General features: G+C 39.6%; 1 protein-coding gene across 2 annotated transcripts; it reads left to right on the top strand.

Moving 5' to 3' along the window:
- The first annotated feature begins 5278 nt into the window (after positions 1-5278).
- Positions 5279-58851, top strand: znf385a (zinc finger protein 385A). 2 transcript variants are annotated; one of them, XM_079477347.1, is made up of 8 exons: positions 5279-5804; positions 34301-34446; positions 40329-40439; positions 47909-48083; positions 53793-54113; positions 57991-58175; positions 58289-58381; positions 58481-58851. In XM_079477347.1, the coding sequence occupies exons 1-8, from the start codon at positions 5795-5797 to the stop codon at positions 58706-58708; spliced, it is 1269 nt and encodes a 422-aa protein (XP_079333473.1). In that variant the 5' UTR covers positions 5279-5794; the 3' UTR covers positions 58709-58851. The 2 variants fall into 2 exon arrangements, with proteins under 2 accessions (XP_079333473.1, XP_079333474.1); XM_079477348.1 differs by lacking the exons at positions 5279-5804; positions 34301-34446 and adding an exon at positions 37270-37753.
- The last annotated feature ends 7178 nt before the right edge of the window (positions 58852-66029 follow it).

Genomic DNA, 66029 nt, shown 5'->3' on the forward strand with positions numbered 1-66029 from the left:
ATAACATACTTCTAGATCACATACACAATTATACCGGTATTCAGGGACTGGCACTACAATGGTTCAGATCTTACTTATCAGATAGACATTCATTTGTCCATTTAAATGGGGAATCATCAAAGTAAATTATAGATTACCAGCTATTCTCCATATACATTCTGCCCTTGGAAACATTATTAGAAAACATGGAATAAGCTTCCACTGTTGTGCAGATGATACTCGGCTATATATCTCATCCAGACCTGATGATTCCTTCCAGCCATCCAAATTGGCAGTGTGCATCGAAGATATCAAACATTGGATGACTTGTAATTTCCTTCTTTTATATTCTAAGAAAACAGAAATATTACTTATCGGACCAAAGACACGTAAACAGATTATAACCTGCAAATTGAAGGCTGCGCTGTAATTCCAACAAATCCAGTAAAAGATCTAGGCGTTATATTAGCAACCTGTCATTTCAAAATCACATCTCAAATGTCACAAAAACAGCCTTCTTCAACCTTAGAAATGTTAGGAAATATTCTATGTTTTTCCTGTCGCAAAGAAGCTTAGTCATGCATTTGTGACCTCTAGACTTTACTACTGTTATGCACTACTTAGTGGTTGTCCTGCATCATCAATAAACAAACTACAGTTAGTTCAGAATGCAGCTGCCAGAGTTCTAACCAGGTCCAGAAAATACGATCACATAACCCCAATGTTATCAACACTTCACTGGCTACCCGTTAAGTATCGTATTGACTTCAAAGTCTACCAGAACCACATAATGTTATTGCCGCTAAAACGGTCTATAACGTGCTATGACTATCAACATGCATGTTCACAGCGATTTGCATTTGATCTGTTAATTTTTACGAGATTATAAGAGGAGAATGTGACAACTGATGATGAGAATGACGATGAGAGGTATGTTAGTACACAGATTTTACCACTATCCCTTGATATACCGTATCTGTGTCCACTCAACCGGCCAACTCAGGGTTGGCATTTAATCTCCGATGTTCTCCGATGTTCTGATTAAGGACATTAAAAATAGAACCTCAATTTTGCAATATACCCCCGGGCCCTAGGCCAGACAGGGAAGCCTTCATCGAGGCCCCAACATGTTTTTGGCCCTGTCCCCTAGCACTTGGAGCATTTTCCTTGCAGCTGCGTAGTATCTCAACATAGAAGCTCTCTCTCTCACTTTCTCTCTCTCAGTGTAGCTGCATCTTTGATCCGGCCTTGGATACAGTGTTTAATTTTGCATTCTAGTTCCAGGTTTGGTTTGTTTGTGTCTCTGGTTTGCCCCGCAGTGTTCGCATGAGACGCTTAGCTTGCAGAGGTTGGTTTGCATTCTGGAAACGGTCCAGGCTGCTGCGCTACAGAAGTATATACAGAGTGTCTGGGGAAGTGACTCCCAAAGGCTCTCTCCTAAAAATAGCTCTCTAAATAAACCATAATTCTCAGTGAAATTGTCACTTTAACAAGGAGGAAGAAATATGGCAGGTATTTATAAATCCTGTGTGAGAACTAAGATAATTTCCTATACAAACTCAAAGAGTCACAATTACATAAGCATCATATTAACAAGCAAAAATGACTAAATGAGTCAAACTAGATAAATAAATTATTTTCATTCGGAATAAAGAGAAGTTATGTAACAATAGAGAATGCATTATTTAAATAACGGGTGTGTATTTTGGAATCATTTTTATGCTTATTTACAATGTATATTGTACATACTCCTGTGTGAATTCATCCGTGAACCTGCAGAGGGCAGCATAGTGCTTTTCCCATTGCAGAAGTATTTACATTTACATTTATGCATTTGGCATACGCTTTTATCCAAAGCGACTTACATTGCATTATACTATACAAAGATTTACGAATTTATACTATAAAGCATTTCCCAAGAATTGTAACATCAGGATTGAATGTACTGTAGAACAAGATATGAGGTTTTTGTCGTGTAAATCAGATTTTTGGTTGAATGCTTCTAGTTCTCTCTTCTCTATCAAGTTGCAGGGATAGGCCTATAGTTGGATTAAAGGGCTCACAGACCAGCACCTGACTCTTGGCCGAGCATGACCCTGTGTGTCATTACTTGAAATCGAATGGTTTCTCAAATCAAACCTGACAGGTTTCAGCAAAGTACTGGATTTCTTAGACAAAGAAAAAGATGTCAACATATTGCTTCTAGTAGGCTAGTATATGCCTCTAAAAACAGGAAGGTTGTGCTCATTGCATTGCGGCTACAATATTCTCTGCAGTTTGCTTTGGTTGTATATTATACATTTCTTTAGATGTACTGGTAGACAGCTTTTATTGAGCTACTTGCATAGCCTGTAGATGGGTGTAATGCTGAATGTTTTGCCCCTTAATGACCTCTAGTCCCTTTATGCAACCCATATGTTCTATCATTTCATGTCATATTATTACTACAGACAACCTTGAGACGAGAATCTTAATAAGATTGTATGCGAGCATGGCTCTTTCTTTGTGTTATTTTGTTGAAATGTAGTTGTTGGCAAAATAGCTAAAAAACTGACACTTCCTAAAAGGATTGACAGTCTTTGCATTGTCTTTGCATTTAAATACTATTGTTATTTAGCTGACATCTTTGTTAAAGTATTAAAGAAAACTGAATTTAAAAAGATAAACATATTGTGTTCAGCATGAATATGTGAAATGTATTAAAGTTATTAAATGTAGCCTACTTGTTCAAATAATTATGAATAGAATTATTCCCATCTTCACTCCACAGTGTATTTTTTTATCCAGGTTATATAAAAAAATCATATGATATGAATATAAGCGCTGTAGTGTAGACACAGTGATTTCTAGCCCTACGGACCTCAATTTGTGTGAACAACATTTTTATTTAAGAAATAGAGATACAGTTTGCAGAAATGCGAACTGCACTGCTTTCTCAATTTTTACAAAGTGCCTGGGAGTTTGCACTCTTCTGGCGTATGTCGTTGCTAAGTAACCATGGGCCACACTAGCCGTTGAGATGAGGCGGTATAAACAAAGGATATATGGATTATATGCATTGAAAATTCCTTGCAATAAATCTACAGCAAGCTTTGTTTATGCTTTTTTGTCACATGACTTGCGTGATGCATTCTGAAAAGTAAAAACCTTTTCATCTCGATTCGGTGCCAACGTGCCTAGAAAAGCGTGGGCGTAACACTGCATGCCCATTGCAACCGCGGCGCCCCCTATTTGAGTGCGCGCAAAAGACGCAAAATGAATCGCCCCACGATAATAAACATAACTCTTCATAATGTAAGGTCTATATACACCTTAGAGGACATAGTTATGCACTTCAGACAAAAGATCCTCCAAAAAAAACCACACAGCACCTTTAAGCTTTGAAAGTAAAAACTGTAACTCTACTTTACTACCATCCATCCATCTTCACACCTGTTCTATGATAGCCACTGTCCTCATCCTGTGACCATCCCCATCCCAGACTTCTCACAGCACACACACCCGCACTGAGCCAGGGGTGCAAGTGGATCCCCGTTCTTGGATTTCACCCTCTCATCATGACATCCATTAAAGTCCTGCTGAGTCCCAGTCCCTAGCGGGTAGACAGCACATTAGCGCTTGGACCATTGAGCTCAACAAGGCCCTGCTCTAAATTATTGATCCCAACACAACTAATGAGGAAACCCTATCCCGCCGTTTGATGAGGCACACACACGATCACCCTATACCTTCTACATTCTACATTGACACATTGTTCACCCAGCCAGGACTGGACCGCCCTTCTTAATCAACCTGTTTATCAGTGCTTTGGTATTCACAGGCTCAGACATTCAACAAATGTCCATATTATTATTCCATTATACACTCTCCAGCTTATAGATCCATGCTGTATATATACATACATACATACATACAATAAGCTGCTGATTTCAACAAGACAGGGTGCATGACCTTCCTTTTGACCCTGACAAAGTGAATGATTAAGCTAAGCACCAATAATGAGGAGTTAATCAGTAAAGATCTGAATGAAGAGCTTCACCTGTATCAATGTGTTTACCCATTGACAAACCCGGGCACACAGACATTAGGAACTGTTTGCACAGGTGCTTGTCTATTAGCGTGTACAAGTGCCCTCTGGGATCAAATGTCAGCATGTGTATGTTTGCTTATGTAATGTACTGTACCTGTAGTTTTATGTTGATGAAGCATATATATCCCGTTGTCCCCACCCTCCTTTATTTCCATCCTCTATCTATGTCTCTGTGCAGTTTACTATTGAGAGTGTCATCCAGCCTCCTTAGTATTCACCTCCCCGCTCACTGACTTACTGCACGAGCCTGAGACAACGAAGGAGAGAGAGAGGGAACACAAAACAGGAAGACAAAAATGACTGTGATTTTTTCCATCTCCTGGCTCATGTGTGTGTGCTGGTATAAGGCTTTAGAGAATTCATTTTTGACACCTTTCTTTTTAAACAGAATCAACCCTGAAGCATGGCTTTCTTCCATCGGATGCCTCAAGCTCTCCCTCTCTCTCTCTCTCTCTCTCTCTCTCTCTCTCTCTCTCTCTCTCTCCTCTCTCTCTCTCTCTCTCTCTCTCTCTCTCTCTCTCTCTCTCTCTCTCTTGCCATCGTCAGTGCTGTGGCTTGTGTTAGCAGATTTGTTTACATTCCAAAGATGTTCTCTTTTAAATTCATTACGAGGTGCATTTTATGCATTTTAAGGACACGTTTTGATATTGACCCCATTGTGTTGGTTTTATCAGTGGTTAACTCTTTTTCCTCCTTTGTTTGTTCAACGCATTCTTTCATCTCAGTCTTTCCTCAATGTCCCCTCATCATTCTGTCAGTTTGAATTTAGTTAGGTCTCTCCCCCTCCTTCTCCTTCCTCCGCACCGTCGCTTTCGGTTGCATCTCTTCCAAACGCTCTCACCCCTTTCATCTCTTTTCCTAAACTCACCTTTTGGGAATGACGTAGCAGAGTGAGCACTTCTGCATCAGAAACAGATGAAAGAGAGGACACTGTCACGTGCTGTCAAGGAAGACAGAGAGAGCCGTGTGAGGGGAGTAATGAGAAGCGACTACCATTCCGACCACAATAAACACAGCAATTATGAGCCGAGACATAAAGAGATGGAGAGAAAAATTGCGAGTGAGAGAGAGAGTGCCACTGCTTCCATGCTTTCCACTCTGCAGGATGACAAGCGGCTGCCGCCTCTCCAATTGGTTGGGAATGCCACCAATCAGAGCGCAGGCAGAGAAGGTGCCTTTAGGTTATACCCAACCCCAAAAACAAGAAGCAGGGAGAGAGAGAGCTAGAGAAACAGAGAGAGAGAGAGAGAAAAAGAGAGAGAGAGAGAGCGTGCAGCGCAGACACCGGCTTCAATGTGCTACTAAAGCATTTCTTTATGGTATCTGAAATGTTTCTGTTGAAGAGAAACTGTTCATCTGTTGTATGCTTTAGAAAAGCACTGTGCATCCCGGTGTGCCTGAAGGAAATTTGGCTCATTCACTGACTGGGACCCCCCCTCTGGACCCCATTCAATTGTCCTCCCCCCACACTGCCCTCTGACTCACCTGAGAGAAGATTGCAGAGGACCCGCAGATCCCTCCCCACTGAAATCTGCTCGTTCACCTGGAGAGAGAGGACATATGAGACAGGATGGACAAGAGCTATGCTCCCTCTCACGCAGTGCTGGCTGATTGAATCACTTCTGTTTTGGGAAGAGAGAAAGAGGAGCGCAGACAAGAACTTGTGCTCTTCAGGATTGGAATTTAAAGAGATCCGGTCCTGATCGCAGGAGCGAGTCGTGCAGGATGATCATAGGTGAGTTCTCGCTTGGTTCTTCAACGAAAGACTTGGTAGGGTGCTGTAAGCACGCAGGTATAGTCTAAACTGAATAAACTGTAAATAATGGTTGAGCTTCAAGCGTGTAACTTCGATGTCAAAGAAATCTCAAAAGTGGCTCCGGCTGAAGCGGAAAGCTTGAAGTGAGGGATCATAGCAGGTTCTTCAAGATAAATTTGAGTTGACGGTGAAGGTCACAGATTTAGCGGTGGGTGTTCCTTTCTTGAAGGGGATTTTAACAAGCCAAAATTTGAGACAGGTTTGAGAGCTAAAAAAATGAAACAAACTTCTATAGGTGAACTCCATGGTGGTACTTTATTGCAAAATGTTATATTCATGTAGACTCATTGGCGTGATCTCTTATTTCATTGTATTTATCCTCATCATCAATTTATGACATAAGCTTGAGATTTCCTTTTACGTAAACACAATCCATCCAGCGAATTAGTGTGGCACATCAAATATTTCTCTGCAGCTCTGCAAATGTGTTTTGGGTGCTTCTGGAGAGTTCCTCCATTGCTGTGAGGCTAAATGTGTGTGTGTGTCTGTTTGTGTGTCTGTTTGTGTGTGGTGACTGGAGGCTGCAGCATCTGAGCCCACTCAGACTTCTGCAAGGCTTGTGTACATTTATCCTCTGCACTCTACAGAAACACAACTGTGCTAAAGTGTGTTTCTGCGAGACAGTTGCTGTCGTAGTGTGACTCAGCTTGAGTGTTTAATATCATGGACTGTATGTATACACAAATCTCTTTTAGTGTTCTGTAATGCACCTGGTGTCAGTGTGTGCGTGTTTGTTTGTGTTATGCTCTGTGAGGGCGCACCAGTTGAGGCCGCATTGTTTAACGCATGCCTGGGCTGATTTAACAGTCGAGCTGCTACACTTCTCGCCGGCATTTTCCTGAGGGCATGTTTTCCAGGGAGCTAAGCATAATGATTATAGGCTTGTAATGTGTGATCTGTTAGTTCTGCACATATGTGTGTGTGTATTTGTTTGTCATGAATACAACAGAGAAAGGATTTAGAGTTGCAGTGTACAGTTCTGCACGATAGTTGGTTGTTGTACGGTAAGAATCTTAAATTTGTGTTAGCCTGTAAAATAACCCAACTCTACGATACTTTCATGTACAGCATGTACTCGTAAAACACACATTGTGTGATTTTCAATATGCTCTTCATTAAACTTGTCTGCCTTCCACCCTAAAAGTATGTGCTTGAGTTTGTATGCGAGAGGTCGGGAATTGTGATGAAGTTGAACAAACAGACGAGCATAGGAGCGTAGTTATGTTTTCATCTGAAGAGGCTGCAATGATGTTTGTGACCAGCGAGATGGGCTAATGGCTTCATTACCCCACGTGATTACAGCCGCGTCACTCCAATCTCATAAGTCACATTTGACAAAGGCTTTGGAGTGGGATTCTCTAGCTGATGAAGGAATGTTTCTGAATGAAGGAATGAGAATTCTGTCGGCGCCTGTGCATTTTTACTAAATTCCCCTCCGTGCAGACTATGTGTTATCTTTAATGTCGCTTTGAGTAAAGATGAACAAATACTTGCTTATTACATGTTTTGGCGGTGCTGTGACCTCATTCACGTGTGATGTGACATTATTGGAAACTATGTTGATCTGTTCACAATAAAGTAATTGTAATAATGAGGTCCTGCTGCTTATTTTTCTAAGCTGGCGTGATCTTTTGTCATTGGGGTGACCTTTAGAAAGCAGATGTAGTCGAATTGACATGTCTCAGCTCTGTCTGCCAGTCCACTAAACAGAAGCCGTCTTACACAACACACAACATGTTATAATTTATTAGACACACTTAAATACGGCTGTAGTGTGATGCTGCAACTGCTTCATAGAGTCGCCTCTCCAGGTCTCTGTACCGTAAACACACACACACACACACACACACACACACACACACACACACACACACACAGTGGCTCTCTGGAGCCACGGCACGCCGCCTGGCTCCCAGTGTTTTCATCGCCAAGACTGCTGAGACAAAGAGCAGGGTTGGCGCTGAAGAAGAGGTGAGTAACCTGAGCAGTAGAACTGCGACATGCATTCACTGCCTCCTGCCCTGTGTGGAGTTTCCATTGTGACCGGGCAGTCAGAACGTTCCCCCTTTTCCTTCATACTCACCTGCACACCTGTCTGTGCACAATGAGATAAGTACAGCTCATGGACATAGATCGTTTAGGGACTGTTCCCCCATACATTTGTATTATTTTCTCTTAACTTTTATTTTATTTACATAAAATTAATTCACACTTACATTTTCCAAGCTTTCTGATTCTTATTTTTGGACTTCAACATTGGTTTGGTATCGATGCACAAAAGGAAGGAGTGAGAGAGAATATTTCTTACAAGTAGCAACCTTTATTTGTGACGCCTGGAGGGATCCGTTATGTTTTGTGACATTTAGGAACAGTGCCCAATTGCCATGGTCATCGGATGTGTTGGCTGTGTCTCGATGTTTGTCTGTCCCTGTGATTTTCTGTTTGTTGCCAGCACATCTGTCTCTATGATATGGCGGACTCATTTGCTTCCTGTCTACCTGGTTATCTGTCATATATCCCATCACCTTCTGCCTTCCTGCTCTCTCTCTTGTTGCTCTGTTTTGCTCTCTCTCTCTCTCTCTCTCTTTTGCTGCGGTCAACCTTAACACTCACATATCCCTTGGGGTTGAGAAACTAAAATGTGTTTGTTTGGGCAGCTCAGCATTTTTAGTTGTTTTCACCTCATGTGCATGGCTGGAAGAGAACGACACAGCAATTATAAAATCTGTCCTCTAGAAACACCATCCATATATCCAAACACTGCAATGTGCAGACTATCTTAAAGGTGAAGTGTGTAATTTCTGCAGCATAAGCAGAATCCTGCTTCTAGGGTACTTACTTGACCAGGTGCAGTGCTCACATTACTCCACTTCTACACAGTCTTCACTGGCTACCAGTTTCCTCGCGCATTCAGTTTAAGATTCTCCTGTTGACACTTAAGGCTTTGAACATCTTGCACCTGGCTATATCAAAGACCAAATTCACCCATATATACCAACTAGGTCTCTTAGATCATCTGATTTAGGGCTTCTTTAGGGCTACACAATGAATAATCTTGCATCTTTTCCTGTATATTTGTATGTTTGTTGGAAAGTGTATTTTTTGTATTCTGTATCTATTTCTATCTACATTCACCGTGGGTCCCCTTGCATGGAATTCGCCATATTGTCTCTACAGCAGCTCTAAACGGACAAACAGCTCAGAGTGTGTTTCATAAAAACGTTACCTTAAAGAAGAAAAAACGTAACAACATCTAAGTACTGTGGAGCCACCATAGTGCATCGAAAAGGATGGGGGTGGACCGCTAAATGGCTCTAAAATATCCACATTGCTCCTTTAACCAGATGACCGTTTGTAATACTCGCATGTTACTCTGTCATAGGAGAATTAATAGCCATCTCATTTGTACTTAAGACATTTAATGAAATCCTATATTTGTGATTTGCCTTCAGGTAAGACTTTTTCTGTAAGCTTGTTTTGGTACTGCAGGTAAGGTGTACACTTAAAGGGGTACTCTAACCAAAAATGGAAATTCTGTCATCATTCACCCTCAAGTTGTTGACATTTTTTTGTTCTGATGAACACAAAGATATTTGTTAACTATACCTTTAACTTAAACCTCACAACTGTGCTATGTTTTTTCAATAGATTCACTTTGTAGGTTTTATGTGCGGTTTAGCACCCGTTAAGGCTAAGCACCTGCTAGTGGCAAATCAATCAGCGTCATTCCCCATTTTATAACCCAATGAAACCCTATATGTTTATACTTTCCACAAACACCTTTGGTTTTACTGGCTAGATTTCAGTTGCACAAAAACATATATCCAAATGTTTAAAATATGTTTGAAGAAATGCAGAACAACTATATATCAAACCGGTGAGGAGAAATCAGTTCTCACTAAAACAGCATGTATGTGATTTTGTTTCTCAGGGCTGTTGTGTTCCTGGTAGGTGGTCAGTTTATTCTTTCTCCACATGTCAGGTTAACTGCACTTGATCTTCACACTGTTTGAGCTCTGAAGAATGTTTACATCTTGTTTCATCCCCCCCCTCTCCCCTTCAAACCCTGCCATTACTCTTGACCGGACAGACAGACTGGCTGGGTGCTAGCAGACCGTCAATAGTGGGTGTAACAGACACTAATGAATTGGCTATAACAGGAGCTCTGGGAGGCAGAAATGCATTACGGACTGTGTGAGGCCCAGCGGAGTGCGGGACTGTAAGATGAAAAGGTCCCAACTGTATCTTTATACACACTGGTTTGTTTTACCATATTAGTGAGGACATCTCATAGGTGTTGTTTCATAATATTTTCTCTTTTAAAGCAAATTTTTTAAATTTTAGAATAAAAATGCAATATGTCTATATAGTTTATTTGTGCTAATACAGACATTAGCATTTTATTGCATTGTAGTTCTACAGACAAATTTGTCCCCACATAACACATATGTGTGTGCACACCCACACACTATACCTAATTCTTGGCCTGCTTATGTCCTCTAATGGTTTAAACATCATGTGTATGTTGGTACCAGGTGTCCAAAAGAGCTGCTCTTTAAAACTCACGGCCAACCCTCTGTGGGATTCTGTGACATGTTATGGATTTACTAATAAAATGCTCTGTTTGCTCAAATGCTAGGATGCACATGGCTGGTTGGGTCCTGGCTTTGTTATAGAGCCTCCTTGTTTGTCTCACAGTTTATTTTGATATAGGCAGGACTCCTAGAGCAAACAAATCATAAAAGCCTAGCTATACAAAGGAAGCAATGGGGTCACCCATTTAATGAGACAGTTTATGAAATACACCAAACCCGAGTGGAAGATAAACACACACATCCATCCACAAACAGCTCACATTTATCAATAGTTTGAACTCAAATCCTTGACAAATTCAAAGGCTGAATGAATTATGAAGCAAGTGGAGGGGAACTGGTGTGAGACAAAGAGAAGCGCGTGCGTGTGTATAGAGAGATCATTCAGTGTTTGTCATTAAAGAAAAGTAGGGGAGTGGGATTTTATGGCTGGTATTACATTGTTTTCTATTGTTTTTAAGGTTTAAAAAAAAGAGGAACAAAATCAATTCTCCTTGAAATTCTGGAAGGTCGATGCACTGGAGTGAGGGAGGGGGTGGTGATGTGATAGCTTGCAGGAAGGAGCTAGAAATCTTTCCTCCTGACAGGCCTATTGAGTTCAGTAATACCCTTTCTGAATGTATTCACACATGAGAACTAAAGCACTTTTTATCTGTCACTTCAGAGAGTTAACCCAAAAATGAAATTTATGCCATCATTTACTCACCCTCAGTGATTCCAAAAGCATTACTTTTTTTGTGGAGCATAAAGGAAGATATTTTTCAAATGATGTTAATGTTGCCTTTTTCTCTCAAGCAAAAAAATATATATAGAGAGTGAGGGACTAGAGTCAAACCCCATATACGACTTAAAATTGTCAAATGTCATTGGTTATCACATGTTTAATAAACCAATCGTGACATGTCATATTTGAAAATGTTAAATGCAGGCTAAGCTCAGACCTGCCTGAATGAGAGATAATAGATGAAGACGAGTCCTTGTGAAAATGCGGATCTTGACAGCCTGCATACCTTTGGATCTGTGCCATAGAGTCATTGGCTAGCAGGTAGCGTGGTTGGTATAAATGCGCCAGAGTTTGTGGTATGCACACCTGCACCTCATCTACCTCCCCCTCCCTCATTTTGCTCTGGCAAAGAGTAGAGGATACTGCGCTCAGACCTGCCCCTGCCCAGGAGGTAAAGGCGTCTGTGTCTGTGCACACATGCCTGCGTGTAGATGTGACTAGGTGCACCAGGCAGACATGGCTAGCCGAGTTCAGTAAAGAGTGAAGAAACCCTTTCTATGTCGATGTGCATTTTTTGGTGATGGACATGTCTGAGCGCATTGGCTGATATTTCAGCTTCTGCTCTGAGGTGTGTTCATGAATTTTGAACACTGCATGTCTCTGTGTTGGACCATTTTCAGTCTAGAGCTCACAATGTTAAATTACTTTTTTAAGTTTAACTTTACAGAAATGCCCTCACAAAAAGTTGTGTATGTTCTCAAAGTGAATTGTTTTTGTTACTCAGCAGTTGTACTTGAAAAGCTTCCAAAGGGTGTTTAAAAATAGTAAAACATGTAACAAATATACAGCTGTTTAGTTGTGCCAAGCTTAAGAATATTGATATTGGGTACAAATTTTAAGGGGGGGGGGATTTCAAATATTGAAGCGTAAAATGGCTGATATTCACTACATACACATGACCGGAAAGAATAAGAGACCATTTCAAAATTATTTTCTGAATTTACAATTATAGGTATGTGTTTAGGTAAAATTGTCATTTTTGTTTTATTCTGTGAAATACTAACAATAATTCTCCCATATTTCAAATAAATGATTTGCATTTATTTGCAGAAAATGAAAACTGGAGAAACAGGTCACAATTCTCTGTATTTTTCTTGAATACTGCAAAGAAAACACCTTTTCAGCAAAACAGTACAACAATAATATTTGTAAATGTATTTAGGAAAAGTTTAAAAGATTACTTGATAACCTAAATATTTTTGATCACAGTGTCTGTCAGTCTTTCACATTGTTGTTGGAGGACTTTATGTCACTCCTGAGGTTTGTTGGAATGGCCACAATACATCTAGAATTACTTATTGAAAAATTGGAAAGGTCTCGTAATTTTTGTCTGTGGCTGTATATAAAAGAAATAACAATAACGCAAATTAAAAATTATTTGACTGTGTAGTGTGTAGAATATGTTGAATCTATATTAAGATGTGTGTGTCATTTTAATTAAACAGACAAAAACTTGTAATGAAGTAAACGTGTACACAGTTTGAGACTTTGAAGTTAACTGTGAAATATAAAAAAACTTAACTCTACATTAGATTTCCAGTTAATTTAAATATTTAGATTTTAAACAGCATTTTGTTTTTAGATGTAATTTTTCCCTTTTGCCATTTACTTGATGTCTCAGTTTATCGTAAATGTAGTATATATACTTACTCTTGAGTATATCCTTTTCAAAACCACCTGCAGTAGAACATCTCTCAAATAGCAATGTACTTTCCTAAACACTCATACTGATGCGACCAGTGGCTTAAGGATGTTGTGAAGAATTTATGATGAAGCGGCTTGTGGAAAAAGACGTGGGCCATTTCCATAAAATTAGCTTAGCAAATGCAATGAAGCAGTAGCCCCTGCAGAGACAATCCTCCCCCTAAACAACGCCTTGTGCTCATCTAATACAGTATATGCAGTTCTTATGGCACTAATCAAAAATATCTTTACAGTAAGACCGCAATTGCATTAGAACGACATTATACCACGCTGGATTCGTAAGGCACGAATAAGGCTTCAGCTCAATGGGTATGTTTCTGTGTTTTTTTGTTGTCTCCACATAAGTGTTTCTATTTTGGGCGATGGGAGTGATTTGGCTTTGCAGCACCCCAATAATCACAGTACAGACACCGCTACATATCTTCATTAGTGGATTTGCTGTGGGAAATGAATCCTGCTCTGTTCCTCCTCCACCCGAACCTCATTCCGTGTTTTTTCTTACTCTGTCATTTCTACTTAAGCTTCCCCTCTCACTTTGGGTGCGCACACACACACGTCATCCTGCTATCATGCTAGCTTCTGTTAAGCCGTCTTTTGTCCCCCGAAGGTGCTTCAGCGGCCCAGTGGGCGTACAGACTCGAGACAGAACAAATTAAGGTCACAGCAGGCAGCGGACAGCACATGAAACCTGTGGTAGACCAACCTTCCCTGTCCACCTTCAACACTTCAAAACACAGTTGATGCCTGTCGCCGGCTTACTCTGGGGAGTCATAATCATTTAATCAAGACCCATCACAGCCCCCGTGTCCTCCTTTGCTCCCGGAGGCCCCAGTCGCCTATTGTTTGTATGAAGAAATGATGAAAGGTGATGGGTTTCTTTGAACTCGAGCAGGGCAAGAAAATAAATATGTGAAGTACATCCGAGATGTGTTACTGCGGCTCTAGGGCGGTTTTTGATACGGACCAGAACTTAGAGCGAGAAAGAGAGAAATCTTATTACTCGTGAATTGGGTAAGCATGACTCATGCTGCTTCTGTGGTGCTTGATGTTGGAGCTCTCCCACAATGCATATGTGTACTTCCAACAGTAAGTTCAGAACACTTACATAAGGGCTGAAAAACAAAATTCATTCACATCTCCCAAAAACAGGGCACCTGTAAAATGAGAAAGTGCAGTTTATTTACATACTCGTACTGGGGTAAATCCCAGTGGATCGGCAAACATTATCACCTTGGTTTAGGTGGACGGCGTTCGGTAGACCTCCCCTCAAGGACGGTGTCCAATTTTGCTTGTGTGTGCGCAGCTGTGTAATCCATAGCTGCAGGGACGATGACCTTCACAGCGTGGAGCCTCAGAGGCTAATGCGACAGTGAGTGAGACGAAGGAGAGAAAAAGTGGGTTCCCAAACAACATTTAGCCATTTTATTGCTTAGTTCTTTACTCATGTCACTGTAGTAAAGTAGATATTTTACCAATTATTTTCTTGAAATGTGTTTTTACTGTATGCTGTCTTTGATGAAACATCATATGATAGTCGCCTGGTGAAGGCCTTGCGGCTCTTGTGGTGCCATTGGTCAGTCATATCATGATGCCATTTTCATGCACATCCAGAGAAAAAAGTCACGTGACATTACAGTTCACGTAATTGGCTTAAAAAGTACTGTGGTCCCATGAGCAAAGATTTCAAAAGATTGTAAAGCTTGCACTTTTGGGGGGGGGGGATGATGTTGGTTAAAAGAGAACTGGCTTATCAAAAATATGAGGAAATAAGAGATCAGAAGTTGAGTTTGTGATGCTGAATCAGCGTTCGCCCTTGATGTGGTTTCATCTGATCTCATCAGGCACACCGGCACGTACAGGTGACCCCCCCCATAGGCCACTGTCTTCGTCTCACAAAACCAATGACCTCTAAAACTGCCTCTTTTCAAATGTTCTCTCGTGTCGATCTGGCACCAGTTCTTTTCTTTCTCCGTCCCATTTCTCTTTTCAATTTATTTGACTATCTATCTGTTCTCCGTCACCCCTCTATTTTTGTCAGAATCAATCAGTGGATTTTCCACTTGGCTGCTCTGCATTGCCGCAGTCACAGGCGAGGGCGGAAGTACGAGGGGAGGAGAAGAGAAACAGAGGAGAAAGGTGGTAAAATGTGAGCTGTGGCTACAAATGCGGAGGCTGGCGGCTGTTTAGATTTGAAATCCCTGTAGAAGAAGCATCATATCTGTCCCTTCTGTTGGCCTCACTGTATGCTGACAAAATTGCATAGCAGCATTCCATCACAGCTCAAGTACACATGCAGTCATCCTCCCCCCCACTCGGATACTGCTCTATGGACTCCGCCACAATTTCTCCCCTCCTTAACCGTCTCTTCGCTCGTACTCCGGAGGAAAATGCGCATCTCACATTCTGACACCATGCACCACGGCCCATGCAGCCAGCCGGGGAGACCTCCAAGGTGCATTAAATTTTATGTGTGTGTCCTTTGCTATAGAGAGAGAGGATATAGTCTTAAAATAGCAACAAGAAGAGAGCAATAAAGACACAGGAAAGAAAATCGAATAACTTGGCTGTTTTTTCCAGACTCATTTTAATTGCAATCCTACTTTTCTAACAGTTAACAGTCAAACTCCAACAGTATTAAAAGGAAAATTAAAATTCTGTCACCATTTGCTCACCCTCTTGTCATTTCAAACATATATGACTTTCTTTCTTCGGTAGAACGCGAAAGATGATGTTTTGAGAACTGTTGGTAACCAAACACTGTTGGTACCCATTGACTTGCATTGGTTTTGTGTCCATACAATTGAAGTGAATGAGTACTGCTGTTGTTTGGTTGCCAACATTCTTCAAAATATCTTCTTTTGTCTTCTGCAGGAGAAAGTAAGCCATACTGGTTTGAAATGACAAGAGGGTGACTTTTTAATTTCATTCAATTTATTGGGTAGATAGCTCAATTTTATTTGTTAATATTAACATTCATATTTCATTTTAAATGAAGGAGTGTTGAGTTGCCTATTGGGTTTGCTAGGGTATTGAATATTGGTACTGAGAATTGTTTAATTTAACTGTTGTTGGTTAAGACTACTGGAATTTGACCTATTATTAAAAATGTGTAATGCCAAAACAAATATAGAGAAAATAAAATAGAGGAAGTAAATAGAGAATAGCAGAAAGAGAGAAAGCAGGCGAGAGAAAGAGAGAAACCAAAATAAACAGAGGCAGAGATAGACTGCACCTTTCTTTCCACTTTTATCCATGCAGTTTGCTCCATGGATGCATCCTGGTATTATTCTGGATCAGTGGCCATGTTGCCCACATATGTCAGTAGTGGCCAGAGGTACACATCAATATTCATTGAATCAGAAACCCTGACTTCTCCAATTTGTTCCACCAGGGCTGAGAAGGGAATTACTCAAAGAATAATAGTAGCAGATAAACTGGCCTCTCAGACGGGCCAATTGATTGGAATGGAGGCGATTTCTAAGTGACCGTAGCAGTGATAGATCTAAACGGCTAATACAAACATGTTGGCATTTAAGAGGAGCGATCTTTTTATTTGTGTGGGAGGTTGTTATGGCAAGAATTACAGGGTACATGATGGACTCTGTTGCCTGTTGTGTCTGTCCCACGCAAGACCGATCACACATACAGATCAATTTAATGGTGCGCATGATAGAATCGACAGCACTGTGCGACAGGCATATAACCACCGGAGCGGTTAGATTCAATGAATGATTTTACCCTCGATGTCCTTCGTGGTGGAGGCGAAGAGCAAATGAAAAGGGTAAACGTGCGTCTTCGCTCAGTTTCTCAGTATATCTGATACATATATATAGGAGCTTTGAGGTCTATTGTTTTTTTTAAAGGTCCAGTGTATGACATTTTGTGGCATCTAGCGGTGAGGTTGCGAAGTTGCAACTAATGGCTCGCTCCGTCCCTTCCCCCTTTCTCTCGAAGCACCACACAGGACACAGGACTAAGATGTCATCATGTTTTCGCTTCTTTGCAGGAGATAAAATATTTACGAAACTTGCTTTGTAGAACTGTTTGTCCATTTAGGGCTACTGTAGAAACAACCTAGTGAATTCCATGCAAGGGGACCCGTGGTGTATAGATATTCTCATTCTAAGGTATAATAAATAACACTCACACTTCATTATGTATGATCTGAAGACAAAGCAGTTATTACAGTATGTTGCATTTTAATAGATCGTCTTGTATATATAATAGACCTTTAAGGCATCATTGGTGATTCTGGTTTACTTTGTGCATTGGGTAAGATAAGAGGACATAAAGAATAAAAATGATTATCAGTTTAAGATTTGTTAGTCTATTGTTATGATATTTTGTTTAATTTGCATGGGAATGCAGGTTCAAATTCCATCTTATTTATTAAAAAATAAGCAAAAATTCAACTTAACTTATTGAATTGATGCATTTTTATTGTACGGAAAATAACAGCTTTGAAATGTTTCCACTTGTGTTGTGAGAAATTTGTCAAATATGTGTCATGACTCATGACATGAGTTAATGATTAATTTTGTTGTGTGACTAGATAAGACTGACAAAATTTAGAGGATGACATTTCTGCCAAAGAATTTTGGACAAACACATCTTTGTTTATAATATTTGTCAAAAAGGAAAAAGATAAATATATGTATGACACCTCTGATTAGGGGCCATCAAACTGTCACAGATGTACACTTTTGCCCTTCATTACCACGTATTATTCTCACATTAAGGAAAAAGTGACGACTTAACGAAAGCGCGGCAGTGGAGAAAATCCAGCGAACACAAACAAAAGATCAGAGCGACTGTGACTACGACAGCATGAATTATGCATCCGCAGCAGTAAATGAACCTAGAATCGCAGGCCTATAACGCATAATATCAATGCATGATGAGCAATGCCAAACCTTTCATCTCTAAACAGATGTTTCCTATGAAATTAGAAAAACAAAAAGTAACATGTTTGTAGGTGTGATTATTAAATAGCTCAGATATCAATATGGGTTTCTCCCATTAGCAGAAACATCAAGGTAACAGAAGCGTTGTTTATGAACCTACAGGTGCGCACAGGGGCAGCCCATCATTGGACATTTTCCGTGCAGCTTCCTCTCTCTCTCGTTCTCTCTCTCTCAACTCTATTTTCTCTTCATCTCTCTTCTTTCCTCTTCTCTCCTGGGTAAGCTGGGTATTGGGGTTAATGTATATCCATTGTCACATGCTACATGCTGCCACAGTTTGACAGTTTATCTCCAAAGCCACAGAGGAAAGAAACCGGGTGGGGGGTTATAATTGAGGTAGAAAAGAGGGAAAACGAGAGAAGAAAAACAGAAAAGAGGAGAGAGGTGGCTGATTTAAAATGCGTGGCACGTGGAGGCCGGATAACCATCTTTTCTGCAGCCCTCCTCCAGTGCACTGTTTGCTCAATCATCATTTACTGCAGAGAAAGAGAGAGAGAGGGAGAGAGAGGAGGGGTGTTCAGTGATCCAGGAAGGAGGAAGTAAGAGTTTGAAAGAGAAGATTGAAGAGGAAAGAACTGCTGGAGATATACAAAGGCAGGCGGTGAATAATGGTGCAGAGATGATGCACCAAGATGTCGGTCATGACGGGATCAGCTTACACCAGGATGAATTTCCATGCTGGTTCACAGTGGTTCAGCAGGTCTGGTTTAGATAGTGTACCAGCATAGCTTCACCAGTTTTGTGACTTACAGAGAGTAAGAATGCTTTTCGTGAGACTGCATTAGTATTTTTTAAAATTGTGCATGTTTTTAGATAGACCTGTGACCGATTAGTGTTCATTTATCTTGGAGATTTAGAAGCGTTGTTGAATTCTTGTTTTATGGTTGCCATTGTTCAGAAACGTTGTGCTGTAGAAGTCCACACTTATAACTGTAATTTTTTGTAAGTTCTGTTAACTCAAAATGATAGTTCAATCAAAAATGAAAAGTCTATCATACTTTACTCAACCTCTTGTCAATTCTAACCTGTATGATTTTCTTTCTTCTGCACAACACAAAAGAAGATATATTAAAGAATGTCGGTAACCGAACAACGGCAGACAACATGGGCTACTATTGGTTTTGTTTCTATACAATAAAAATATGAAAAAGTTCAACTGTAGTCAAACGTGCTAAGAACTGTTTGCTCTCCTACATTCTTGAAAATATTTTATTTTGTGTTCAACGGAACGAAGACATTTATAAAGCAATTTTTGTTACTGTGGTAGTCAATGGTGGGCAGGAACTGTTTGGTTATTAGCATTCTTCCAAATGTGTTCACCGGAACAAATACATTTATACAGATTTGGAACAACTTGAGGGTGAACATGATGACAGAATTTTTCTTTTATAACAAGTAAAATGATTCTAGTAAATAATATCTAATGTCAGCAGTCTCCCGGTGGTTTATTTTGCATATTTTGCATCAAGGGAATGCTTGGCTGAAAAGATGTGTCTTTAGTCTAGATTAAATTCGCCTTTGGTGGATTTAGTTATTCAAGGTGTGAACTAAAAGTTAAGAACTTTCGGACGGTTCTACATATAACAATCGTGTAACAAACACAGTAAATTTGGCAACTTGAAAAAATAGAGTAAACATAATTTATAGGTGCAACCGATGTACATATTTTGTGTTTTTTCGTAAATCCAACAGATTTTTTTTCAGTGTGCATGATTCATTGTGATTCATTTGGAAACCCATCTTCTTGAATGTGTCTGTTACGCTCTGTTAGTTCCAGATTCACACAGCTACTGTTTTCCTCTCACGATTCACACCAGATGTAACCTTTTCTGCTGTCCACTTACCCTCTCTCTGCTCCTGCCCACCTCTACCTGTGTAGAGGATTCTTGCGCAGTGTTGTGTACTAGTTCAAAGCACACCAACAGTACAAAAACACATCTCTTATCCCGGAAGATTCACCACCCCCTCCACAAACACACAGCAGCTCCAGAAGATTCCAAATCTCTGATTCCCGACTCTCTGCGTGAACTCGTCCGAACTGTGAGTGCCTCCAGTGCAATTACTCAGATGATATCAGCTGTCGATCAGCAGCTCAAAGATGAAGCCCGATTCTTTTGCATGATAATGGAATGCCACTTTCAATCAGACCTTTGTACTGCAGAGAGGGGGGCAGTTGACTCATTAAAAAATACATCACAGCAACAATGAAGGAATCTGCATTAGAAACCGTCCGGTTTTATATCACGGTAGAGCTCTCCCCTCGTATTCACCTTCCGGTTTCCTCGCTTGTTGTAGCTAGAGGAGACGAGACTATGATAAAACACGAAGAGTAGACAAGATAATAGAAAAAGATAGAAGGGAGAGCACACGAAAAGGTAGCTACGTCAGCAGTGCACCCCCGTACCGTCTCTCACCTTCATGATGAGGACAGTCTTTCGTCTCTCTCTCTCTCTCTTACTCTCTTACTCTTTTTCTCTTTCAGCTAGAATGCAAGGTCATTGTGCTAGTGAACATTGTGCTAGTGATTTGTATACGTGTGTAATTGTCATCTGTGTGATCTCACGTTTGTGCGTTAGGCCGTGCATAGGAGTGGAGGAGAAACAATAAATGCAGTACACACACAAGGTTAAACTGGGATTAGACCCCCTTGGGGCTGTGGATGTATTTTTTAGAGCTTGACAAGAAGCCCGAGGAAGACTTATTAATAGCTGGTCCTTTACCCGCTGTTGAGCGTGTGGTTAAATCAACTGCAAATGAGCATTAAGTAAATGCTCTTCATTCAGAGACACAAACAAATCTTCATTCAGTTATATTATGTGACAGTTTTCAGGGAGCACTGAAAGATTCACAGAAGCGGGTCAGGATTCCCTTCTTCCTGTTTCTTCTGCTGTTTCATTCGCATGCCTCCTTTGGGACCTTGACTTTCAGAGAGAATATGTTTTCAGACTAACCCACTTCCCTGCTTGTTTACTCACTGTTTCTGTCCTTAGTTCATGTTCTCTTTGTTTTGTCAGTGTCTGCTTATCTCAGTTTTAATAATAAAATTACAGTAATTACATTCTTGCCACATTCGTGGGGAACAGTAAAACATGTTTGAGCACATTTGATGATTTATTATGATTTACATTTGCCGCAATTGAGGTGCACCTGAAAGATCACACCTCATCTCATTTTTTTGTAATTGGTGGTGCGGTTGCGGTTCTTACTGCTTATTTTCTTACTAATAAACATAGAGTATGAACCTTGTTTATGCTTTGGCATGAATTATGCCTTAGAATGTGCAGCTTTATTATTACAAAAAATACTATATAATATACTATAATAACTATGTCTTCATAGGTGCATAAAGACCTTACATAATGAAGCGTTAGAATGAGCTGTTTCTATCTACATACACCGCAGGTCCCCTTAAATGGAATTTATCGTGTTGTTTCAGTATCCTTAAACGGACGAACTGCTCTACAGCGCATGTTTCGTAAATACATTATCTCATTCGACAAAGAAGGAAACATGAGGACATCGTAGTACTTTCGAAAGGGAGGGGGCGAGGTGGACTGAGCCGTTGGTTGCAATTCGCAACCTCACTGCTAGATGACACTGAATTTCATACACTGGACTTTTAAGATTAAGATTAAGGTAATTCTAACATGAACTAACAAGTAACAATACTTTTACAATATTTATTAATCTTGGCCACTTTTGAATTGTGCATTATTTAAGTCTAGTAGCACCCTCGCAATGGTCTATGGTGTTTGACCACTTAAGTGGATTAACAAATGGTAGGAAAGTTGTCAAGACAACACTGTAGCTAAAACAAATTGTCCTCAGAAAATGTACAAATGTAATCATGCATATAAATGTTGTGTCGTTGCGCTGAGGACAGTTAGACTGTTGTGGACATTGACCAATGACAAGATGTTCAAAGAGCTCAGAGCACTTAAAGAAATTGGAATTCTGAGGCTAATGAAACATAGCTAGAGTCTCTCCTGCATGAAAAATACACTCATTTATCATGCTAGCCTCATAAAAACACTCCAGAGATATGAACCTTTCTTTCTTGAGCAAGCCCTCCTCAATTAGCCTATGTATATAACCTGCGTTGTGACTTTTACCAGGACTTTGTGCAACTGCAGTTTTTTCTTTTTAAGGAAAGGTTTCCAGAAACAGGTAGAGGTGGATCATCTTACACGTGTTCCTCTTTGTTATCTGCGCTGGAATCTTGCAGCCTTTTTCATTCCCTCTGCAGATGAATTTGGCCTAATCCAGCTATTTGTGCTGAGTGATAGGATTTCATACCTGAGGGCGGGTGGCTTTGAGAGAGCAGGAAAGACAGGACGACCATTGTTTTTCCTAGGCATGCACCCCAGACTTTAACCATTTAATGAGGGGTGGGAGGTTAGAGGTGGATTGAGAGAGGATAGCTGGAAAAGGCTGTGGGGGAGGTTCAAACAGGTGGATAAGAGAGAAAGAGGGAGCGGCAACATTCCACAGCAGTAGTCGCAGGTTGCTATAATTCTTTTGTGGTGGGAGAATATAAACAGGACAGGTGTTGTGCTCTCAGGGCACAAGGGTATAAAGATGACCGCAAAAAAGCGCTGCAGTGATTGCTCACTTGTTCGATTTCTTTTTTCTACCGAGACTTCTTCAGTTCAATTCTTCAGTAAGATGTTGTAAGAACTGAAACAACCAAACCAACTTAAATATCTCTATGCATCTTGTCAAGCATTGCAAATGACAAAATCGAACTGAATACAAAACCATTAACTTATAGTTAAAACAAAATGTATTTATGAAATATATATTTAATAAATAAATATGAATTTATTTTTTAATATATTAAAAATTTATTAAAATATTAAAAAAACAGTACAGACAAAAATGAAAAGTCTGTTATCATTTACCATAGTAAGAGAAATTGCTTTATACATTTCGTTGTTCTGTGGAACACAAAAGCAAACAGTTCTGAGGCACTTTTGACTACCATAGTAGGAAAAATGATAATGGTTGTCAAAAGTGTCCCACATTCTTCCAAATATTTTATTTTCTGTTCGACAGAACATAACAATTATAAAGACATTTTTCCTACTATGGTTATCAATGGTGGCCAAGAACTGTTTGTTTACAAGCATTTTTCCAAATATCTTTCTATGTGTTCATCAGAACAAAAAAATGTATACACATTTGGAACAACTCGATGGTGAATGAATGATGAAGGCATTTTTATTTTGGGGTGAACTGAGTGTTTTACAGGAATGAAGTATGGTTTCTACAAAAGCTTCTACCATCATTTAATAGTCCCAGAGCTCATAATATGTCTGTCTTGGAATGTTTATACATTATCATTAAAAATAAATTGGATTCTTACCCTGGGAAATCCAGCTAATTCACCATTCACTGGTCAGTGCAGAGACATCTAAGACTGATTCAGGATCATTGCGTTGAACTCTAAGAACACGGCGGCCTTTCACTTTTAGTGTCTTTTTGTAATTGTAAATTCAGCTACTGAATATAAGATCATTAGCACCCCCGGTTCCTCTCTTTGTAGCGTATATACCCTTTCAGATTTACCCTCAGACTTTCATGGCATCTTACTATCCATCAAAGATGTCTGTGTGCCCTACAGCCAGGACCATTCACATAGATCACAGATGAAAAAGAAGGGATCATCTCACCAGTCAAACTGGCCTTCAGCCAAACATGTGCGATTTATGACGGTGGGAGGAAAATGATAGGAACAACTCAGGGCGTTTAAAAGGAAGAGGAGAGGGATGGCGAGAAAGATTAATGAACGGTAATGTAAAGGGAATCAGCAGCGTCCTTATAGTAGATCTGTCAGTTTCACAGCTCTTTTACAGTTTGTGGGATCCCTGGTCAGTGCAAGCGTGTTCATTTTGGCACATGAAGAATGCTTTAAAAAACAATAGAAAATACAATACATAAAAATAAAATAAAAAATAATAAATTCTACATTTTGACCAAAAGAATTATAAATAAATGTTTCATTCTGTACACATTTCAGGTCATGAATCAAATAAAACATTTGGTGAGGTGTTTGTACAAAAGGGCAGATTTTCTTCTTCCGAACCACACAGTGTTCTTGCAGTCCTTGATGTTTGGACCTCATTGTACTTGCATGAGCGATAGTCTCAGTCAGACTTTTTGTGAGCTGTGTTTTTGTGATTTCATATCATACGCTTGTTTTGCTAATCTCTGTTTTCTGCTCTGTTTGTCTGTTGGTTCTCCCATAGTAATTTTTTCTATGGAGTTTTATTCATTGCTACTGACCTCAATACATCTATTTGCTTTTTTCTGTGAAGCTAAGAAAACATGCACTGGTTAAAATCTCGTAACCAACAGTTTTTGGTTGCCAACATTTTGAAAATATATTTTGCGTTTGAGAAGGAAGAAAATCACACAGGTTTAAAATGACAACAGGGAGTAAATTATGACTTTCAATATTAAGTATTTAATAAATATTAAAGAATTTAAGACAATGGTACTCAACAGGGGGCCCCAGCTGACTTCCAAGGAGGTCACAGGATGACTAATAATTTAAAATGAGCATTAAAATACACTTTAAAACACTTCAGATATTTCTTATTATTTGTGAAATTTTAAAAAAGTATGAACACTTTACAAGTTAATGTCAAGCTTATTTTGGGGATATTGTGGAACACAGTGGAGGGCCTCGGAGTCAAAAAAGTTTAGAACCCCTGCTTTAAGGGATATTTAACCCCTTATGCCAAATATGTCACTTGACACGAATATCAAATAAGAATCATTTGGATTTTGATATCACTACTGTCCTTCTAAATCTTCATATTTCGTGATTTATTTTTTGCCATAAATCGTTATTATAAGTCACCCTTTACACTTGTCACTGGGTTTTGCAAAAATCTAACCAATAATACATGTTTAAAGATGCTTGTCAACTTTGACAGCACAGTATTAATCATTTTAAAAGTGCTGCGTTTTTCCAGTTTCTAAAAAATAGCAACAGTGACAATATAAGAAAAAAATTCTGTTTTATCCATTCATTTTTGTCCGTATTTTTCAGTCATTTTTTTCCCCTCATTTTTTGTTTCATTTTGGTTGATGGCCAACATTCTAATCAGAACTCAAGTCGTGTATGGACTTGAAGAGGAAACGTTTCGAGATCCTATCTACCTACAGCCATCCTCCCTCTCAGACATTCTTGCTGTAGGCCCTACGTTAAAGCCAAGACCAGATATATCCCAGGATTAGGGTGTGCATCTGCTTCCACACCCAGAACACGTGCACGGTGGCCACGGGCCGTGAGAAAGGGGATACTTACAGAAAGTACCTTTACATTTTTCTACTTCAATCAGTTTCAGAGCAAAGCAGTCTCTATCAGTGTGGCTGTGCTCTTCTCTGTAACTCTTCAATCACACTAAGCACTTTTCCTTTAGAGACAGGCTGATAATTAAAGCAGCCTTGATTCGCCTGCTTATAAAATCAAGACTCAGTCTTTCTGGGGCTTTTCTTGCACAGCCATATATTATCCAACCAGGGTGTCATTACACCCATTCTCTGTCAGTACTTCACCCGTATTTAGCCACTGGAAACCTTCCTGCCTGAAAATACGGTTTGTGTGTGGCTATATCTGTATCTGTTTGTTTGTGAAGATTAGCCACTGGTAATGAATACGGCCAATGTTTTACTGTAATGTTTTTACATGCAAGCAAGACTCTGGGTTTGGGGGGAGAGAGCGAGGGGGTACATGGATTTGTTTGCAAGGCAAGTTCATCCATCTACAGAAATGCTTGTGATGGAGTTCTTGGTCAGCACAAGCTTATTTTTCCAATACTTTCCTAGATCTGTTTTGGACCCTGACACAGAAAAAATTGGCTAAATCAGCTATGTGATTTTGGGGCAGGACTAACAGTTTTCAACCAATGGCAGATAAGGGGTTGTTTGAAAAATGTTTAAACATTCTTTTTTTTGCCATGTTTTGGTCAGTTTTAATGCATTTCGATCCATGGATTTGAACCAATGTGGGGACCTTCTGAGTATGTGTGCACAAACTATAACCAATGTATACTTCAGACTGGAGTAAATCAAAATCTGTTAAATTATAGCGTCTGCAAATAACATTTAGGTCATTATTATGGTGCATTTATCACAGGCATGTAATTTGTGATGACATTTAAAATCACAGGTCTGTCGGTACAAACATTCTTTATGTCTGTAGCCTACCGTGTGTCTCTCTCTCTCTCCTTCACACTCGTGCAAATCATTTTACTGCTTCACACCTATTTCTCTTTCTCTCTCTTTGTTTCTGTTTCATTGGAGTGCCATGCAGTGGAAGTGTGCTATCGCGTGTGTTTGTGTACAATATATTTGCGTAGGTATGATGAGAGAGATTAATATCAGACATGCTTGGACTCAAACCAGCCTCCCGCACAACACAGTCAATCATATGTGCACATCACTCGCGGTGCGCACACACACAAACAGCAGATGTGATGCTTCTCACCTCACCAGCGTCATTTGCCTCATATAGCAAGGCATGATGGCCAGGGTTTAAAAATTTCAAAGCAATATGGGTTAGTTGGAGCGAAGATTTTATCTCTCTCGCAATCTTTTTATTTAACATGCAAAGCCCTTGGGGAGGGGCTGGGGACTTCATGGACCTACAAATTCAGGAGGGAGACTAATTGATTAAGAGCTGTGAAACAAGGAAAAAAGGGATTTATATTCTGTTTGATACCTGTGGAAGGGTCAGTAAGCAAGGTCACTGCAGCACCTCCTTGTGGCCAAATATTGGTTTGCTTTTGTGTATGGAGCACGTGATGCAGTCAAAATAAGCTAAATCAGTCCTACTTTTAACATTTACATATTACATTTACTGATGTACATGTATTCATTTAGGTATGTGCCATTATGGCAAGTTTATGTTTATGGAATTAATACTTCAAACTCTACAATCTAAATGACGAGTCACATTTCACAAACTGTTAAAATGACTGACATGCACACCTGTGACCAATTAAAAGACAAACATAGGTACAGTATTTTATATATATGTATATAAAATGTATATGTATGTGTGTGTGTGCGTGTGTGCGCGTGTGTGTGCGTGTGTGTGTGTATGTTTATATATACTATATATGTATAGTTTTTGCATTATTTCTTGTAGATAGAACATTTCCTCTTCCTGAAAACAGTCCCACGATGTGCACAACATCACATAATGTGAACAAGTTGTCAGAGAATAAGAATATGCGATTGACTCCATGTTGACAATAATGTCAGAACCTTACGATTCCAAGGTGAAGAAATATATTGCTTTTGGCCGTTTATCACATATCACTTTCACATATCATTTTGGGATATTTTGATAATTCATAATTCTATCATTATTTATTAAACATCGCTTTCTAATCTACATTTCTTGATAAAGATAAGCTTATTCTGTCCAACCATTGCAGTAGTTCAGCTTACAGTTTTAGTAATACCGCATTCATGGGTGTGTCTGTATGGGTGCTGTCTTTATATAATGTGGTTGGTTTTGGAGGTGGATAGCGTTAGCGGTCAGGTGAGGGGCATTCTGTCTCGTCCTGCTGTTATGAGACGGGACCAGAATAGTGAGCAGCGCGGTGTTGCCGTCACAGTAATTGGACCCAAATTGGTTAAATGAATGAGCCATTTCTGGTGCCTTGGTCACAGCTGAGGACAGGGCAGACACACACTCTCAAACCCTCAGCATGCAGAGGAATAAAATGAAAATATTAATTCACTCTGTGTTGCTGTTTCTGGAGACAATGTGTGCATTTCCATAAACAGATGTGATGACTTTTGGTCGATTTCGATTTGAGAGCTGATGTGATTGTTTTCCCTCTAATTTACAGCTGTAGAGAAAAAAGTACTTGATCTTATCACTAGATTGTCTTGTGTGGACTTCTTAGATTTAGAATTAAATCTAACCTTGTACAAAAACACATAGATGTGCTCCAAAAACAGTCACTGGAAATATTAAATACACAACAAAATCTGCTATTCTTATACTAGCAAATTTGGTAAAATGGCATCCCCTTTAAGGAAATGTAAATACATTTGGTAAAGCTGAATCTAAACACTCTTGAGAATTAATTGTGCATTGTACCAGGCTGTCCCTGCATGCTTTAGTAATTAAAACGTATAAGAAAATTAAATAACAAAGAAACGCAAACAATTCATTGTCCCTTGCTGAGTAACGCTATTATTTGAAACCAACTGTTCCCTCATCCAGGTTTTATTTGAAAGTTGAGGGAGATGGCACCTGCCTACCACAATATGTCATAATTACACAGGACTCTTTGTTCTGAAATACGCAGTGCAGGTGGCTCTGAGAGGTACAATTCTGGCTTTTTTATGATCTGTGACTCCATTGTTTGCCAAGTGACTGATAACTTAATAAAACTAGTTTCATGCTGTAAAAAGTCCTCCAAATGTTGTCTAGCCACGAAACATGTATTATTATTTTGTCCGATACATGGCTAGTTTTGATTTGCCTTCAAGGGAGAAACATGTTTTCCCACAAAAAGTCATGTTAGTAGTGCGTCAAGGTTGTGTTATGTTCCTGTAGCCTAATTGTTTGCTTATGGAGTTAGAAAGGTCAGGGGTTTGATCCTAATGCAGGGACACACAAACTAATAGCATGTTTATCCTCACCTGTAGGACCAAGAAAAAAACTGCATGTTGTCACACAAGATCTTTGTCAAATATCTAAAGCTGTTCGATAGTCTTGATTAAATACACAGATCTAATGAGAAAGACAAAACACAAGCACACAGATAGCGGCGGTTACAGAGGGGACTGAACATCTATCTGCATCTCTCATCTCATTAATCTGCATTTGCACCAGTCTCACCCTGAACGACAGGTGCTCAGTGAGGGGCTCTGTGGGACCCCTGGCTTTCACTCTTCCTTTCTTTCTCTCTCTCTGTCTCTCTCCTTCCCTCTCTCTCTTTGCAATTTGTTCAGAGCCACTGCTGCTTGCCAGGGGACATCTGTGTTCATCCAAAGCCTGCCAGGCTGTTTTTCCTTTCCCCCTCTCTCTCTTCTCTCATTGATCTAATTTCTTCTGCTATCTTGGCTCATATATTGCTTGTTTTTACTGTATTACTGAAAAGCAACAATGCAGAGGCGTTGAACTAAAGAGATACTGTATACCATCACATATCCCATTGGAAAAAAAATCATAAATCAGATTTTAGAATTTTTCTGGACTGTAATAAGATTAAATGTACATCTGAATGAAGGGAAGTCTCCTGCTAAGAAATCTCAGTTGCTAAGAACAATGACCATAGTCTGCAATCCAAAACATCTGAATTCAAAGCTTTCTGATCTCAAATTCCCCCAAGAATAAATGGTCTGGGCTATCTAAATACATTTTATGTGAACAATTTACTCATTTAATTCTGTTCTAATTTCTTTTCAAGACTTTTAGGAGAAACATGTTGTCATGATTCTGCCTTGTCTTGTCTTGATTTTCTGGTCTGGGGCAGAATCATGACAGACCCACGTGTTTTATGTGGAGAGAAACATATTATTGTCAATCAGGACATAATATGCATTCTCTCCAGTCTCCATTTGGCCCCGCCCCTCTCGTTCCTAGTATATCTTTCCTCCTGTGTCTCATTACCCACACCTGCCCATCGTTAGCTCCTTTGTTAGTCTCCCTATTTAATGCCCTCTTGTCTATTGTCTTGTGCTCGTTTGTTGTACATGTTTCCTGCCCTGTATTAGTCTGTCAAGTTCATGTAGGTATAGTGTCAAGGTCCTGGTTTGTGTTGCTTGTTGTTTATTTTTGCCCCCTTGTGGGAAGTATTTGGTTTCAGTTTTTGTATCAAGTTTGGTTAGAGGTTTTCCCCATCGTGGATGTTTGTTTTGTGCTTTATAATAAAGCTTCTGTTAACCCCTTCATTGTCGCTGCCTGCAGTTGGGTTCTTCAAAATGATTTAGTTCAAAATGATTTCTTTTCATTAACTCATCATTTATTCATGTCATTTAAAACTCTTTCTTATGGGGAAGGGAAAAGCCATTTTAAGCAATGTCGCAGTGGTTTTGTGTCCCAACAATAGAAGTCAATGGGTCCCAATGTTGTTCAAAACAATTTTTTGGGTTCTGCAGAAGAAAGAAATTGAATTAAATAAAGGGTGAGTAAATGAAACAATGAATATTGTTCATTTCTGGGTGAATTATCCCTTTAAGAGAAACATGAAGATGTCCATTGTGTCTTTGTTGAAACTAGTAACTTGGTATTCGCACCTATTGTATAATAGCTCCTGTATGACATATCGCTTTATTTGCTCCCTGAACTCTCTGCAAGTCGCTTTGGAAGTGTCTGCTAAATTATTGCATTTAAATGTAAATGTCTCTGGACCAGCCTCAGAGCTATTTGTTTTTTATGTTGTTTATTTGTTCAATTTATAGTTTAGGCCAATTATATGAGCAATTTAATGGAATCTAAAGGAAACATTAAGTCTGATCAAAATCATTAAATTCCTTTCAATTGCCTTCCCTAATAGTCACACTGATAGGGTGGATATAACAGCACCCTGCACGCCTCACTAGAAAGAATTGTACTGAATGCATTCAGTTCTGCTCTAATGTTGCCCAGAGAGAGATGTGATCCAAATGGTGTTCTTTTCCCTTGGGTGCCTCTTTGCACCTGAAGAAATAAAGTGGCTGATTTTTTATCGTAATGCAACCCATTAAACCAAGACCCCCGGTCTGGAGGTGACCGGCCAAATAAGACCAATTCTTTTATGCATGTTTTGAATGTTCACATTCTTTTTTGCAGTCACGGCAGAAATCTTCTGTTGACCTCATGAGTATTATTTCTTATCTCCAAACCATGCACAGCCTAACAAATAGGATTGCCTAGCCTCGGCATTAGAGAGAGACGGGCACGCCTGAGATTCCATTTATCAGGCCCAAACAGGCTCGGAATTATTCAAGTTTGTTGAATCACTTTCCCTTGCCTTTGATCTTCCAGTGCCCTTCTCTCTATTTATAAACCCCGCCCCACTCTCTTTCTCCTGGGATTCTAACCATATTCACACACGGCTGTGGATCGTTCTCTTCCAAATCCTCTTTCAAACCTGCGCTGAAGATTCCCTTCACACCGGCTCCCATATTGCCTGCATGTATTTGTCCTCAGTCCCTGGTTGCAGTGCCACGGCTTTTGTCCGTCCCCTGCACCGCAGGCTCTTTAAATGTGGTGATTATGACCTCGGTGTGTGTTGCAGGATTCCTGGCGTGTCACAGGCTTTGAACAACACCCAAAGCTCAGCGCTATCCCCAACCCCCCGAAACGCAGGCCCTGATCAGGTCTGATCACGTTACTGTAGCTTGTTAGGAGAATCAGATTCAAACAGTGGCAGTACATCATCTCCCCGCGCCTCATGGGTTTGTTGAAGCTGTTAAGACTGCCGGTATGATCATCAAGGTACTTTGTCCATCGTCAGAGGATCTTGTGGTGTTGTGGTGTCTAATCAACGCTCTTGTTTGAGTTCATGCTGAAGCCTGTGATCTTTGGCAGCTGTGCTTTTAGTGCTTTGCTATTAATTAAAGACCCAAATGAAACCAAACGTATTCTTTTCTTCATAGAGGACACGTGAAAAGTACTTATGCATTTAAGGTTAGATCAAACCCTCAAAATATGAGTTATATGGTACAACCCAAAAAGGGTGCAATCTTTAACTCGCCCTCTTTTCAAACCTGTATAACTTTGCTCCTTATGCAGAATGGAGATATTTCAAAGAATGTTGGTAGCCGGTATCCATTGACTTGCATTGGTTTTGTGTCCATTCAATAGAAGTGAATGGGTACGGCCGTTGTCCGGCTACCAACATTCTTCAAACTATCTTATTTTGTGTTCTGCGGATGAAAGAAACTTGTGTTTGAAATAGCAAGAGGGTAAGTCAATGATTACAGAATTGTTTAGTAAACTGTCCATGAAATGTGTTTATTGGACAAAATGATTGGACGAAAAGGCAAACCTCGTCATTTCAGGTTAGGTATGTGAAAAAGCCTCGGTAGCAAAGTTCAAAAAAGGAAGGAAGTAGTTATCTTATGAATATGTCCTCCTCTTTGCCATTAAAGTGAAATCACAGACCCTAAACAGCAAAACAATATCGGATTATCACTAATGAAAATATTGTCGAGGGGATGCATCTATGGTGTTTATGACTGTGCCTAAGTATGCGTTTGTATTACTCTTTTTATTCTGCGTGTAGTCATAATGCATCATATACCCCACACATACATGCATGCCCTTACCCTGTCATAGTGATTTACAGTGCGAGCTGAGCTTTAAAAGTGTTGTTTAATTTAATGAGGTAATAATACACTGGGGGCAGCAAGCAGCCTCGACCTGATTTACGCATGCTGGCCATGGTGTTTTGTCACACACACTTTGACTCAAGGACAACTGTCCTCCACAGACACATGCACACACACTTCCTCCAGCAGTCTGCTGCACTTGTGCTTGTGTTTCTCTCTTTAATCGACTCTCATTGGCTGTCAAAGAAACTGTGTCGTTTCTCAGATGGCATGCGAACAGACTTAACGGTTTGGGTCCCTTCACCCTCTCAGTCATGTTTTGAGTTATGTCAGGATTGTATTGCAGTGACAGTAGCATGTGGGCCACACTAGCAGTGAGAGTGACTACCGTAGAGAGAGAGAGAGAGAGAGAGAGCATATGCCTCATATGTGAGCAAATGTGGGATTCAGACTTCAGCTTGGTCTATGCACTGAGATTGTTAAACATTTTTAGAATTCATTATTTTCTTATTGTTGTGACTTTGTAAACATAAGAGTAGAAGTGGTCATCAGTTATTTTTTAGTAAGATGTCAATGGTTTCAGACTTATCAGATATACTCTTTTTAAAGAGGCAGTTAACAAAAAAATCAGTGATCATTTGTTCACCTTCATATCGTATAGGACTATTTCTTCTGTGGGATATAAAGAAGATATTTAAATTTTTCTGTGTTTTGACCATAAAATGTGAATCGATGGGTTGTTTGGTTACCAACGTTCTTCAAAATGTCTTCTGTTGTGTTCTGCAGAAGATATGTAATACTGTTTTCGAATGACATAAGCGTGACTGAATGATGATTTGTATTTCATTTTTGGTTGCACTATACCTTTAATATTTGGAGCTTAAAATCCCTAATCAGAATGATTTGTTTTGATTTGCAATTCTTCAAAACTGTGCCATTTGTGCTCCTTTAAAAATACAAACCATTTAGGTTTTTCCCTTTTTTGAGGGGTGTACTATTTAAGACACACTGCGGCACTTTAAAAGAGATCTGTCTGCACCCAAAGAGAGTATTTAGAGGATACGTCACGTGACTTTGTTGAGCATTGCATCAGGCACCAGCAGTGCCCACAAGCAACCACCGGCATTCTTTATTCTCTCTTTTTCTTACCAGCAGTCTTGCAACCAATCTGCCTTCTTATTCTTTCTCTTTTCCTCCCTTTCTCTTTATCTGCCTGTGTGTTGTGCACTCATTGAGGAGTCTTGCATGCCTAATTTGAGTTAATGATGCCAGGGCTCGTTCGGACCTGAGGCCCCAGCAGGCGGAACAGCTGGCCAGGCTGAGACAGAATATCTCTCCAATTTTATCTCTCTTTATCTCTATGTAATTTTTTCTCTCCTCACATCCTGACACATGCCCACAGCAGCCCTGACTACGGCCCAGCGTAATGACGTCCTGTATGTAAGGGAAAGACAGGAAAAATCAGGAGAGAGTAGAAGCTTGTCATGCATTCTCGATATAGAAGCGGAAAGGGCGAAAAATCATCCAAGATTAAGAAAGAGACAGGCAGAGGGAGAGAGAGAGAGAGAGAGAGAGAGAGAGAGAGAGAGAAAGAGAGAGAGAGAGAAAGAGAGAGAGAGAGAGAGAGAGAGAGAGAGAGAGAGGAACAGATTTAAGACTGGAGGGAATTTGAAGAGAGAAAAATCCAGCAGCAATATTAAGCAGCTTAAAGTAACTGCGCGCTAAAGCTTCATTTTGGAAAGAGGGTCCTCACGCTGTCTCATGTAGGAGGTTGCGGCGGGTTGTAAAGGATAAAAAAAGACAGCCTGACAGGGAGCAGAGACTCAATGAGAAAGACCTAGTGGGTGTTGCTTCGTAAGCCTGACATCTCTTGAGTTTCGTGCTGATAAAAACTGTTTTAAGACAGCCACTTCTAAGCCTGTGAGTTTCACCTCTGTATGTCATTTAGTCAATATTTGAGCGTAAGACGTTTAGTCAGGCTTGACATCAGAGGATTCAAAGCTTATCTCGAAAGATTATAGGAAGAATTGCCTTCGTTTGCTTGTTCTTTATGTAACTTTGTTTCTCTCTTCGCCACAGGAAGCATCAACCGAACGGGGGCCATCCCTACATTTCTGCGGACCCCTACAATGATCCAGCCTCATCTGGATATGAAGCCCTTCCTTCAGTTTCCAATGGAGACCCCTCCCCCACACAGCGTTAGCCTTTTCCACAACTTCAACGCGGTGAGATTGTCACGCTTCCATTCAAAATAATCAGTGAATAGGCATTTTCAATTATTTTTTTATCGTAAATTATATATTTGTTTCTTAAAATCCATGTGTATTACACATGTATACTTTCAGCATTCCTACTTTGTCTATATTATATATTATGGTTATACAATTAGATAATAATAATAAAGAAATAATCGTAATAATTAGATTAAAATAGTGTTGTCACATGTTTTCTACATGGCTTTGTTTAACTTTGAACTTACCATAGAAAGCCGTGTAATACTAAAAGACATTTCTTGTGTCATTGTGACTTATAGCTAATCATTTAGATTAGCATGCAGCCCGTTTCACTCTCTCAGCACTTTTACCCTGATTCTCTTCTGCACATTTCCCAGATTGCATTCTGTTATGTAAATGAAGATGTTGGTCAGCAAATTGAAAGAGAAAAGTTAGTCGTGCTATGCAGCGATGCCTGGGGTGTCAGATGTACTGTATGTATGAACCGGTGCAGAGCATTCTGGTTTGCATTCTCTCTTATAGCCCTCCTTAAACCTTTTAGATGTTATAATATTAATATAAGGTGAATGTTAAGAACAAAAAGTTTTTTTGTGAATTATTTTTGTATTTTTAATATTATTTGTTTGAAAATATGTGGTAGAACTTTGTTTGATATATGTTTCCCTATATGTTTAGCCATTTTATAATATCTCGTTTTTTTACTCCTTGTGCAGCATTTTGTATATTTTGTACATTTAATAATTTATAGATGTAATTTAGAAATTTGACGCTGCATTGAAAGCCGTGTTAGACATTATCCACATCCTTTGAAAGAAGTTTAAAAATTCATCCAGTGGATATGCAACTCACTTGCAGTTTTGAAGATGCTTTACACCCTATCGCTGATTTCTTACACGGAAAAAGAAAAACCCTTTCCCCATGCCAGCACAATATGCATTAAACATTGCCATCCAATTCTCCCACATTTGTTATCTTTTTAGTAAAAGCCAACAGAAGTTTGCATAGTTCAGGGGAGAGTCAGCATCTTAGAGCTTAACTACTGTCTATTTTACCTATGGCATTTATACTAAGACTCTGAGCTGCGCCATAAACCTTGTAAAATGTGTGGTCGCAGCATTGCAGCAGGTTATAAATCAGAATGGGATAAAGCTCCGTATGTGAGTGACCAAGTGCCCAACAGGAAATTCTGATAACCGCCAGTAGGGGGCGATATTGGAGAAGCTGGAAGGACAGGTTGACCTCCCTGTAGGACACTGCTGAAGACACACTGCAGTGTTTACGCCAATGCCTAATGGAATACTGACATTTACAAGTTTCTTCAGTCAGGTAGTTAAATATAGACCTTTACTGAAGTATTAAAATAGCTGTCTTAAGTCATGTTATTTGAGGAAGTACGTGCGTAGACATTAGATGATGTTATTGAGCATATCTTTATAAAACTGTATTTTGTGGTCTTGACATATGCTAGAATATGAGTTTATTGTATACAACATTGACCCATAGCTTTCTCTAAAATCAAATGTGCATAATTTAATATGTAAAATAAGTATTAATGTATGAATATGTAAAGTTGACTGAAAATGGTTTCTAAAATGATAGTTTACCCACAAATGAAAATTCTGCCATCTTTTGTCATTTGTAATTTACAGAACACAAAAGAAGGTATTTTGAAATATTGGTGACCCATTCACTTCTATTGTATGGACACAAAGTAAAGGGTACGCGCCGTTGTTCATTTACAAACATTCTTTAAAATATATTTTTTTATGTTCTGGAGAAGAAAGAAAGTCAAACAGGTATGATATCACAAAACGCTGAGTAAATGATGACAGAATTTTTATTTTTGGGTGAACTATCTCTTTTAAAAAAGAAAATAAATTCTTGTTCTCAAGAATTCTGTTGGTATAAATCTTCAGAAAAGTAAAGTAGACAAATGTAAGCTTGTACCTTAGTTTTGCACTGCTTTATGGCTCAGTGAACTACAGAAACCTATAAACATATGAGTCGTCAGCTCTTTCCATCTGGATTCACATTCACATTGGAATGCCGACGAAGTGCAGCGCAGTCTGATCAAACAGAAATGAAAGTGTAATCTAGTTCTCCCAATTTGTGGGTTTGGCAACAACCACTTTGCTGTGTTTACAATACATTTTAACTTATATCAGATGCTTTTAATCAGCTGTTTACAGAGCCGGCTCACGGCTCTATCTTTCATTCATCTGTTCAGCTGTTCGGTCCAGCTGTAATTTGACTTTAATGTGCTTTGGACTCTACCTGCCTGTCTGAGTCATTGTGCCTGCAGGCGCAGAGGCACCTGAATAATTTATACGAAGCAGCTGGTTGTGACGTGGAAAAAGACCTTGCTTATTCTGGAGAATCAGGAATTTCTGTTGAAAGTGTTGAATCTGACGGCTCGTGTGCCAACCTGTTGCCTTTCACCTGCAGCATCCTTCAACTCGACCCTGCCTCCCAATCCCCCCTGGAAAGTTTATTCACAAAGCCTCCCATGTTCAATGCCAGTTTTCCTCACTGAGTAATGTAACGGCACACATACTTCTTGAAATTCCTTTAGCTGCGCACACTTCACCTCTGATGATCCTTCCGAATAACTCCTTAAACCCCCTTAAATAGCGGCAAAACAAAAATTTTGAGGCAGTATGATTTCAGATATTTTTGGAAGTCTTATTAACTGAGACCAGGTCACAGCTCGATTGGTTCCACGTGAGTTGTAGAGGTATGTGGCGGAGGATCGTCCCGATGGGGTGGGGACGGAAAGCAGTCAGCTCGTGCCTTGGTGCTTTTGATAGAATCGGGGAGTGGAGGAGAGATTTGGACAGTGAAATGGAAGAAAAAAGAAATGGGAGGGAGTGCGTGACATTCTTAGTGCATCTGGACAAAATAACAGCGCGAGAGTGTGAGGCAAAGAGGAAGGAGATCGGAATACAGGAAGGAACGACAGTATTTAATTTTGGAGTGGATAGAAAGAGTACGAAAAAAGAAAGTTAAGGCGCAGGGGAAATTAAGAGGGAACATCCAACCAGAAACAAAGTCTTGGAGCGTTATGAAGTGTCAGTTCGGATGGAAGGAGAAATGGAAAAACGGTTCATGACAGTTTCCAGCAGAGAATGAGAATTGCCTGTGGAAAAATTAGAAAAATTCAGACTTCACTTAAACATATCCTGAACCTGAATTCTAAATCCTTGTTTGGAGTCGCTGTCGTCCTCAGAGGAGTGTGTGTGTGAACACAAGAGCGTGGGAGAATCGGGTGTTGTGTTAGGACATTGGGGATCACTTCTGGGTGAGTGACACTCTCGCACCCTCCCACACACAAACACCAGCTCCCCAACGGGGAGAAACCAATGCAGCTGAGAGATCCAAGCAGCGTGAGGATAAGAGGGTGAGTGCCTTCGGCTATCACCAGATCAGGCAGGTAACAAAGCAAGGTGCTCTTCCAACAGCATTCAGAGGGCTTACATGTGCTTCAGAGGGTGTTTTAAATGGCATGAACCTTTGCTTGGGTCGTACTGTGTGTGGACGCAGTGCATTTTGGGCTTGTAAGTGAGAGAAAGATTCTTATATTGCATTCAAAGTGAACTGTGAGGGGAGGCACTTTTCCGTCATTTTTCGAAACTACATTACAAAGTGTTTTTATTCAAGGGTCTGTTTATTAATAATGAAAAAGTTCAGGATTTTTTGAAGAGCGCCTGAGTAATGAATGTGTGGGATGTGGTTAATTTCTCTCGAGGAACAGCGGGAGGTCCTATGACAGACACTGCGCTTTGCTTGCCGAGATGAATGTAACATCCGCTTTTAAATTGTTCACTTTAAAAATAAGCAGTCGTGGTGTCTGCCAGCACCATAAAGATACAACAGCACGAAAGTGAGCCTTCAATAAAATATCAGCCCTATATATTGCAAACTAGCCTTTGGGGGCTCCGTCAGCTTTGGTTTGTTTTTTGTGAATGCTTTAGACATTATCATAAATCTGCATCATAGCATCATTCCAGCTAAGTGAAAATTGTTGGGGTAGTCTTGAGCCAAGATGTCTGTTGTCTAAAAGTCAAAGGAATAAATCTGAAGCACCAACATCGGAACACCACTTTACACAGGGCTAGTTTTAATTCATTGCATGCGTGATTTGCCAGCATTTGATTTTGTTTGGTTTGATTTTAAACTTCTGTATGCTATTAAATCCTCATTGGAAGAGCGTTGTGAGTCGCAAGGCCCTAAAGTACGGTCTGTACACTTAAAAAAAGAAAATCTTATCTTTATTGTATGAGAGGCCTTCAGAAAGCTTTGATTTTTATGTGCAGCCCATCAGAGACTAATTTCCTGGCTGATGATGTTAATACTGACAGTTGTGTCTATTGATGTGTTCTAGCTGGAGGTGTCCTGATTACCCAACTAACTGTCAGCTTCACTTAATCCCCTGGAGATTCATGAAGAACAACATCATTTTGGTTAATCCAGTGCCTGCTTGATTGATGCAATGTGAATTTGCCCAGTGGAATTAGGGCCCTCGGCGGTTGTTGCAGAGATTTTTCAGACACGTGATAAATAAGATAAGAGGACGTCCGGTGCAAGGCCTGTTAACTCACAGATGCTAGCTCTGTCTCTCTGTACCACACCTATGCTTTCTGTTTATTTAACTCTTGTTGGAAGTGTCGCATTTGATTTTCAAAATGTTTTTGTTAACCAAGAGAATGTACATTTCAGCCTATCCCATCTTTTCCCAGCCAAGAGCGGACAGTTCAGACTGGCTATAACTGGCTAGTTTGTGGTTCCTATACGTTAGAATAAAACACATAGCTGTAATCTTCATAGCCTTTTTTGTGTTAAAGGGATGTCATCTGTTATCATATACTCCCTCTTATATTATTTTAAGCCTATATGGCTTTTGTTCTTCTGCAGAACCCAAAAGTAGACTCCATTGACTTGCATTGGTTTTGAGTTTCCATACAATATAAGTTAATGTGGAAAAACACTTTTTGATTACCAACATTCTTCAAAATATCTTAGTTATATATATATATATATATATATATATATATATATATATATATATATATTTATATATATATATATATATATATATATATACAGTAAATATTTGTGTTTTTAATTTTTGTGTGAGCTGTCCCTTTAAGTACCATGCTGCATTGCAATCACACCCCCCTTCGTTATTCCTAAAAAGTATATATGTTCAACATGCAAATTAGAGTTTATTTTGTATCATATGAACATTGATGGCAAAACACTCGAATGTAATAGAAATATATTAGCCGTATAATGAAGCGGTGCAAAAGTAATCATTGGGAATTACGTGAAGCCCTGAATGCAGACCAGTGCAAAAGGTTTTTGAAAATCAACCCACCAGGCTTTGTGCTTTAAGCCAGTTATAAACAGAGGCTTAACCATTGGCGCTTTGGCCGTACTTGAACCACCCAAAGTCAACTTTGGATGACACTCTAAACATTTTGTTGTTGCCAAATCAAAATGTCAGATGTGTTGATATACTGATTAGTCATAATAGAACTACTAAATTTGCATCTTTATCTTGTCCATTTGCTTACCTAGTCATGGTGACATGGAGCCATCACTTAGGTAAATTAGGTTGTCTTTGTATATTATCATATTTGTTAACTGTATATTTGAATGGCAGGCATCCTGCTATAGAGGAGCTGCTCAGACGTGATCTCACAGGTGTCTTTTACACCATATGGTTGTTCTTAGGCATGTTCTGCCACCACTGTCCTGCCACCTAGACCTTTCCATCAACATGATTGATGACCTTGTCTGTCTAATGGGAGCTGGGAAATGTGCCGTAGAGTTGAGTTTCACTCTTTCTCCTTTTCCCTCTTTTCTGTATCCAGATGGATCCTGTTCAGAAGGCAGTGATCAACCACACCTTTGGAGTACCATTGGTCAAGACCAAACGACCAGTCATTTCCTGTAATGTCTGCCAGATCAGATTCAACTCAGAGGTATGATTTTGACGCTAGACTGTTTGACTTTGTGCATGGTTTGTTTGGTGTCTTAATTAAATTAATTGTCTCTGTTATTGTGTACGTTTGAAGGTCTAAATTGTATGTGGTGGTCCTCAAGTGAGTTTTCTTTTATGCGTAAAGGGTGGATTTATTGCACACACTGCTTTCTAGTCTGGAAATTGCCAATGGCTGGCTTCTTTTGAAGTACTGTATCCACAAAGCACGTCAAAGTGTTTTTTTCCTTTTACAATCATAAAAAATCAGCTCTTCTGCGCGTTAGGTGCAAGCATATGAGCAATTTCCGGCAGGAATGAATATGGAGTTTAAAAAATCCTTCCTACGGAAACAACTCTCAACTTTTCCTTGTACCAAATATTTATTGAAAAATCCATATCAAGCGTTCCAATATTCCTTACACATCAATGAAAGCAATTATGTTAGTTGTTTGTGCACGGAATAGCTGCTATGCTTGTTAAGAGAAACGTAAGCCTGAATAATTCTGGGCTGAATTCAGTTGCAGCTGTGGCAGACATTGTGACATGTATGAGATTAGTAACAGAGCAGGACCTGGGAGTGTCCCACTAGCCGGGTCTATTTTTACTGACAAGAGCTGTAATCATGGGCAGAAAATGGCTTTCTTGGTGTGAGCATGTAATCTCAAGCCTACAGTCAAGCAGATGTATGGTCCACTTTAAACCACAGTCATATAGACAATGAAAGACAAGGACAAGATAGAGAGGCCCTGCCTGCCAGTGGAGACCTGCAAAATTAGATGTTAGCCCAGCTCGCCTTTAATGATTTATGGGGGAAAAATTTGTGAGAACACAGCAATTCTAAGAAACAACTGGACTTAGTAGTTCCAGTGCAATGTTGGGAGGTAATATTTCATGGTGACGAAAATTCCTGCAGGAATTGTTTAATGCTCAAGAGATCGCTCAGAAGATTTAATAGAGTGCTCGGTTATGTTTCAGTGAAGTGTCTTTTAAACTTTGCCTCAAGGCAGTTGTTGGCATTCAGATAAATTGTTTCAAAGCGGAAAACATTACTGCACAACGTTTGAAGTTCTTTTAAGAGTGTCCTCTTGGGCATTTAATTTAAAGGCATAGTTCACAAAAAAACGAAAATTCTCCTTTACTCTCTCCTGTCATTCCACACCTGTTATGACTTAATGTTTTCCTTTTTTATGCTTACTAACATAAATTATTTTTGTGGTGACCATTGTTAGAATCTCAAGGCGAACCAGTTCTAGTTTGTCTGCAGTGTGAACATGGATAGGCTATATAGTAGTGTAATTTATACATATGTAAAACCATTCTTGACTCAACATCTAAGGTTGTTTTGTTTTGGTTCCCAGACATCTGTTATTTGAGCATCCCAAAGTGGCATCCAAATTCTTAGTTTACAACCCGGTTCGTGACCTTCAAGTCAAACATGCTTGACACATGTACTTGTAAATACTGATTCATGTTGTCCAATAAAAACTTAAGCACCACTGATTGGGCATCTCTTACATCAGCACCTGCCCCGGTTTGTTAAAGTCATACGTATAATTTCAACACCTCTGTTTTTGCAATGTCTCCCTGTCAGCCGTCACTACATTCTACTACAGCCAATAAACCTGTTACATCATGTCTTAACAAGACGCCATTCAATACGTCTTTGTCTGACCTTGTCAAGATCATAACTTGATTTCTGTGATGTCATCCTGAATAGCCCCACTCACTGTCTCAATAGCCCAAAAACACATACATGTGCATTACACATACAGTATTTTCTGATTGACTGTTAAAGGTGCTGTGTGTAATTTTTTGGAGAATCCATTAACAGAAATGCAATATAATATACAAACCTATGTCTTGTCTTCAGAGGTGTATAAAGACCTTACATTATGAAGCATTATGTTTTTATTACCTTAGAATATACTATTTATGTCCACATACACCACAGGTACCCTTACATACAATTCGCTATGTTGTATCTACAGAGAAACTGCTCTACAGAGCGTGTTCTATAAACAAGGTATCGCCCTCAGCGAAGAAGCGGAAAAGTGACAACATTTTAATTCTATGTCAGCCACGGTAGTGCTTAGAAAGGGAGGGTCGAAGTGAGCCGTTGGTTGCAATTTGCAGCCTCACCGCTAGATGCCACTAAATTTCATACACTGGACCTTTAAGTCATACAAGCACTATAGCAATTTTAAATCACATAAAATTACATTGCTGTGTGTAACCATGTAATGGAATCTTACAATGACCGTGCTTCCTCTTTTCTACAATGTCCCAAATTAAGCAATACATTTATTCCTTGAAAATATCTATTCTTTGCCTCCTTGCCATCATCATTTCACGCTCCATTATGGATTCGTCGATTCCTAACCCTGTTGTCGATAACCGAGTGCATTTATTGTGGAAAAAGCATTTATCAGAGTAGGGGCTTGGAGTACTGTCGCGAGCAGCACGGATGCCTTTTACTCTATTGCAAGATGGAGGTATAACCTTGCCGCGTTGCAGAAATGATGTCACCACATTGTATCACCATTGTTGCAGGACAGGGTTGAATGAGTGTCCCTCCTGCCAGAACTGCAGTGGCCCTTCACAGTTTTTATCATTTACTGATTTACCATCACATTAGCCTTCCATCTGTTGTGTTTGCTACACCTGTCAGTCCTCTTCATGTAGGCTTTCCCTTTTTGTTGTCATAATTTCATTTAATCTGGCGTATGTTACATTACATGGTGTTCACATGTGATTCAGTAAGATGAGGACAGTCTGTGTTCTTTGTGAATCTGCGTCCTCATTTGTCCCTGGAAATGTTTTGTGCGTTTGCTCTGTTTTTCACTCCCTAGGACCAGCTCTGGGCAAGAATAATCATTATTTCTTTATTCTATAGTTAACACTCTACTCATGAGTGCTTTGGCTTGTGCGTAATTTGTATTCATATCTGCGTGTTACAGCTGAAGTATTATTCACACATAAATAAATGCACTGTCCTTTAAATTGCTGCATTAGGAAAACAGTCAGAGAGAATTTCACTGAATGAATTGTACTTGTTTTTCTCCTCTGGACTATTGTAATTCAACGTAGGTATTGGTCACTTCTATATAAATCATCTGAAATTAGTCCAAAAATTGGCTGGTAGATTCCTCCCGGGAACACGTAAATTTGAGCACATTACACCTGTCCGACTCTCTCAGAATTGGTTGCCAGTTCATCTTAGAATAGAGTTTAAGATAAATTCTTTAGTTTTTAAGGCCTTAAATACTCTGGCTTCTTTTTACCTATCTGAACTTGTGACTGTTAAGGCTTTTGCTATAGTCGGCCCCAAACTCTGGAATGGGATCCCTTTATCCATTAGGTTGATCACTACAGAATTTCTGCTATAATAAATAAAACTCAAAACTCACCTTTTAGAATAAAGCCTATAGCATGTGATCATCCAGAGTGTGCTGTATTTGTAAACGTTTCATTTCTTGTTATATGTCATTCTGTGTTGTTTTTACTATTTATATTCGAAAAACTTTTGTAAAGCACAATAGTTCAACGACCGTTGTTGTATTGCACTACATAAATAACTTCAAACTTGTAAAAAAATACTTTTCGGGCCCCTGACTGTATATTGCTCTGGGCACCTTACATATGTAGTACTTAACTTTTTCTTTCACCTATGACACCCTAGACTCATTCTGAACTGTCGACCCCCTTGCTATGTCATGCAAATGCTAATGTATTTGTGTGTTTTTGTCTCTCGTCATGTCTTTTTTTTATTTTGTGTCTATTTTGGAATTTTTAGTCATGTTATGTGTCCTCGACTAATTGTGTCCAGGAGTGTCTAGTTTACCGTGATCCAGCCAGTCTTGTTTATATAGCACAATGTTTCCAGTGTTGGTTAGTTTACATCCAGTTTTGTGTGTTCCTGCCTCCCTTGGAGATTTGTCTCTTACTAAAAGGCCTACCAGGAAGTAAACTTTAATATGTTTGCACAAAGCCACGATTCAGTTAAAGTGGCAGCATTAAACAGCTGTCATGTACTGAGAAATGCATTCAGTTAGTAATGTTGCTACTTTAAGGTTAACTTCCCCACATTCATGGTTGCAGTTTTTGTTATGCTTTTTTCTTTGCTCTGTTGTAAGATTTATTATTAGGTTTGCATATCCACTTTTTTGAATATTAGTACACTTATTAAAACAACCAAATGACAGAAATGTAACAGAAAATCCAAAATAAATCAAAGCTATGTTCTCATCTATTTTATGCTCCTATTTTTGTTACATTAGCTGGTTCAGATACAGTATATAGTACCTGTCCAAAGTTTGGAAACACTTGAATGAAATTGTTTTATTTGCATCATAATTCCCACTCTATAGTTTTGAGTTTATATTTTCCACCTTTTAGAAAATAACTAAAGAAATAGTGTTGCCAAACATTTGACAAGTAGGCCTAGTGTATATTACACTCAACCTGTGCCCCACTCTATCTGTTGGACTTGATCAGAGCCACAGATTTTATTCTCATCCTTTTCCTGATCCCGGATATTAGTGCCCTTCTAGCTCATCTTTCTCCTCAGTGTCCTCTATACTGATCTCAGTATTTTAGACAGGCAGCTCCTTCAAACCCCTGAAGGCTACGATTACAGACCACCAGCTATATAAGGCTCTGTCATCACCAATTACAGCCCACAACCTGCCACCACAGACAGGAAGGGCCAACCTAATGTCATCCCCCCTGACTTTAAGTGTAACTGCCTCTGGGGGCCAATCCCAGCAGTCTTTGTATATTTTGTTGTAATGGGTCCCTGCACGCTCTCTATACCTCCTTAAGGCTACAGCACATTTTCACATAGCAATTGTCAATCCTGTATGGAGCACAAAATACAGACAACTTTTTATATGCCTATTTGGTGTGCTGTCCCAGGGCAAGGGCTCCGAGCTCAGTCAATCTCTGTACTCATTTAATACACAAAAGTACTGTATTTCCACCGGAGGTGAGAAGAGAGAATCATATACCTATGTTTGCAAAACAGACAGTCAATTGTAACTATGTAGAAATTATGTTGAGACATGCTAAGATCATATTTATAGCAATTACAGTACATAGAACCTTTAAATATTTCTACATAAGTAAACATTGCTTCAAATTTTTCAGATCTAAAAATTCTGTAACTATGAAGTGACTCCTACACTGAATTTTGAGAGTGAGTTTGGTTGGAATGCTGACATTAGAGTGCTTTCTTTGAGGGAATTCTTTTTTTAGGATATGAAAGATGGAGGAATAGAGAATAGCAGCATTGTGTGGTCATAGAGCAAGACAAAACTTTAGTGTCTGAGCAGAAGAGAAACACTGAAGGAATCATTGCGTTTTTTGGCTGCATTTCCAAGAGGATGAAAGAGGCGGATGTTGCTCGAAATAGTTTAAAAATTAAATCCTTAGAGATTGAAAGAGTGTAGTTTTTGTAAAAATATTGTCAACAAACAGAATCAGTAGCAATCCAGCTGGGCCATACATACAGTAACAAAAAGTCCAGTAGCGGCATCTAGCGGTGAGGTTGCAAATTGTAACTAACGGCTCACTCCACCGCTCATCCCTCCCTTTTGGAGCACTACGGTGGCTGACACAGGGCTTAGATTTTGTCACGTTTTCGCTTCTTTCTCGAAGGTGCTAACGCATGTACAAAACATGCTCTCTAGAGCAGTTTGTCTATTTAGGGCTACTGTAGAAACAACATGTCAAATTCTTTGTAAGGGGACCCAGGGTATATCTAGATAGAAATAGCTCATTCTAAGGTAATAAAAACATAACGCTTCATTATTTAAGGCTTTTATACACCTCTGAACACCTCTGTATATTCTATTGCATTTCGGTCAATAGATCCTCCAAGAAATTACACACAGCACCTTTAACTAATAGCATGTGTTTGAGACGACTGTTTATATAATTGTTTGGAACATGTTTGATAACAAATATTTATTTTATTCATTATTTCTAAAAAATGTGTATTTTGTCATTATCATGTAGATATGTTTTTTTTGTGATCTATTCATACAGACATTATTCGAACATTTCTGTCTGCTTTTGTCTAAGCCTTGGATGACACTCTGGCATGGGTCTCTTGGTCCAGCTCCCAGTGTCTGTACAGCAACTGTTGTCAACTCTTTCTCAGTTTCACACTGTACATAATCCAGCCACTTAATAATCATCATGTCTGTCATGATGGGATGCATTCTGAAGCGGGCGATGTTTTGAGCTATGGGAAGCTGCTGGTAGGTGACCTGTTTGAAGTGTTCTGCGGGGACGCGTAGCAGACACATGTTCTGCTGCGTGGCAGCCGCTCGCCGGTTACGACGGCGCAAGCTGTAAGCCACAGCTCCTGTACAGTATCAGTGTTTCTAGAAATATACACACGTTCCCATCTCCATGTTTTCCTACTAGAGGTCAGTGTGATGGATGACTGGACTAGATTGTGACACATCAGAGAAGTGGAATTGTTTATGTAGATTAGAGCTTCACAATAGTCAGCTGTTTTGTGTATTTCTTAGTTTGACTTGTGGACCGGCTACTGAGGCAGCCAAATATATATGGAATATGATATACAGTTCCCTTCAATAACAGTTTATCTTTCAGATAAGTCCCTCTCTGTGATGAGAACAAGAAATAAAACATGTTGTGACATAGAAATATGCTATAACGCTTTCAGCATGCATTTCTTAATGTATAGTTTATTTCAATGAGATGTTCAAAAAGGATCTTATGCAAAAGCACCCTACTGAAAGCACATGGGACAGAAAAGCATATACCCATACTGCTTTGCAACATAGACAGCAAATCAGAGCTATTTACAAAGGTTTGCTGATGCTGTTGCAGGACTGTTACAAATCAGGTTTTCCCTAAATGCTTTTTGTGGCCGAAATAATTCACAATAACTATATTATTATAATATCTATTTAAAGGTCCAGTGTGTAATTATTTGGAGGGTCTATTGACAGAAATGCAAAAGAATATACATTACCTTACATAATAAAGCATGTCCCCTTACATGGAATTTGCCATGTTGTTTCTACAGTAGCCCTAAACGGACAAACTTCTCTACCGAGCGCATTTCGTAAATAAGTTATCTCCTTCGGCAAAGAAGGTAAAAAGGTGAAGGTAGGGGTGGAGGGAGCCGTGGGTCGCAGTACAGTCCTAGCTATAACAAATTCAAATAAATCAACATATAACCTTCAACTAATTATACATGAACGTTTGTAATAATCATTTCTTCAGTTTGTTGAGTAAATATGGAAGTAAATGTGATATATTTATTTACAGATATAGTTTTAAGTGAATTGTTTTCTTGTAGTGCTGTATTTTGTTTAAAAATAAATATACAATACAGCAGAAAGTGTATTAGAAGCTTTATACACTCCCAGTTGTTGAAAGGTTGTTTTTAATAAACTTTATCATTACTTTTTCTTTCCTCTGTGTTTCTGTCAGAGTCAGGCAGAGGCCCACTATAAGGGAAACCGCCATGCTAGGAGAGTCAAAGGCATCGAGACCTCCAAGAGTCGCCCACAAGAGAGTGACAAACCACCTCCTGGTCCCGTCTCTTCTCCCTCACCTACAGGGTCCCAGCCGGCCATCTCATCTGAGACCGACCTCAGCAAAACGGGTACGATATAGACACATAATCAGGGCATACATTGATTTTACGTATGATACACACATCTTATATTTCATTTCGAAAATAAAATGTGGGTCGCACAAATGAACCCCCCCCCCTTATATAATTCACACATTTTAAATTGCACTTTTGTTCCTAAAGCTGTACTTATTTAAAGAATATGAAGCACTCCATCATGTACCTGTCATGATCCTGCCTCTTCTTGTCTTGGTTTTCGAGTCTTGTGGCAGGATCATGTCAGTCCCATGTGTTTTGTGTGGAGAAAGAGCATTGTTTTGGTTTGAGAAGCCATGCTCTCTCTCCGGTGTCACGTCCTTTAGTCCCGCCCCCTTGTTTCCCCGGTTAGCGGTCCATTAGTGTTAGTCTTGTCTCCAGCCCTGGTCCATCTTTCCCTTAATGTTTCAGTCCCCTCACCTGCCTCGTGCAATCCTCCTGTTAGCTTTCCCTTAGTGTTTCATCCATGTCACCTGCGGCCACTCTGTGTCATCAGTCCTTGTTAGTGTTTCCTTTTATCAAGCCCCAGTTTCCCTCTGTTCCCTTGTCGGTTCATTGTTTATATGTTCATGCCATAGTCCGTCCTGCATCGTTTGGATTACCAGTGTTCCTGTTTGTGAGTTTGAGGATCATAGTTTATTTGTTATTTTAAGGACTTTGTTTGTTTTGTCCCCCTTGTGGGAGGGTTTTCCTTTGCACCTTAGTCTTGTTTTGTTCTTGTTTTCCCCATCGAGGGTTTTTGCTTTGGAATAAAGTCTTGTTGTTCGACACATGTCTGCCTGCGCTTGGGTTCTGTCCACATCCATAACAGTACCTTAAACCTTTTTTACTCGTGCTAGAATCATTATAACAATGTTAATTCACCCTATGAGTCAAGCCACCAAAACTAGGACACAAAAGCACTACAAATATTCTTCTCCTGCATGTGTGGTCTGATCTCACGCTTAGGACGCAGCCAATAAAACATTCCTTTCATTGAAGGCCTGAGGTCTGTCACAAGCAATTACTGCCCCGATAAAATAACCCAGGGATACAAAGACAACATCGATCAGTTCCAGCGGAGGATTTAAATTAGCCAAACTATTAAATTGAGGGCAGACCATCCCTCAATCTCAAACATAAGCTGTCCCATTCAGACCCTAATTTTATCATAACAGCATGACTGTCTCCATTGCAAGTCACGTGTTTTGAGGCTTTATTAAAGCAGCCTATAGCTAATGTGTTTACAGAGCTGTTCATATTGTCATGAGAGATTTGAGGCCCAATTGTCTCTGATTCAGAACAAAAGTCCGGATTAAGAAAGCCGGGTCAGAGCAAAGGGTGAGCAGAGAACCTGCAGGGCAGGATGGAAACATCACAGCTGATCTTTCTGTAATGAGAAGTGATTAAACTCTGGCAGCATCATAATAGCGGTGAATTGAAATGAACAGAGTTTATAATGTGGCTGAGCAATTGTGCCTGTTCTTCATCAGTCATGCCATGGAGTCTGTTTTATGTCCTCCTGTCATTGACGATTAACGAAAACCATCGGGAAGCCGTAGAACTAGCATTTTTTATGAGCAGCTTTAAAACAAGTGTTTGGATTCCCTTTTTAATCCACCATCCGTGAATGCCAAAATAATCCATATTAAAAGCCTCAGAAGGATCATAGGTTTAGTGGCTCTTGAAACCTTTTAGTTATATTTATTTGCACATTCCCTAGCCGCCATTCAAATGTCTGTTACCTGTACTCTGGGTCTGCCCTATTAGGGCTATTGATCAGTTAATACATTATATCCAATGAATTAAGAAAGATATTTTATGAATTCATAAATTTAATCACAAATGTAGCTAAAACAAACCAATTTATGAATACAGTTTAAAGATATTAACGATATTATACTATGCTGACATTACAGCATCTTTTTTTTGTCTTCTTATTCTGTGCTGATGTTCTGTGCGGTATGTGTGGTTTCGTCAAGGGGAATTAAAGGAACATTACACCCAAAAATAAAAACGTCATTATTTATTCACCCTTAAGTAGTTCCAAATGCAAATGAAGTTTGTTGTTATACTAAACACAAATCTAGATATTTGGAAGAATATTTGTTACAAAACAGTTCTGGGGCACTATTGACTAGTAGGGAAAAACTTTATGGAGGCCAATAGTTCCCCAGAAGTTTTTGGTTACAAACATTCTTCCAAATGTTTTCATTCGTTTCCAGGAGTTTCATTTTTGGGTGAACTGTTCCTGAATTTGTGGTTAGTTTAAATTTAATGCAATTTTAGTTTTTTGCTCATACTGTAGTAACATGTTACATTGACAGCCCTAGTCAATATACACGCTTCTGAGCCCAGCTCTTAAAATTTACAAAATAGCTGCTTTATTCTCTACCACCCTCCATCGTTTTCGTCACAGAACACTGCTGGGATGTTAAGGACTCACAGCTGTATCTTTTACTGAGGGATTTGTCGGCACACAGAAGACTATCTTCAGTCCCTAGCACAGGAAGAATTTTGGCGGGATAGTGCCAAAACAAACCGGCAGGGATCTTAATGTGAAACCAGATCTGGTTGAAAGAATGCTGTTTTCCATCCAAAGCTCGCCGTCGTGACCCTGACCCTTGCTTGTATATCCTAGCAATCACTTTGTTTTGATGCCTTCCCATAAACTTGTTTCACAACAAAAGCTAGAAGAGCAAGAATTGTGTGTGTGCTTGTACAGTGTGAAGTCATATTGCACAACCTCACCGGCTTGTTTTTCTACAGTCTTGTGTTACCGCTGATATCTGTGTGAGTTTGAATGCTCATAACTAGATGTTGGAGATGCAGTAGGGCCCTAACCTCTTTAACTCACTTGCTTACACGTCTTTCTTTCATGTGTATGTGTGTGAAAGCACAAGAGCAGAATTCCCACGCGTCATGAGAAACACAAGGCTCTGTTGAACCTCGGCTGTCGTAGACGTAATTTATTGATGATTTTTCTTCACACATCAGCAGATTCAGCTATTACGAGTGAGAAAGACAATACTCAGACTGTTGGAGTCACCTGTTAAAAGTATATTGAGTTTCAGTTACTGCGTTCCCTTAACAGCTCCTGCACTGAAACTGTAAGCTGAACACTATATAGTTTGTTCTTACTTTTAGTATGCACTTCAGGAGTGGTCAGTCAGTTCGCACGTTTTCTATATTTTAGCTTTTGCATTTCCTGTTATGGGTAATATTGCATGTTATTTAGAATTGTATTTAAGGTTTAGATGTGACTAGGAAGTCCTATAGTGCATTGGAACCCTTGGCAGGAGGTGTTGGAGGTTTGGCATCCAACTGTTTGTCACGAGATCCAGATCTGCTGATGCTGAGAGCTACATTACCACCACCACGTGTAGAGGCAGAGACAGCAGACTTTCCCTATTTTACAACATAAGCGGCATAACATTTTCAGCTAAATCTTTTCCGTTGTCACTGTCACAACTCTGGAATTGAACTACAATGGCAGAAGCACCACACTTACAGCCAAACTCTATAAAAACGACAAGGAGAGTTTGGTAAACGGCCCTGTGATAAAAGTACCGCATGGAGGATGCATCTGGAAAACATAGATCAGCGCACCTGACTGCATAATTAATAAGACCCCGAGCTCATTTGGGCATCCTGTTTCAGGGTTCATCTATTATTGATGATGGGTAGGGTGGGAGCTTCTATTTGACCCTTTGAACATCTGATCCACCTGCACGGGTCACGATCAGACCCCCGCCTCACTGCATTGCACACCAACTTCTGTGGGGGCATCGCAGGTTTACTTTACTGCCTAGAAGACTGAGCTCCAGAAGCTTGAAGTTTGTACTATAATTCTGCTGAAATGACATTCCATATCCACTTTTGGAATGCATTGGTTATTTAGTTCATATCTTTTGTCCTTCGAACCAACTTTAAAATATTTATATCATTACTTTCCAGGGTTTACAGTGTCTGACTCCCTCAGCAGCTAAATGAAGGCATGTGTGATGTGGGAAATAAATATCCTGCAAGAGTGCAAGTTGTGTACGCAGGCTTTCAAATATGCAGAGCAAAGCATAAATGGAGGGCAGGCGGGTGCACGGTGCGGTGAACATGAAGAGCATGTAAATTTGGTGGTGGGTATGGCGACCATCCAGAGCATCGAGGATTCTGAAATCCCCATTACACACACCCCACCCTACCGAACCACAATCCTCTAACAAAAACCACATGCATGCAGCCAAAGCCACATATTTCAGTGTATGATCATAGTGTGTGTGTGTTTGTTTGAGGGCGGGGGCCTGTAAAGGAATGGGTGGGCAGTGGAAAAGGAGTACTGGGAATATTAAGTCAGAGTTCATATTCGGGGTATTCAGAACCACACCTGCACTGAGTACAAGTCACGCGTTCCGGATCGTTTATTCTGATTCTGTAATACGCCACGAGGGGGCATTTAGAGATCGTTGATCTATATTTGGTGTTTTTAAGGGTCGTGGGGTTTGGTGTTACATCCTGTACACCCTTCCAAAAGAGGGATGTGTCATCACCTCAAGCTTTGATCCAGATGATCTTTCCGAGCCTTTGAAAGAAAGAAATACAGCATGCTCTCATCTGCTTCACAAACAGAGCGAGAGAGAGAAAGAAAGAGAGCAGAAAGAGAAGCAATCTGCCTGGAAACTTTCAATGAAGAGAGAGGACTGTTTCCTGTTAAATCACACATCTGATTGGCTCTAATCCACCTGCCATTCAGGATTTGTCACCATAACGGAAGGCAATGAACCGAACACGCCACAAATCTGAATAAGACAGCTGGCATGAGTCTGTGTTATTTAGAACTTTGGATCATGTGAAACACTTATTTAGAATGTCCATCATAAAAAAAGTCTTATTAGATACACGCAATATAAAGGCAATCTATGTAGTCAGTATGTTGCTTATGATGAAGCTGAATTAGAGCGACTTAGACCACTTTTTCAAGTGTTTATAAAGTGACAAAGAATCCTTGCAAGGCAATTGAAGGAATGAAGTTGATGTATACTGACGTAGTCAGTATAAACTTGGGCTGGATTGTTGTCTATAATGGGGAAAGATACCCCACTGTTTTAACTGAAGGGGACAGCCGGGAACTGTGTAATGCTTTCCTGCCAAATTTAGGAGGTCTTTAGTATGTATCCAATGTAGTGTAACTTCCAAAGTTGTTGCGTAGAGATGTTATTGCCTCCCCCACGTTACAAATGAGCATCCGGCATGTGTATGTGAACTTCTGTGATTTACATGTACTATAATAGTAGGAATCAGTTTACATGCTTCTCTTACTACTTTTCTCTTTAAAGCAACAATTTTCAATAAGCAAACTCATTAAAACATTTACAGTACATACTGTTTTGCATTTTACTCTGGAAGTTAGAAGCTGTACCAATATAGCAAGCATTCTGAAAACACAGACATGTGCAAATAATTACATTTTATGAAGTATCTTTTGTGAACGTGTTTTTATGTGGTCTATAAAAGCTGGGGTTGTGCACTTCGAGAGAAATTATTTTGAGGTACATTTTCTTTGACGTTTACGGGAAAAAACAAATTTCTGTGGTGTGAACTAAAAGCCCTTGAGTTCCAGAGCATTCCAGAGAATTCTGCTTTGTTATTTTCTAAGTTGAAAAGTTAGAGCCCATTAACTGCCATAAATACTCCACTTAAATGTTATTTTGTTCCTGCTTTGTTTCGCAGACGAGACTCAGTCAACACCACAGTTAGACGGACCAGTGGTTGCCCAAGGGGCCGTGACCGTTTCTGCTCCCCCATCCCCGGATTCTCCTGGCCCTTCTTCCTGTCCGCTTCTGCCCACCCCTGCTACACCACAACCACCCCCAGCCAGCCCTGGTTGTGTCTCTTCTAACCCGGAGCAAACAGTGACTGGGGCCTCTGGAGTACCATCAGTCACTCCCAGCAATCCTGAGACTGAAGAGGACAAAGCCAAGAAGCTGCTTTACTGCTCACTGTGCAAAGTGGCCGTCAATTCGCTCTCCCAGTTGGAGGCCCACAATAAAGGTGAAGATTCATTCGATGACATCTAAAGTCAATAGATTATCGTGCCGAAGTACGCAAAGCATCCATCATCGGAATAAAATGTCTCCGATGGGCAGTTACAGGTGGATAGCTCGTATATAACTTCAAATGCTTCCTGAATAGAGAAATGTTATTACTGCTACAGTGTGATTGAAATATCCGAAAGTTATTTTGAGTAAGATTCCACAGTGTCATGTGCAACACAGATGTTTAATGTTTGCAACAAACCCAGCACTTTCCATTTCAGATGTGTAAAGGATAAAGCGGACCCAAGAGGTGATTTATACACATCTGTGTTATCCAGGAATGATTTTCGCTCTGTTAATGTTCCTACATGTCTAGATGGCCCACAATTCAAAACTGATAAACTCATAACCAATTACTCCAATCCTGTCGCATCATAGTAAAAACTACATCACCTTTAAAATGATTTAGAATTATCCTAATAACAGTCAAATTAGCTAATTTAATGAAATGATTATCGATTTTATTTAATTAAGATCTGTATGACATTTTCCTTCTGCAGAACACAAAAGAGGATATTTTGAAGAATGTTGGTAGCCGAACAATAGCGGTACACTTTCACTTCTATTGTTTGGATACAAAAACAATGCAAGTCAATGGGTACCGACGTTGTTCAGTTACCAACATTCTTCAAAATTCTTCTTTTATGTTCTGCAGAAGAAAGAAACTCGTAAAGGTTTGAAATGGCAAGAGCGTGAGTAAATGAAGACAGAATAAAAAAAATTGTGCGAACTATTCTATGTCTTTAACTCTTTATCTTCAGAAGAATAACCCACATCGTAAATAATTGATATCCTCTCAGCCCTAATGGCAAAAATGTTGTGAGCAGTAGAAATATGCTTTGCACAGCTCAAGGCATTACCCCGGAGGAAAACTAGCAATTACATCCATCACTGAACAACCTCTCTAAACATCTAAAATCAGAGCGTTTTACATCTGTATTTAGAGCCTTTCACTCCCTCATGACTTGTACACAACCTCACCAACCCAGTCACACGGCAGTTCGTGGCATAGACACGAAATTTGGAATCTATTAATTCGTGTTCATGGACATTATATACAATCTGCCCATTTTTTCGTATCAGTGAGGACAACCTTTTTTTTATGTCACTCGGCACAACTTTCAATTCACAGCCTGCGTGTGTATTTAGATTTATATATTTATAGCCTGATTTATATAGAAAAGAAACCTAATGCCATACTCCAGAGGTATGAATTCCCATCAGATTGCGTTGATATATATTTATACATATGAAAGATACTGTGTATTAAAATCCATTAGATTGAAAGTCGTGCTTGGTGACACGAAAAAAGTTGTGTTGACTAACACGAAAAAAGGGGGGGTGTCAGTAAATACAAATTAATCTATTACAGTTCGTGACGTCACAAATTCCAGTGAGACTGTGTTGACCTTACAGCAATGACTGGCCTCTTGATTTGCCCCAGAAGTGTGCACAAAAACCTCAGTCAGATTAGTCTTTGTACTGCAGACGTGCTCGTAGTTTTTTTTGTAGTGTTTGATTTCTTGTGGTATATCGAATGCCTGTGCCTCTGTCGTTCTGCTGTATTATTCAGTTTGTGTCAACATAAATATCCCTGTATGAGGAGGCACATGACTGAATCTGTTTATTTATTATCTATCTAGTCTTTTATTTATCAGGGAAAACAGTAGACCCTCTTTTTTTTGGTAGACAGTTAATACTGTGTGATTTGAAATAATGTTGAGCTTGGTTTAAAAGACCAAATGAATTCAATTTACAATGTTGTCTGCTCTTTGACATCATATGGAAGTCTTTCTACTTGGAAAAGTTATAAGGTACGAGTAAGATTGAAGCATTGTTGCTGTGGAAAAATGGAATTTATTATCACAACCTGGAATCAATACAGTCAATTGCCTAAATTACACACTGAAACCAAGGCCAAAAAAATCTAATCTGTGCAGACAAGTACAGATGCTTTGGGAGTTGAAGAGGGAGGTTCTGGAATGAGAAGTTAGAGGCGTCGGTTGTTTGTCAAATTTTTTTCCCAGATGTACAGCGTCAACTGTTGTACAATTATTGCATCATCCCGTTAACACTGTAGTCACCAGGTTCCGGGAGACAAGAAGCCACGAGGAGGCATTTGTCAAGTATCTCCCCCGCCGCTGGAGTGTCGGCCACCCACCCTGGACCATTTCCCCGGTCCTGACCAGGCACACAGGCCGGGATTGGTCCGGTCTACCTTAGGTGTGAGGTCCTCAGGCAGAGTGTGGCGAGTCGCGAGTCCCCTCGCAGAGACAGGGCCGTCTCGGGAGGGCGTGGCCCAGACTACGTCTTTACGCATATCCTTCGATAGCTCTGCTCCCGGGAGTCCTGGCAAAGGTCCGTCAACAGGGTCTTGTCACTAATTGATAGCCCCCCGTTGGCCAACTAGAATCGGGTTTTCTGACCTAGTATCCCTCCTCGACGACACGCCATGGGCGATCCCCAAGCGCACAGTACCATATTTTACCCCTGTCCTGAGCTTTGGATTCTCCATGGCTGGCCCCTGAAGGGGACCTGCTGAGAGGTGCTGGGCATCCGGCCGGTGTAGTAGAGACTATTCTAAGTGCTAGGGCTCCCTCCACTAGAAGGAACTACGCCCTTAGATGGAGCGTTTTTGACAGATGATGCATGGCACACCATGCAAACCCAATTCACTGCCAAATTTCTTCATTGTTGGAGGTTCTGCAAGAGAAACTATCCTCAGGGACAAGACCCTTGAGCGATAGTGCTCAAGGGTCTGGTTAGCGCCCCTTTCGAACCTATGGAGTCAGGCTTCTGACCCTTAAGAGGGTTTTTCTAATGGCAATCACTTCTCTTAAGAGAATTTGCAGGTGCTCTCAACCTCGCCATCCTGTTAAATTTTTGCCCCTGGGATGGTCAAAGCTCTCAATGCCGCACTGTAGTTGACATGTATTGATAACCTGCAGGTGCGGGGGTAATTAGCCAAGTCACCTGCCGGGGTTTTTTAACGCCAATTCTTGGCGTGTTTGACAAACATGCTTCACATCCGGTCGAACAAAGAATGTTCTCCCATAGCGTTTGAAACGCAGCATCTCATTCACGCTTTTTCAGGGAAAAGGGTTACAGCCAAGTAACCCGAGACGAACCTTGTGTTACAAGTCTCCATTTATAGGAAATGGGAAATTGATGAGCATTGTTGTAATGGAGGCAGACCAAAGCTCAAAAAAATAATTCATTTTTGAAAGAACGTTTTTGAAATGTACAGATCTCAGCCAGGTCTCAATGGCTGTGTACTTATTGATTTATGAAAAGCATGGTGCAATATTTTAACCTGCATACCAGTGTTTAACATTCAAATAGGATTTGTTTCCTAAATGATTTAAAAATGGCATACAATAGGATAGGATGGGAATAGAGATAACATAGGAAACATGTCGACAGGAATAAGAATCTTCTCTGCCTCTGACAAGCATGAGCAGACACATTCAAGGGCAATTCAAAGTGAAAGATTCAAGATCCCTCTGGTGGTTGAGACTGGATATTACAATGCTTCATGGTATCTGTCTGTGTGTGTCTTTTACCTTATATTTTATATGTACATTCAAAATATGCTGGGTAATTTGCAACTCAGCATTGGGTCAATAAGGGGCAATCCATTGAGTTAAATTAACCCCCCCAGTGCTACGTTAAAATAACCCAGCATTTTCAGAATTTACTAGACAGTAATAGACTGTTAAATGCTTAACAGTGTCAAATGTGCATAAAGGCCTACCGCAATTCAATAATATACTATAGTATAAAATATGTAAATCTAATTTATAAAACCACTTGTGTTACTCTGTGTTGCTTAGGCACTAAACACAAAACCATTCTGGAAGCCCGCAGCGGACTGGGCCCCATAAAGGCATACCCACGTTTGGGTCCGAAGCCCATCGGTGAGCAGGGAGGCGGGGCCACAGACCCCAACACTCAGGAACGCACCTTCCACTGTGAGATCTGCAATGTGCGGGTCAACTCTGAACTGCAGCTTAAACAGGTGTGTGTACTAATTATGTGTACTTTTAAATTTACGTTGTGTTTTTGAAGGTGTGCTTAATGCACATGTAAATTGACAAATATTTGACTGGTTTGTTTGGTCTGTGTTCTCAGCACATATCAAGTCGAAGGCATCGAGATGGAGTGGCCGGAAAGCCCAATCCTCTCTTAAGCAGACACAAGAAGCACAGGGGAGCTGAATTTGCTGTAAGTGATTACCAACCCCACTCAATTCCTAAAAATTAAGTTTATTGATGTAGTCCTGGATTGAACTGTATATCAAATGTCATTATGATTTTTTTTTAGGATCTCCAAAAAGCGTTAGGCGCCGGTCTTCTGCCTAGTCCTCTAGCTGTTGCCGCCGCAATGGCTGCCGCCGCTTCCTCCAACCAGCTTGCCCTCCGCGCAGCAGCTCCCACCCACCATCCGCATCATCACCTCCTGCAAGGTCCACACCTTAGCCACGCCATCCTGAGACCAGCTCCTGGTCCTATACGCACCTCACACGGGCAAATCCTCTTCTCTCCATACTGACTCCACCCCTGACCCCCTTAGCCAATCACAGCCAGTCCGGAGCCTCACCTCCAAAAGCACACTGTGAAGAATTCAAGAAAAAATAGTGAAACACCATTGCAATGTCAAGAATCAACTTATCAACAATAAAACCAATCATTAAAATGAGCAGAAGAGTGATGGGTGTGAAAAGAAACCGTTCCTACCCAATTCTTCCATCACTTCTAAATGCCTCCGGAGTGATTTATTCAGTGGTGGACAATGAATGGACAAACGCAGGGATTGTTGGAATAGAGCAATATATCGAAATATGCTTGATGCATTTGACACCTTCGTTCATTATCTTCTATTCTGTCCGCTATTTATACACATAACTGTGAGGAAGCAGAAGTCACATTGTAGCCAGACATGCCGGAAATGGGTTAGGTAACTTTATAGAGACCCAAGAACACACACACACGCACCCAAAGACTACAGTTAAAACTGTTTCTTTGTGTCAATCTGAATCAATGCACCCCTTGACCCCTTAACATCTGTATGGTAGTTGCTTCTAGTAGTCTTTGATGTATTCAACTCATGTCCTGTCTGGCTTTGGTTAAGAGATGCTCAAACCATCTTTATGCCTTTAAGAGAAAACAAACCACTATTTCTGATCCACCTCAACAAGTTCCTGGGTAAATAAGAGCAGGGGATTCTGGGTTGCCAATGGGTCAAAAAGTGTAACAATGCCCAACTCTTTCCTAAAGCTGGTAGTGTGGCCAAAAATACACATACCTCAGTTGCTAAAAAGGTTTCCTCTAAAAAGCTAGATCAGTCACATCTCCTCAACCAGTAGATGTCTATTTATTCTATTGTGTAGCGTAGTGTAGTTCAGAACATCCAAGCTGGTTGACGCAGAAAATATCCAAAATGACATCTGTACGTAGAGGATGATGTGATGCAGATGCTGAATAAAGATGACTGAGTACTTTGATTCTCAGAGAGAGGCAACAAACCTAAGCACACACTTGGACTTACATACTGTACAAGAAGGCTCCTAGGTTCATTCTGTCTCTGTTTCTATGGAGAATGGACATTATGCAACCTCAGTGAAAAGTCTGACAAGCTTCTAAAAAGCAATACCGCCCCTTCTCATTGCCCGCTCAGCTTCTATGTTCAGTCTCACGAGGCAGCAAGGACTGACACCGCAGGTCAGCCTCTTCTGCAGCTCCACAAAATTGAGTTTTGACGGAATGTGAAGGTCGAATCAAAAGTGGGCTGACACAGTAGTTGAAAGTGAGGATGCAATGTCACAGCGGACGCGACTGCGCAGTTTTCCTTTTTTGGTATGAACACTGTCGTGAATCTAAAGCCATGCAATGCATATGATTTCTGTTCTTTTGTTATGATGGATTACTGCTATTGTTTTATTGTTCTTTCTGTTCATTTTCATAGCACACTGTTACATTTAACAAATATTGTTGTGGAAATTCTAAAAACAGAACAAAAAACAGGAATATTTTTCTATGGAAGATTGAAAACCTGCACTCGGGTGGGATCCGAATGTGGTAGGGTGTGGCCTACCCCAATGTAGATAATGTATTTAGAACTCCAAAAAAATGGAAAATGAGCAAGAGTCTTGTGTTTTGGACACCATCTCACATCAAGTACTGTTGGAGATACACAGTGCCCTTCCATTAACAAGTGCAACAATGTCTAACTGTTGTTTTGTTGTTTGGATATTGCAATGCAATAGGTAATTATGTTGTCGTAGATGAGCGTATACCTACTGTACCGGGTTTTATGGTTACGTACAGTACACCTGCAAACAGGCCTTCATGTTCTTTCACAGAGATGTGACTCCTTTAAAACAATTAAGAGTGGGAGTATAAAGCAAGAAAATGACCACCCGCAGGGACGGACCCTTCATATTAAAGGGTCTCATCAATCTCTGAATGGGTGACAGGGTATAAATCAATGTGTTGTCAGCCATAGCCTTTGCATTGTGGGTTAGTTTTACTTTTTCGTTTATTGTTTGCATTGTGTGGGAAACAGATTTCGTACGTCATGATAATGCCATTACTTCATGCTAACTGTGGTTAGCATCCACCATTGTGCTTTGATGGAACTTGACCTCTGTTTGGAGATGTATTTTGGTTTTTCATTAGTTATCGAGGCACTAAAGGTGCTGTAGTCCATGTCAGTGTGTATCGTGTTGTGTTGTGTGCGTACAGACAGAATCCGGTCGGGGAAAGGAAATGTTCAATAGCCTAAGGGGCTCATTGCTTTAAACCGAATCTGCATTAATCTGCAAACCTCAGATCAGCTGATTTTAAACTTACTGTATAAAAGGAAACAATCAGAGGGCAATATTTTTTAGCTGATATGAGATGTGCAGCTTAGGTGGATTGCTTTTAGAAAAAAGGGATAGTGGGCTCAAAAAGTGTCCTTTTAGTGTGAGTAAAGATATTACATTTTTGAGTGCACTATCACTTTAAGGCTACTTGCACTCGACACGTAGTTTGACACCGGTGCTGCGTCCGAAATCACATACTGTGACAATATGAACTGAATTTGAATAAGTACCTTCCTATTGGCTGTTAAAATAGTACGTTCTATATAGTATGACTGGGAGTTGTATGAATACATTTCGGACATACTGTGTCCGCCATGTTTTATGGTCATGTGACCCATATGCTCTTTGACATATGACGTTTTAACACCAACCTACACGTGAGCATTGATAAAAACATAATTTAGTCACAAGACATTCATTTATTGGCACTCACATTGAAAACGGACGTCCAGCTTAAGGTTTTCCGCTATATTTGGCATCATGGGATAGACAAGTGTCCATCCGATCCACACCAACCGGGGTATTTCTCGCGTACTGTTTTTTGCATACTGAGATTTCGGACATACTATTCATGACTCATACTCATTTTTGCCTACTATATAGTATTGAAGTAGGCGATTTCGGAAGCAGCCGGGTGTCTATAGACGGTTTCAAAAAAGTGACAACATAAATAAACATTACTGCACACGGTTTGTGGCCTGCAGTTAACCTCTGGTACACATTCACAAACAATAGAGTGCCTGTAGATTATTTCTGAAAACAAGCAAAAGAAACCAAGAAGAACTCTTGGCTAAACTTGTCTGTCCAATATTTTGAATTTAGACTGCCATATCAAGCTCAACCGCTTGATGTCAATGCACCATATTATTTAATAAAATACAACAAAATTTAATTTGATTATTTAATACAATTATTTTACAATAATATAATAAAACAAATTCATATCAACATAAATCAAATAAATTATAAATAATTATTATATAATATATAATAGTTATATAAATATTATTAGACACTAGCCGAACACAGACCGGAAGTTAACTGCAGCCCTGGCGTGCGCGTCCAATAAAACTGTCTATAGCACCCCATAGACTGTATCAAACAGGATCCTCCTTAAAAATCACGTCAGGTGAAAAGAACCCATAACAGCCTTTATGCTGACTCGCTTAGTCCCATTCGTCAACACTGTAAAGACCATGTTCATCCTGTAGTCATCCCTGAAGATATGTGTCACCGTTGTACAGAATTGTCTAGAACTGTTATAGATTCGTTCAACCTTTCAGGGCAGATGTAATGTTAGTGGTGAAGTCTAGCCGTAGCCTTATTTCACCCCAGCCTCCTCAGGAGCCGCTAGACGGAGGAGCTTCGGTCCAACCTCGTTTTGCCAATAAAGTTATTTTTGAATTGTGAGATGGGAAAACGGTACATGTGATGGAACTTAGCAATATTTAGCTCATACTGGCTACTCTTGTTTATTGCAATAAGGAAATCAACCAATAGATGCATATGTGAGATAAATATTATAGATGTAAATGAAATAAAACGCAGAACATCATGGAAATACTTGGTATCAGAGATACTTGGATTTGCCACAGGGGGAAAAAAATCCATGTCTATAAATCAATAAAGAATATTAAAATCAATGTGTAATGATTCTTTTTTCTTATTTTATGTTACTTTTTCATGTAGTTATTCTAGGTAATACGTGTAAGAAGGACACCGAGACACTGACATTTGGAAAAGTGAATCATATGTATTTTTTTGTGGTTTCATATTTGTGTGTTAGTTAGTAATTACACTTTGATGGACAGGTTAAAGGGATACTTCAACCAAAAAATTTTATTCTGTCAATATTTACTCAACTTCTTACCACCATAGTAGGAAAAAATACAATAGTACTCAAAAGTGCCCCAGAACTGTTTGCTGTCCTACATTCTTCAAAATGTCTTTTTTTTGTGTTCAACAGAATTTTTAAAAAATATTTTTCCTGCAATGGGGGGCAAAATCTGTCTGGTTATAAGCATTCTTCCGAATATATTTCTCTGTGTTCATACGAAAAAATACATTTATACAGATTTTGAACAACTCAAAGGCGAGTAAATGATAGTCTCGCGTTGCCGAAGTTATCGCCGCTTTCTTTGGCCAAGGCCCGCCCAATAAGCCATATGACTGACAGGTAAAACAACCAATCACGTTTCGTCTTGAGCCACGTTGACTTTTAAGCGTGGAAATGTCCCAGCATCAGTTATGCTCTATCTTTAATGTTTTCATTTGAAATTCCCCCTGGCTCTGCTCTTGTCTACTATTTGTTGTTTTGTATTAATTACTTTATTTGTGTATTTTACTGTTTGTATCATAAAGATCTAATAAAGATTTAAAAAAAAGGAAATGTCCCAGCAGTAACAGAGACCGGTGTCAAACGTGTCACGAACGTGTCAAAAGTTAACAGCAACAAAATGATTATACGTTTATTCCGTGAACCCTACATACTTTTAAGAATCATGCGTTTAGTCGATCGTGATGCATTTCTTATAGCAACCGTTGTAGACAGCTTACTTCTTAGATCAGACGGTTTCGTGTTGTTTCCAGGTGGTCCGTTAAAGAACGCGACACGCATGTCTACCGGAAATCCTGTGAAATTTTATCAATCAGATGATGACTTCGAACGTGCTGACGTGTTTCCAAAAAAGTGAGCCATATGCATCAGACGTTCATCCATCGGATCGTTGGCGTGACTTCTGAGGCTGAGACTAATTGATGACTACATTTTCATTTTTGAGTGAAGTATTCCTTTAAACAGCTGTATACCGTTTCTTCCTTATGTGCACTTTCTCTTGTACATCACCAGATGGCGCGCCAAGACTAAAACTCAAACTGCAGCAGACAGACGAAAAACAACAAAAGTAGTACAACCCACCTGAAACCTTTACAATAACAGACTTTTATGTTCAAACTGTTTTGACCAAAAAACGTTATTAGCAGATTAGATAGCTTGCTTGTTTTTTAGTTTGAGTGTGTTTAGAAATTTGAACTTTTCATAAATGTTTAAATATATTTTTGTATACATTTTAATATTTTGAGCACACAAATGCAGTCTTTATCTAAGTTTGATGTTCCCCTTATGTGAACACTCTCCAATACTGTTGATTTCCCTGATATTGCTTATGAGGTCAATAGCCATCAATGTCATGCTCATACACATGCTTCTGCCCTAAGGGAAAATACATTTTATCTGCGATCTTGATGATTTTATTTAGACACACCATTCATGTATAAGCCATGAAAGTGCTATTTGGAAACAATTGTGCCAGCCATTTAGTTATTTCTCTATCCTATAATTGAGATATGGTGTAAAAATAATATTTGTGATTAACAATTACAAAGCAATATTTTCTTTACTTAGGGGTTTATCTCCATTCGTTATTATTTTATGTTACTTCTGTTATAATATGTGAAAGTGAGACAGCTGCACTTCAGAACCTCTGTAAAATGGAGATTTTTAACATTGTAACATTGTCCGAAAACATACTCGTACATGGAGGAATCCGTCACATGACATTTACAGTTTAAGAGATTGTCTTAAAAAAACAAAACGGTTCTCGGATGCGTATACCATTCTGTATGTTAGTGATGATCCTCAAAGTGTTCATTAATTTATTTTATAAAACATAAATGCAAGGAATATCAGAAGGAACTTTTAAATTTTTAGTTGTTTTAAATTACCCTATATATTGTAGTGGTGGCCTTTTTTGTAATAATAATAATGTAGGAAATGAGAGCACGTCTATATAAAATTCTGAGCCCATTTATGCCTGTAATCCACTTCTTAATACTTCAGGGGCAAGGAGAGCACAGTTGAAGTTCTTGATGGAGGTAGAGAGGGTGGTTGAGATCTATAGCAGAGACACAGCGTGTCAGACTTTGAAAGGTTTACACGTTCAGCACGTGCAGAGCTCCATTAGCTGCTTGTTTTTGAACATTTACATCTATGCATTATCAGTCGCTTTTATCCAAAGCGACTTACATTGCATTGTACTATACAGTACATACGTTTCTATCTTTGAGCGATCCCCTGGGATCGAACACATGACCTAAGCGTTGCTAGTGCCTTGCTCTAACCACTGAGCCACAGGTGTTGAAAGAAAGATTTTAGGTCTAACCTTTAAGGTCTGTGTAAGGAATAGCACAATATGTAACAAATAAATTACATAACACCAATGTATTGAAAGGTAAAAGGCATTCAGACAATAAAAGACACTGGGTGCAAGAAGAAGAGGAGTAGATTGGAGGTGTAAGTTTAATGCACTGTTATACATGTGACACTATTAAACGTGACATAGTTGTGTGGGTTAAAAGGGAAAGGATTTCGTTCATCAACAGGCATTTTTAAGATAAGTGGTTATTTCAGAAAAATACTCTGTATGATAACCTCTATACAGTGATTTAAGATAATACAATACAAATATAATACAAATATATATATGTATACCGTATATAGCTTTTGAATTTTGGATTAGGGAGTTGGACTAGTGTTGTCACGCAGATCTGGCAACCTGGATTGGTTTCCTTATTGCTTTTCTATAATCATACATTTCTGAATACGATTCTCTTTAAATTAATTAATCTCAAATAGTGAACCGTAGTTCTATGGCGGATTCATATTTTAGTAAAACTGTGTTAGAAAAAGAACCTGTAAACAACAACATTCATTTAACTTAAAGTGAAATCCCGATAAAGTTTAAATATAATCCCTTCCTTTTAATAACTTCAAAAGGAAGGGATTTAATTATATCTGCCCTGTTCTCAAATCATTGCACATTTAATAACAACACGGAAATTGAGGCCTCATAGTGTGCCATTGTAAGTGGCTTTATTTTCATTTGAATAAATCAAATACATTTTTATGTCTCACTGTGGTGTACTTTCAAGACTGCCACATGGGACCCTCTATTAAAACGTAAAACCCCACATCTAATTTTTATCCAAAAGAATCAGTAATAAAGTAGT

This window comes from Barbatula barbatula (assembly GCF_947034865.1).
Source record: "Barbatula barbatula genome assembly, chromosome: 17".
NCBI classification, from domain to species: Eukaryota; Metazoa; Chordata; class Actinopteri; order Cypriniformes; family Nemacheilidae; genus Barbatula; species Barbatula barbatula.

Excerpts from the sequence above, each read along its gene's own strand:
- znf385a (XM_079477347.1), top strand. Across the intron at positions 40,440-47,908 it reads AGATCAGATTCAACTCAGAG|AGTCAGGCAGAGGCCCACTA; the intron begins GTATGATTTTGA and ends TGTTTCTGTCAG. Across the intron at positions 58,176-58,288 it reads CTGAACTGCAGCTTAAACAG|CACATATCAAGTCGAAGGCA; the intron begins GTGTGTGTACTA and ends CTGTGTTCTCAG.